The sequence below is a fragment of the Humulus lupulus genome, chromosome 4, assembly GCF_963169125.1.
Source record: "Humulus lupulus chromosome 4, drHumLupu1.1, whole genome shotgun sequence".
In the NCBI taxonomy this organism is placed as follows: domain Eukaryota; kingdom Viridiplantae; phylum Streptophyta; class Magnoliopsida; order Rosales; family Cannabaceae; genus Humulus; species Humulus lupulus.
Genome location: NC_084796.1, coordinates 245852048 through 245918795, shown reverse-complemented (window position 1 = coordinate 245918795; position 66748 = coordinate 245852048). Strand labels below are relative to the sequence as shown.

The following is a 66748-nucleotide window of genomic DNA, read 5'->3' as shown; positions in this document are numbered from 1 at the left end:
AGGGGAGATATATATATATATATATCTTTTATATAAAAAGTGTTAATATATAAGAGAAATTCTTAGTTTTAAGGATTTTTTAATTTTTTTCCGTTAATTTTAACATAATATTATTATATTTAAAAAAAATATTCTTATATCTAACAGTAGATGTAAACTTATCTTAAACTTAAATAAAATTAAAAAAATAAATAATTAAACAAATTAAAATAAGATATTTTTGAGATATTTTACAATGATAATTATTTAAAAATAATAAAACCATATATTTTATAACTTAAATAAAATTTCATTCCACTTAAACTTAATATTATATTAAACATATAATATATAATATTTTGTTATCACTGTCAAATTCAAAAACTAGAACAAACATAAACTTAAACAAAAATAAATAAATAAATATATTAATTAAAATATGATATTTTATGATAATTTAAATAATTAATCATATTCATTTAAAAATAATAAAGACATGTACATATCATTTTTTTATCTAATAAATTTGTATGATAGTTTGTGTTTTTATCAAGTGATTGAAGCTCTTTTTCTTCATCAAATTCAGCAATAAAGAACATTGTGAGAAACATTAGAAACTAAAAATAATTGATGCATGTATATTACTGTCTACATTATAACTTTAATCAATTCTATTATATATATATATATAACTATAAACAATGTTTACAACTTTAAAATTAAACAAACGAGCACATTGCTTTTACTTAGTATATATATATTTATATGTATATGTAGTATATAGCTAGGGTTAGCCTGTTTTGTATATGTAGTATATCTAGGGTTAGGGTTGAGAAATAAAGAGACATGCATGCCTGTTTTGTCAATGGTTGCCACAAGAAGCAGCCCAATGAGCAGCAATGTGGAGAGCATGGAAGAAGGGCCTTTGGCATTGGCAGCAGTGTGTTGAGCCATATATATGCTGATATATATATATATATAGATATATATTTATATGATCAATTTCTATGCCTGAACTACTGCCTCTCAGCTACCCTTTTATAGGGAAAAAAAAGGTAGACTAAAAAAACGTATCGACTACGCTCGGGAAAATATATTTGACAGGTCAAACACTCCAGTTAGAAATTTACCTAACTTTAAAAACATTAATAATAATAGACCCCAATAATTAATGATAAAAAGAAAAGACTGAAAATGAACAATTAAAATCATGCAATAATATTGTATAAACATATATATGGGAGGATTATATGGCAGGGGGTTCCAAAAGAGCGAACCGGTGAATTTTTTTTTGTATTTTTGACCCGTGAATAATTTTTGGTGTGATTTTCTTTTATGATCGTGTATATATTGTAGTTATTTAGAGCATCCTACAAATTTTCAAAAAATTCTGAATAATTTATAGTGCCGAAAACTAAATTCAAACATGTTATTTTCCGCACTCATAAAAACATTAGTCACGCATGCAACCACCTGCTTTTAAACTAGTTTTCGACACTGTAAATTATATAAAATTTTCTAAAAATTTGCAGGATGCTCTAAATAACTACAATATACACAGTCATAAACAAAAATCGCAGCGAAAATTGTTCACAGATTGAGAATACAAAAAAGCCCAACCAATTAAACTATTTTTGAAGCCCCTACCATAAAAATTTCCTAAATATATAATTCCAATTTACTATCACTCCATACTTCTTTATTACCTTAAAATAATATTACAATGATCATCCGTGAAGCAAGTTAATATAATTTGCATCTCATAAACTTGCATGTTAATTCCTATATAGACGATATACTATGAATACATATTTTCTTTTTTTGGCATAACATAATATGCCCAAAAACTTGTGTTAGAGAGTTAAATAAGGGTAGTTATTAATATATGTTAGTATTTAAAAAAAAAACATTACTGTCAAAATTTAGTACATAAATAACGTTTTTATATAAAAAAATGTGTAAATAATGGAAATTGTTGGTTTTAACCATTTGTTTTGTTAAAATATTTTAAATATTTAACGAAATATATTTTTAAAACTAATTAAAAATAAATATTTATTAATTATATTAATATAAATTTAAATATTATAAAATATGATAAGTATAATATTTTTATAATAATATATAATACAAAATTAGACATTTAATAATTATATCAATATAAATTTAAATGTTATAAAATTAATTTATCATTAATAATATATAGTACCACTCTATCAATAGTATCTTAAAATATTACTATATATGCATTAGATCACAATGTCATATTTATGCAAAATATAACATATGTCAATAATTTTTATACTAAAATTTAGCATTACTATATATATATATATGACATTGTGAAGCCCTACCGATAGAGCTTAAAGTGAAGCCCCTATAGGAGAATTCTCCCATATAGGGAATTCTCCTATAGGAGCTTCACCGGTAGGGCTCTTAGTATTCTCAACCCGTGAACAGTTTTCAGCGCGATTCTTTTTATGACCGTGTATATTGTAGTTATTTAGAGCATCCTGCAAATTTTCAGAAAATTCTGAATAGTTTACAGTACTGAAAACTAGGTTCAAACATGTTGTTGCACGCATGACTAATTTTTTTTATGCGTGTAGAAAACATGTTTGAATCCAATTTTCGGTACTGTAAACTATTCGGAATTTTATGAAAATTTGCAGGATGCTCTAAATAGCTACAATATACATGGTCATAAAAAAATCGCGCTGAAAACTGTTCACGGATCGAGAAACACTAAGAGCCTTATCGATAGGGCTTAAAGTGAAACCCCTGTAGGAGAATTCTCCCATATATATATAAATATATATATATATATATTGATCGTGAATTGAAGATATGTTAATTAAGATGTCTCTAAATTTCCTTGATATATTTCTCTTTATATTTCATTTAAAAAAATTCCATATATACAGAGAGAAAGAGAGCCAGCCCCATCTAATTTGTTGACATTTTATATAGTTACTCTATATCATTTTTCACATTCCCAATTTTTCTTCTTTATTTTTTAATAAGAAGAATAATACACGACCTAGCTAGCTATTTATAACCAGTATCCAAATAGTAGTTTAATTATGTGAAAATTACATATTATATGAAAATTTTAATAGATTGTGCAAAAATATAGTTTTTTTTTTTCAAGAAAAGTTAATCTATGGCTTTTTTGTTTTAATTTCACTTTTATGGGTTTAGTTTCCCATATTTTTGTATAAAAGTTTGTTTATGCCATATTTTCAATCTTAATCAAGTTTTATGGATTTGGAATGGTGTGTTTGTAATTTGATTATTTTTTTTAGCTTATTTAATTATTATTTTTTATATTAATTTTATATAACTATTTTTATATTAAATTTTTCCATGGTTGTTTTGCAAATTTTTTTTTTTGTAATATGAATATTTTTTTTTATTTATTGTAAAAAAAAATTTTCATGGTTGTACGTTTTTTTTAAAACTTGGGTAAGGTAACCAGTTACTTAATTAATTTTTCAAAGTTATATATAAAAAAATCCTATAGCTAGCTTAAATAACATTTATCTAGAGGGGTAACTAGTTACTTGTTTGTGTTTTTTCACATTTATGTACAAAATAATCTTAGAGGTTAAATAACATGTATCAGGGGAGGTAACCAGTTACAGTGCGATTAGTAACTTACTGCCATAAGAGGGGTAACCAGTTATCATAAGAGGTTGACGAGTCACTCATATTAGAAATGAAAAAAAAAGCATTACATTTGAAGGAAAAAAAAGAAGAAGAGTAAGTATGATTTAGTAACCTAGGTAACCAGTTACCATATAGAACCCAGAAATATACACACACATCAGAATGTGAAGGTAACCAGTTACCTCCTAAAATATACAAACAAACAACGTGAAGGTAACCAGTTACCACAGATCTCAAGACAGAAAAAAAATCCAGATCTGACCACGAACCAACCTCCTCCCTCGCCTCCGACCACCACCAGAAACCCCCATCCCCTATGCGCAAAACCCCGTCGCAAACCCAGCCATCCCCGTTGTTTTGCACAGCTTCGAGCACCACAAATCGCACACAGCCCAAGCGCCACCTTCTTCCTCACCTCCGACCACCACTAGAACATCCCTCACCTCAGCCTATCCCCGTCATTTTGGATTTGGGGGCTCGTGAATGGAATTGCGCAAAGATGCGCAGATTGAGTTTGTGTTTGTTGACGATGCGCAGATTCATGGAGGTGCGCGCCTAAGGTGGCTGGGTTTCACGGAGGTGCGGCTGCGGTGTTCTTGGCAGGTGGTAAGGGGGTGGGCGGAGATGATGGTGTAGATGGAGAGGCAGCTGAGTGGAGGAGTTCATGGGTTTCACGGAGGCGCGGCTGGGGTGTTCTTGGTAGGTAGTGAGGGTGGGTGGCTGGAGATGATGGTGGAGATGGCGAGGCAGCCGAGTAGAGGAGTTTTGGCTATGGTGGAGATGGTGAGGCGGCTAGGACAAAATGAAAGAGAAGATGGACTTGGCTGAAGGAGTTTTGGCTATGTTAATTACCATAGCACCCCTCATTTTGCTCATTTGTTTTGATTAATTTTGATTTCCAATAAGGGATTAGTTTTCCCATAAACTAAGTTTTTCTTAATTAAATTTTCCTATACAAATTAAAGAAAGTTTATCTCCCATATTTTTGCACATTGATGGCTAAAAAGCCATATTTTTTTAAAAATCCCCTTTAATTATTAACATTTCAGTGGTAGTCTACTCCCCAGTCCATGGATAAAAATATATATAATTTGTTTCGTTTTACCATCCAATATAGGAGCTTATATTATTACTAGTAGATGGTAACACCCATTATAAAATTATTTATTTTAAAAAAAATAATTGACTATATATATTCATTTTAAAAAATATATATCTCAATCATAGATATTTGTTCTACTTAAATTCAAATATTTTAATTTAATTAAAAAAAGAAGATTTTTAATTAAAATTGTACAATATTTGTTATAATTATAAATGTATGACTTTTTTTTTAAATTGAATTATTTTTTTTGTAATTAATTGGGCCATAAATCGATTTTTTTGCACATTATGTAAACAATTTTCCAACTTAAAAAGAATTTATATGATACACATTTAGCAAGTTTGGGATCTAAGTGATATAAAATAAAATTTAGAGACTTAAGTGATACTTTTTAGAAAAGTTGGGGACCCTCTAGTGATATAAACCCCCGAAAAATTAAATATTTAACAAATGGAAGAATAAGAATATAAAAAAATAATAAAAAAACGAAAAAAAGAGAAGATAAATATGAATTCTTTTAAATAAAACAGGAAAATAAATATCAATATTTCTTTTAAATAAAATAGTTAAAAGCAAAAATATTTAAATAGATCAAATAAAAACAAATAATTTCAATTATAGTTTTGTTATCAAGTAAATATGGTGTAGACAACATAGATTAAAGTAGAATAAGGATGTTTGTTTATGTTAATTAAATCAAATAAAAAGATTTAAAAAAAAAGATAGATTAGATAAAAATCACTATGTTGAGACTTTAGAAAAATCCAAAACAAGAAAAGAGTTGTGTTAAAAATTAAACAGATTGTTATAAAATTTAGAGGATCGAATATATGTACCTCTAGCCATTGCTATTAATAATCTCGATCTACAGCTCTAGATTTACAAAAAAAAAAAAAAAAAAAAGAAATTAGAACGAGTATTCGGGCTTCCAAACTCTCACTAGCTCTTTTAGATGGAGTTACTGAAAGATATAATGAGTAGCGAGCTTGGAGAAAATTACTTTATATTTATAGAGTAAGACATTCCATCAGAGTCTCTACCACAGATTGAGATATTCTCTCAAATAGTTGGGATATGCAAAATCGGGTAACAAACAAAATTGGATAACAAATAATGTTGACCATTAATTAGAATATTTGACAATAAATAAAACATTGACTTTGATATATTAAATCAATTAGTTGTAACAAATTGATTTTATATACCATATAAATAAATATTATAGCATTCTCCCACTTGGTCAACATTGAAATTAATGTATAACTTAAGTCCAACGATTATCCCTGTTAGATAATAAACACATGAATCATGGCGATAGGTCCTCTTTTTATGGCGAGTATTATCTTCTATGTATTACAATATATTTATTACATAACAATGTAATTTATGTGGCTGTGTACTTAAACGACTAAACCCTATGTTTATTCAGGTCATATGAAAATAAAATTTTCTCAAATAAAATTAAAATGTGCACAAATATGAGAAAACATCAAAATAAGAGTTTCATTGATAATAACTTCAGTTTGTACAATAAATTTACATAAGGGAACCAAGTCCCATGTTCACTACATGATCCTTGAATTTATGAGGTGGCAAGCCTTTCGTCATAGAATCAGCAATCATCAATTCAATGCTAATGTGTTGAATGACCACTTTATTTTCTTTAACATGTTCTCTCACGGCTAAGTACTTTGTGTCGATGTGCTTGCTTTGACTACCACTTTTGTTGTTCTCAGCCATGAATACAATAGCTGAATTGTCATAGAAAATTCTCAATGGCCTAGATATGGAATCTACAACTCTAAGGACTGAAATGAAACTCTTTAGCCATACACCATGCTGTAATGCCCCGAATTCTTCGATGAGGTTTAGTGGCGGTTTAGTAGGCCGGGAGGGCCGTAATTGTTTAATTACTTCATTAAATGAATATTTACATGTTTATGTGAATTATATTATGGTATAATGATATATGCATGCATGTGGGTCCACAATTAATACGTTATGCTGTTTTGACAATTTGGCCCATTGAGGGTAATTTGTGTATTTGGGTGCATGATGTGATTTGTGAATGAGATTCCATTATTATGGAGATATATTCGAGCTATTCGGCATGCGACGGTTATTCTTAGTGGATTAGCGGTTTTGTCATAACGAGGTCAATTTTGGGGTAATAGGAATGTTTATTTGATGATAAATTGGGAATATTTGAGATCAGGGTGAAATTCTGGAGGTTTTGAATATAATGTCCCCGGGGGTGTTTTCGGGACCCCGAGCACTAGGTTTTATTTGAGGTTACTTAAGGTTGAAGTAGCTTATCAGATAGAACATACGATGGAAAACCTCTCGTTCCCCTTCATTAGTTCATTTTCGCCACCCGGAGCATATTTGACGAAATCTTGAGTTCTAGGAGTCGGAATCAAGTGAGGATCGAGGCATAGCGATCCTAGGAAAGATTAGAAGCTTCTTGACCGAAGGATTCGACGGAAAACAACCTAATCGAAGGTAATCCAAGTTTAAAGTTTTGAGTTTTTAGAGTTTCTAAGCTTTGAATTGGACTTTGTGAATTGTTGAGTTTTCGATCTGTTTGAACCTTGGGTTTTGAGGTTTTGATGCATGGGGAAGCTTGGGAATCTTGTTTTGATGATTGGGGAATGTTTAGGTATGATTTTGGAGGCTTTGGAGTGTTAAAAACGCGGTTGGGAATGGCCCAGGGTGAAGGGCCGCGACCCTGTTCTTGGGGTGCCGCGGCCCTGCCTTGAAGAAGCAGGTGAAGCTTTTGTACCTGCTGGGCACCGCCGCCCTTGATGGAGGGCGCCGCGGCCCTTGCCTCAGAGAACCCTGGGGGCCGCAGCCCAAGGTGCTAGGGCCGCCACCCTTGCCCAGTTTTCGCCCCGTTTGCTCGTTCTAACCCCGGGAACCTAGTTTTAGGCCTTGGGAGTGTCCTTACTACTTGGATTAGTTTGGATTGATCTCTTGGAGGCTAATTATTGGTTTGAGAACCTTTGATTATCATGTTATTGATGGTATCCTATGATCTGTTATGATTAGGTAACCGCTAAAGGACTAAAAGCTAAACCGTTCTCAAGGGTCGTTCTTTTGTTCATTCTAGCTCGAATCAGAGGTAAGAAAACTGCACCCCAAATGTGACATGCATGGTTATTCATGAAGCATGTTGGGTGTATAAATGTGGACATGAATTGGATGTGGAATACTTAGCAAATGTTGCTCACTTGTGCATGGTACTGATTCATTAGTCAGATTTGGCAAAGGTGCTAGTATCAACTGTGAAGCTGTGACTTATCAGTCAGGTTCGGCAGTGGTACTGGGCACTGGTCACAATGGGCTGACTCATTAGTCAGGACGGCCTTAGCGTGTTCAACGCAAGCCAATAAAGATTAGATCTAATCGACTTTCTGCATTGAATGACTCAAAGAGCATTAATGCCGGACTGACCTCAAGTTCGATGAATATTATAAGCGCTCCTGCTTGCGGACCAGGCGGTCCGTGACCTTTTTTAAGGCAGCCAGCTATTCCATGAACTGTCTGGCCGTACCATCATCTAGGGGAACTTTCTTATTCCTTCTGTCGTTGAGATTATTTCTCAAATCGCCTCCTCGGGGGCAGATCGAATCTCGTGCTACTCTCTTTTTCTTTTCATTCAGGCATCATGTTAGTGTAACAGAGTTTGGAAGCTTTATAGTGGTGGCCTAAGATGGAGAGGGATGTTGTAACGACCCAAATTCACTAATAAGGCTTAAAGGCCTTGATTAGTGTGCCAGGAGGGCATTACTGGAATAATTGTGATTTAATGAGTTATTATATGTTTAATGATGCTTATATGATAATTGATTATATTATGTGGTAATATGATATGTGATATATGCGAGAACCACATTATGATGTGGATAAATCTGCAGCCGGCGACTCGAGGCGATCCTAGGGCTAGATAGTAGGAAAAGTCACAATGGGGCATTATAATTGACTTTGGACAAGTCAGGGGTATTTTAGGTATCGGATAGTGGTTTAGACTATCGGGTGATGAAAATAAATAATTTGAGATATATTTGAGGTTAGGATGTTTAGGCGGGATTATTGGGGGATTTTACCGTTTTGGCCTCGGGGACGCTTCCGGCACCCCGAGCTTTGGAATTAGTTTAATAAACTAAGGGTATACTTGGAAGACTTAGGAAGATACTAGATAGAAAATTATAAATCGACCCTAACTCTCTTTCTCTCTCTCTTTTCTCTTGGCTAAGGAAGAACTTCTGAATTTGAGAGGAAATAGTTGGAATTGAGCTGTGTTCTTGGGAATTGAAGGGAATAAATAGGAGGATTAGCTCAGGAACTGATCAAGGTTTGAGCTAGTGCTAAGGTAAGCTTTGAATTTTCATTTTTGGGGTTAGGAACTTAAAGGAATGGCTGAGTTTTAAATGGTTATGGTTTTGACATTTAAGGTGGAAATTGAGGCTTGAAACTTTGAAGATAGGTCAGGGGACTCTTGGAGAATTGATTCTACAGCTGAGGTAAGGTTTAATTTAAAGTTTGATGGTTGAATTTGAGAGTTTTCATGGCTGGTTTTGAGTTCTGTGGGTTTGAAATTTCAGAAATTAGAATTGGGATTTTAGTGAGTCTTAGGCTGGATTTCTGGTTGGATTACGTTGTTTTAATCATTCTAATGTTGTTAATATTAATTGGTTTTGAGTTAGGGGCTTTGGGGTGGCTTAAGGTGAGGTTTAAGGATTGAAAAAGGTGGTTTTTTTCTGGGTTCAAAGGGTCGAGCCGCGGCATGGTTCTTGGAGAGTCGCGACCCTTCAAAGTAGTTGCATGCTGAAGAAGGGCGGGCGGGCCGCGGCATGGCCCAAGCAATGCCGCAGCCCTTACCTGTTTTTGAGCCTTTGGAGGTTCTGTTTGGGGGCCATGCCGCGGCATGGGTGGCCTATGCCGCGGCGCTTAAGGGGTTTTGGGATTTTAAGATTTTAGGCTTGGAAATTTAACCTAAGGTGCTCGGGGTTGAGTCTTTTACTATATTTGGTGAAGTTCAATGTTCCGAGTACTAGAACTTGGCTTAGAAACTCATTTAAGGTTGTAATTGTGTCTTTCCTTATGGTTGTGACTAGGTGTCTAGCTAGGACTCGAGGATCGGATTGCACTCAAGGAGTGTCGCCCGTAGCTAATTCATCTGAAAGTTAAAGGTAAGAAAACTGCACCCGATTGTATGTTTGTGATGGGACTAAGTGCTCTCGAGAATTGTATCGTGTCAATGATGGTATTACGCCATGGGACATGTAAAAGCGGCCTAAGAGTGCCGTACATGATATTAGCGCACAGGGCGCAGATTGGCCACTGGTAGCCAAAGACAACGGGATAACAGAGGGGGCAGCCTGAGGGCGCCAGCCCTAGTTATCATTTGTAAACTGTAAATGACGTGAATTGATATGCTTATTATTTGAAATACCTGATTATACCGATTGATGACATGGTTGAGATTATGTAATGCGATGTGAGATATTGACTTGTTGCTAATTGCTTATGCTTTGTTGTTGTTGTGCTTTCTTGCTGGGCCTTGACTCACGGGTGCTACGTGGTGCAGGTAAAGGCAAGGGCAAGCTTGACCAAGCCTGAGGTGGAGAGCTCCGAGGTGAAATGTACATAGCCAGCTGTTCGATCGCCATGATCGAGGAGTGAGTCAGGACAGGGATTACCTAACTGCTCGTTTTGCCTTAGTATGGCTAGTTTATGTATTTGGACCTTGTAACTTTTGTAAACGGCCTTTAAACTAATATTTTTGGGATCCCGTGTTAGTGAACAATGTTTCTTAATGAAAATGTAGCTTTTGAGACCAAAATATCTTAAACCCTAGTTCCTTTACAGTTTCGTAGACACGCTTTCAACTAATAGACTTGACTAGCAAGTCTGACACTTTACAAACACACAGTGTAACGGTCTTGGCTATCCAGGGCGTTACAGATGTAATGTAATGCGTGGTAAAGTTCTTAACCTATTAGCAGGTCAAGACAGAGTATCGAAAGTCAGTAGGGTCATTGCAGCCTTTGAGTATTTCATAGAGGAGATAGGAAAACATCGCAATGGGTTTCGAGGTGGGATTGCCCAGGTTAGTGGGTCAGCGTGAATTGGTTTAGGTCATTGTGGACCAATGTTTTAAGTGAGTTTATTTTTGTCAGCAAGGACGAATAATACAACTAATCAGTACTCGGATCTCTATGTGAGAGAGTTAGTGCGCCTTCATGGAATTCAAGGCCTATCTTATCATATGAAGACTCTACTATTACTTCTAGGTTTTTGAATGATTAAGGAAGGCTATAAGTATATAGATGGAATTCAGTACAGTTTATTATTCTCATACTGATGGTAAATTAGAGAGGGAAAGAGAGAGTTATCTAGTATTGGAAAGGTACCTTATGAGATGAGGTATGTTTGAAAATGCTTAGCACCAATTCATTGGAATGAAATGGGTGAGATGTTATATCTGGATTTTGAGGTGGTTTGGGGGACCATTGAGACTAGTAGAGGTTAGAGCTTGGATGCTCACTTCAAAGAGTAAATGGAAAAGTTTTACTGAATTGAAATGCATGAACATAGAGTTCCAAGTAGAAGATTGTATCTTCCTTAAAGTATCACCATGGAAAGGGGTGAGGAGTTAAGGGCAAGTTAAGCCCTAGGTTATCTTGATAGTTTGAGTCCTGGATAGGACTGGTCAGGTTGACTTTGGATCGGCTTTGTCTTTGGCCCGACTAGTTGTATACAGTGTATTTTGTATTTCCATGCTGAGGACATGGGTTGAAAGAAACTCATGAGTTGAGTTATGAGAATCTGAAGATTGAGGCTAAGTTATCCTATAAGGGATAGCCAATCCAGATACGAGACAGGAAGAATAAGGTTCTGAGGAACAAAGTGTACCTTGAGTTAAGGTAATGTTATAGAAACAGTGAGGTTGAGGGAACAACCTGGGAAACTGGAAGCAGTTGTGCGGAATTTATATTCCGGGCAGTTCAGATAAATTTCGATGACGAAATTTCTGTAAGGAGGGGATAGTTGTAATGCCCCAAATTTCCTAATAAGGTTTAGGACATTGATTAGGAGGCAGGGAGAGCCATAATTGCTTTATTATGTTATTAAATGATAATAAGCATGTTTAGGTGTATTAAATATGCATGTGAACCCATTTTTGATTAATTGGGTGATTTTCATATTTTGGTCATTTCACGCATATTTGGCATATATGTGATATGTGTGTGGTGCTTTATTATTATTTGGTTATGCTATGGTTACTTAGCACGAGACGATCTTAGGAGGTAAGCTAGTGGGAAAGTCACAACATAATTTATGCTTGACTCAGGGTGAGTCAAGGGGTATTTAGAGCATTACCAGGTTATTGGGTAATGGGAATTAATATTTGGTGAAAAATTGGGAGTTAGTAAGATTAGAGGGAAATTCTGGAGGTTTTGACTATTTTGCCCCCGATGACGTTTTCGGGACCCCGAGCGTTAGGATTTGTTTGAGGCTACTTAAGCTTGAAGTAACCTTTAAAGGAATAAAAATAACGTTTTCTCTCCCTCTAAGTTCCATTTTCGTCTCTCGATCGTATTTTTGAAGGTAACTTGAGTTTTAGGACTCGGATTCAAGTGAGGATCGAGGCATTGCGATCCTAGGGAAGATTAAAAGCTTATTAGCCGAAGGATTTAGTTGGAAACAACTCAATCAAAGGTAATTCAAGTTTTAAGTTCTAAGTTTTTAAAGTTTTTAAGCTTGAATTGGATTTTGTATTATGATGAGTTTTTGATTGATTTGAGACTTGGGTTTTGTTGGTTTTGGATCATGGGGATGTTTGGGAACTTTGATTTTTGAGTTTGGAGATGTTTTGATAGGTTTTTGGGAGGTTTTAAAAGGTTAAAATCGGGGAAAAATGGCTGGTCCGAGGTTGGGCCGCAGCCCTGTTCTTGGGCGCTGCGACCCAGGCTCGAAGAAGCAAGTGGCAGGTTTTGTGAGCTCTGGGGGCTGCGGCGCTTGCCCCTGTGTCTCTGTTTTGGCTGGGGGCTGTGGCTCAGTGAGTTGGGGCCGCGACGCTTGAGGGTATTTATGGACGAAATGATGTTTTAAGCTTGGGAACTCAAACCTTACGTCTCAGGATCATTCCAACTACCCACTTTAGTAGGATTGGATGTCTCGGAGGCTAGGTCTTGGTTCTGGGATTAGTTTTAGAACTTGAACTCATTGGATCACCGTTCATGGTTGTGACTATGTTATCACTAGAGGCTTGGAGTTAGGATCATGCTTGTGGCTCGTTTATTGGTAACCTGTGCTTGGACCAAAGGTAAGAAAACTGCACCCTATGTATATGACATGCATGGTTATTCTTGATGCATATTGGATGTTTAAATGTGACATGCATGGTTATTTTTGAGGCATGTCAAGTGATTAAATGTGATGCATGTGTTGCACGAGAAACATGTGATTATGGCATGCTATGAATATTGATTATGAGATTGTTCAGAGTTTGAATCTCTGTGTTTATGCATAGTCCTAATTATGCTAGAAATTGTTAAGTAAGCATGCTGAATGCCCTATATTCAGATATTTGACATATGATATATGTTTGGTAGCATTGCTTACTTGTGTATGGCACTGACTAGTCAGGGTCGGCACTGGTCACGTATTACTGACCTAAGAGCCAGAAACGGCATAAGCGTCATGAACGCAGAGCCGATAAAAGATTAGATCTAATTGATATCAGCGTTGAATGACTCCAGGAGCATTAATGCTGGACTGACCCGAAGGTCGATGAAAATTCTAAGCGCTTGACTAGTCTAGGACTAGTTACTCAGAGCCAGGGCCAAATGCCTAGGTGACTATTTGTCACGTGGCTAGGGAGCGGAATCCCATGGCTGTGACTCTATGGTCATGCGATAGGTTATATTAGTGACTAGTTAATCAAACACCTATCTTGTTTAAGCTAGTGAAATGATCACTTATCTACAACCCTGGTGACCCTATCATTACATGGCTAATGGGAACGTAACCCACCTTAGTGACTATTACAATTGTCACTCTTCTATTTGGGGCTAAAAGTCCTGGATGATTATTATGATCATCGGTTGATGTTTTATATTCATCATTACGTGAACTCAATTGCCTGCTTGAATAGGGCTATATTTCCTAGGTGTGTGCCTTATGATTTGATGACATGTTATTACTGTTCATAAGCATATTAAGTTTTCTTGCTGGGCTTCGACTCACGGGAGCTATGTGGTGCAGGTAAAGGCAAAAGAAAGCTGGACTATCCTTGAGTTGGAGAGCTTAAGTGACGATGTGTACATATGCAGCTGCTCGACCACCACGACTGAGGGTTGAAAGAGGAACTAGGGATAAACCCTGTTTTTCCGCTTAGATCAGCTGGTTATAAATATTTTGTTGTAATAAACCTTTAAATTATATTTTTTGGATCCCAATGTATACAATAAACGTTCTAATGAAACGTTATATCTTAATAAAAAAATTTAATCCCTAAACTGCTAATCATACTTATTTACACGATTTTGGCCAAAAATGACTTGATTAGCGAGTTTATCACTATTTATAAGGCACACCGTAACGGTCCCTGGAGTTTAGGACATTACACTGGGTGTCATGGGCTACGAGGTAGATTCAGGGGACAAGATCTGTCAGTGTAGTGGCGGCGCAATTCTGAACCAACGGTGTACATTCCCGAGGCAGCCTCCTCTACAGGTTACTTATGGGGACATAACTCCACGCTTCTTGGGATGATGTCAGTATCGGGGATACTTTATCACGCCAAACTTTGCCAACCAACCCAGGTCCGTTTACCAACATCCCCCTTTATTTACCAGGGTCCTGGTCCGTTTACCAGGACCCGGGTTCATCCACAGCGATCCCGGCCTAATCTCGGACATGGGAGCCGCGACCTCTTATCGCATCTCAGGATACATCCCGATACGCGGTCCCGGGTTTATACAACCTGCCCCGGCGATGGTCTCGGCTTACACTCCCGGATGTCCTTTGGGCCTTGCCGAGACTTGGGCTTCCAATATTCGTTTTCTCTTCGTCTAATGGGCTCGATCTGGGCTTTAACTCCCTGGAAGGCAGCCCATAGACTTAGAGTGTGGATCCGTACATTCCAAAAGAAACGTGGATAACAGTTGTTTGATTAGTGGCTTAGGTTGTGTCTTTAGATTAGCTTTGTCGAATAATGGTGATCATGTCCTTCAAGGGCTTTTTTTGTCATTCTTTTCGTCTAAATAAATTCTCTTCATTCATGACATTTAAGGTTATATTGTACCTTCTAGTTTGGGCTACTAATTCGGTATTATTCTTTTATTCACAATATTGATATATCAAAGAAAGGCAGCTGATTGCTTATTATTGTCTATGTTAAGGAGTTTATTAGCTAATCTATCTAGGTTAATTTTGTACGTGTGTCTCGTTAGTTAGTTTTATTATTGTAGTTATTTTGGTTAATCTTATGGGAAATTTGTATTTGCTATCTTTGATCGTTTCTGGCATGCTTTAAATATTTCGTTTTCCAGTTCAACATTTTAATAAAATCCTTATTTCTCCTATAAAAATATATCAAATTTGGTATTTAATATGAATAATGTCAAATTTATTTTTCATTTTAGAATACACAAAGTGCTTACTTGACAAATCGTTTAATGATTATTAGGATTTTTTTTTCTAGACTAAATGCAGACTTTTATCAACAACAAAAAAATGTAGACTCAAAAATTGGGCAACGAAAGAGGAAGATTTTTGACCGAAACTACCGTAGGTCTATGGATAAAGTCTTGCCACTTCCTTTCCCATTCTTTAGTGGTGTTTATGATTTGTTTTTCCAATAACTCTAACTAGTTGTTTTATATATATACTAGATACAAATAATGCACATTTACTTAGTTTTATTTATAGAATTTATTAATTATTTTTATTAAATTTATATTAATATTATATAAATTTTGAAATAAATAATATCTTATTTTAATTAAATAATTTATTTATTTTTGTTCAAGTTTATATTTGTTCTAGGTTTTGATAATTTGGGAGTGACAACAAGATTTTATATAGTTGGTGTCTTGTGGGTGTCTAAGGGTTATCACTCAGGCCCAACACCACAAAGGAACTCATGCTCGAGTGCAGATGACATAATACTGGAACTTCGTGTTTATTTGTGCAAGTATAATGCCAATATTTGTCAACTCCGAGGTTACACTTTACGATCCTACATTTTGAAGCTGTTTATTTATTCTCAAAATTTTGTGTAACAACCATAAATAAGCAAAAAAATTACTCATAAAAAAATCTCACATAACTTTCATAAAATAAAGCAACATGCATGTAATTCTCTAATTATAATTATAACAATCTTTTAAATTCGATAACAGTATAATAATAATAATTTAACAAGAAGCAAATAATAATATTTCATTAGTTTAAGAAGCAAGTAGTTAATAACAAATGCTTCAATTTACACTCAATTGTACAAATGCAAAGAAACCAATAACATCGATTCACCTTTATTGCCATAAACTGAAATTATAAATTAATATTTTTTTTGTATATTGAAAGGATATTTATCCTCACACTTAGGTATATATATTAATAAGTCCTTAACTAATTGAAATTCATTTCATACTTTCGCTCCTTGTTTGGAGAGAAAAGACCCCAAAACCTCTCAACCTCTGCTCCGTCCTTGTTGCCCTCATCAAACATAGCAAATATATAAGTCTCAATAGGCCTTCCTTGCTTCTTCGGAGTCCCATTCTTCACATGCTGAACCAAGTTGTTGTTATAAGTCTTAGCATTCTCCACCGTCGTCTCCGTCCCCCCACTCGTCGGCCAACCGCTCTCCGACACCACAACCTCCAGAGACCCTCCGCCGACCTTCTCCAATGCCGAGTAAACAGTGTCCAACATCGCATCGAAAAGATTCTGATACCCAAGTCCAGAGCCATCATCATGGACCACCTCCGACGGAGCCGAGAAAAGAGCATAGTCCAGAGGAATATCTTTCGTGTTATCTTTGTAACTGAGGTAAGGGTACACGTTCACGAGCAATGGAGCTCTGTTGTTGTTCAAAAACCCGATAATGGGGTCGAAAAGCGGCCTGTAGTCAGGCTTGACCGACCCTTCCGACGGCGGAAAGCCTTCTACAAAACCGAACACGACGGAGGTGGAGACTTTGATCCGGTTGGCGAGACCGGCCTGGTTGATCGCATTCTGGATGTTCTGCATCGCAGGGACGAGGAACTGAGCGTTTTGGTGTTCGGGTTTGACTTCATTGCCGACGGCAATGTATTTGATGTTGACGTCGTCGTAGCTCTGGACGTATTTTTGGACCCACGCGTCAGCTTCGGATTGGCTGGCCATTTGGTCGTAGTTGGGGAGGTCGAGAATGAGCTCAATGTTGGAGCCTCTCAGGGCTTCGAGGGCTTCTTGGTTTGGGTCGTAAATTCTCATTCTTTGGATGTTGTTTTGCTTGAAGAGATCTATCACCTCTGCCTTAGATGGCAAGTCATTGCCTAACATTCCGTAGCAAACACCAATTTGGGCTCCTGCAATATATAACACAATATTATCTAATTTATTTAAATTTTAAGATTAGATATACTAAACTATGTAAATATAAATTATTCTTTTTAATACATATATTAGATGTTACAAAAAAAAAAAGTAATAATTATATCAATCTATGCATGTATAGCAGATAAGTGAAGAGAATATACATGTGTTTATATACAAAAATATAAAACTATATATATTTATATGCATATGCATATGCATATACACGTAGTATATATATATATGTATGTATTAGAATGTAGAGAAGGGTAGTTGAGAAATAAGACATGCCTGTTTTATCAATGGTTGCCACAACAAGTAGCCCAATGAACAGCAATGTGGAGAGAATGGAAGAAGGGCCCTTGGCAATGGCAGCAGTGTGTTGAGCCATATATGCTGATATATATGATCAAATTTCTATATATGACACAAATGTCTAAAGAAATATATGCTTAAAACACAGCCTCTCAGCTACCCTTTTATAGGAAAAAAATGTATCAGAAATCGTGTTAAATAATCGATTACAGTGATCAGGAAATTTTCAACCCAGTGAAAATATATTTGACAGGTCAAACACTCCATAAAGAAATGTAGCTACAAATACAAAAATCAATAAATGAAGTATGCCCACCCTGCCAATTGGAATATACCTAACTTTTTAAACATTAATGTAAGAGGTTCGAATAATTAATAATAATGATAAAAGTAAAAACTTATAAAAGTTCAATTCAATCTCTGCAAATTACAGTATTATATCATTCCAATTTACTATGACCAAGTACTTACTTGTTTACCTTTGAAACAATCTTACAGAGCTTGTCATGATCATCCGTGAATAGTACATATCAAAGCATTTTTTTTTTCATTGTAATACTATTATTATTTGGGTAAAAAAGGAAAAAGAGGAATAGAAAAAGAACAAAAAAAATTAATATTTTTTATCAATATTAATTAGTCATTAATAATAGTTTATATTTTCTATCAATTGCATTGGAACATATAATGTTGTGTAAAATATAACTTTCGCAAATAATTTGTCAAATTTAGTGGGAAATGATGATCTTAGTTAAGATATTTTTAATTTTTCTTGTTATACGTCTCTTCTACTTCTTTCATTCCCTTCTAGTTTTGTTGACATTATGATCATTTTTCTTCTTTATTTTTATTTTTGTATATAAGAAAAATAATATATCTAGCTATTTATAACCAGTATCCAATTAGTAATAAGTTTCATTGTTAACTTTTGAGTGGTAGTCTACTCCACATTCCACGGAAAAATATATAATTTATCTTCCGGTTTTTACAATATCAAACAGTAGTGCTTAGAATAAATAATATTTTTGTCGTCGAACTTTTAACACTACTAGATTGCGGTTTCTAAGATATACGTTTGTTAAAATTTCTCCATGAATTATTGAAACTATCAAATCGTGCCATCTGTTACGATTTGCATAAAATAATTATCATTTTTATCCCGAATAACTACAAAATTGTGCATCCTTTAATTATAAAAATTTAAAATTTATTTTTCTAATTAATTCTTAAAAAATTCAATAAAAGAGTAAAATTCATTTTAAATACATTTAAGTTTAAAAATATTTTTTAAAAGAAAAACTAAATTGTTACAAATAAAAAAACTATATTCCATTATTTTTTATTCTTTTTAATATATTTTTTAAATTACTTTCTATTTTTTCATTTTCTTCCGATGTTTTTAATTAATTGAGTTTTATATATTTTTTTTTAAATTAGTACATTTTAAATTTGTAATATTTTATGTATATTAAAATTTTAAAATGATATTAGGGGGTAAAAATGAAATAATAGAAAGTAATTAGAAAAATTAATAAAAAAGAATAAAGAAGAAGAATAGAATATGTTTTTTTTTAATTGAAACAATACAGTTTTTCTTTTAAAAAGTATATTTAAACTTAAATATATTTAAAAGGAATTTTGAATAATTTTAGTCTTTTATTGAATTTTTTTAATAATGTTTCTTAAATTTTTTAAGAGGTAATAGGAAAATAGATTTTTAAATTTTTTAAATTAATGGGGATATAATTTGGTAATTGTCAAAGTTCAGGAGCAAAAATGCTAATTATTTTTATGCAAATCATAATAAGAGGCACGGTCTGATAATATCAATAGTTCAGAAATTTTTTTTAACCGATTTTATATTTTAGAAGGCACGATCTGATAATATCAATAATTTAGAAAAATTTTAAAACTGATATTTATTCTTGTGCTTTTATATATAAATATATATATATATATAAATATATATTTGTGGGTGTACGTGGGTGTGCGGCTATGAAGACTATATATATATAATCACTCGTATAGTCTTATTCAACAGCTCACACATGATTGCAAAGAGAAAATGAGAAATTTCTATGAATTGTTATTCCTACAACTACACACAATTATGACCACACAAATTGGACGCCAGGACCAAGACTTTTAAAATCATGGGAGCATCTTATACGCCTATCGATCACAATATGATGAATCTAACCTTGCGGAGGTTAGGGTTTTGTTTGCATCTAAGTTTTGCTCTGACTTTCTGGTACTGGTTTCAATCTCTGCCTATTGAGGTAGGTAATGCATGTTTATGTCCATGGAGCGAGTGTTTTTTCGTGGTGTTTGTATGGTCGACCTTGCGCATAGGTGAGTCTAGAGCTGCCAAGCTCCCAATTAAAGTGATCTCAAATTGTGGCTGCTGCTTTAAACAACTTAAGATAGAGGACGATGATGTGGGTCATCAGGGATCTTAGACGTCTCTTTGGATGGGTGCCTATTACCTTTGTTGCTAGCTATGGTAGTTGCAGTCCTTCACTCACGAGGTGGCTTGGTGGTGCATAGGGATGTAAACGAGGTGAGAAAAGGTCAAGGATGGTGCCCCCACTTCTGCCCCATCTCGGGGTCAGGGCCCATCAGGTACATGTTTAACAAAAAAATTAATTCTAAAATTGATAAAATAAATTTTAAAAAATTAATACTTATTAATGTAAAAAAAATTATATCATTGGGAAATATATTTTTTATAAATAAATTATTACATAATGTAATTTTAGTAATATTTATATTAAAAAATAATTTAAAATTAAAATTAAATTACAATATAAACAGAACGAATTTGAAATAGAAATCATTTCTCCCACCCGGAAGTTAAATTGGCATTCCTAGTGGTCCTACAAAGCGAACCTTAAAAACTTAGGACACACAAAGCGAGCTCTAAAAACTTACATGTTTCCTAAAAGTTTGAATTTTCTTTTAACAAAACTTACTGGACATTTTAGAATACTCATTGAGAGTTCTTAAAGAATTTCTTTTAGGACACGTAAAGCGAGCTCTAAAAACTTATGTGTGTCCTAAAACTTTGAATAATTTTATTTAACTAAAGTTTTATTATATATTAAATCACAAAGAAAAAAAAAACACAGCTCATTCTCCCCCTCTCTCTCTCACGAAACCCCACTGCCCAGCCATGAACGGCAGTGCACTGGCCACCCCCCGCCTACACGCGCCGGCCCACGGCGTTCCCAGCCCCCGAAACCCCCAGCCCCGCGAGCTCATGGCCTCACGCACCCCCTAGCCTAGTTGATGGAGCCTCCAAAGTTCGGAAACTTCTATGGATTTCTCTCATGAAACCCCACTGCCCAGCTACCCACCGCCTACACGCACCGGCCGACGATGTTCCTCGACCCGCAAAACCCCAAGCCCCGCAAGCCCCTAGCCTCACGCGCCCCCTAGCCTAGTTGACGGAGCCTCCAAAGTTCGGCAACCATGTGGTTTTCTGAAACGTTTTGGGCATTTTCCGACCACCTCGAGTCACCCCGAGCCAAATGACCACCACCATTGCATTCTTTGTGCTTTGGGCTTCAAAACCCACTAAAGGATCGGACCAAACCACCATCGTGGGGTGGTGGCGTCGCCATCATTGTCGGAGCTCCGACGAAAGCTTTGGCTACCATTTAATTTTTTAAAAATTAAAAACATTCTTTTAAGGCTCATAAATAAAGAACTCGCGCAAAAACTTTTTGCGATCCCTAAAAAGTTTTGTTTGTATTAGTGTTAAATTGGCATTCCTAGTGGTGAATGGTGCATTCCAACCTGTACTAAACTACTTGGTGATCCAGTGATCAAACTTTTTTAATAAAATACCCACTTCCCCTATATATATAAAAAAAAATTATCAATTAGGCAATTGACATAAGAAGTGGCTATTGACTATTCGCTATTGACTATTGACTCATATAGGAAGTGGCTATCAATTACATATATATAACGACCTGTCTAAGACTACTGACTCAGCTGTCATCAATATTTATCAAAAATGTAATTTTGTCCCTCTATCAAAAGTTTGACTCATACTAAATACACCCAAAAAGATGTATTTATAAATAATAAGATGCAATTCCGTTTTAAAAAATAAACACCAATAGTTCGATAATCATATACAAATGATCGAGTATAATTTTCTTTTGTCATATAATTAATATAATAAAATAAGAAGTGATATTTACTTTACATATATATATATTTATTCATGAATTTCTATATCTTTATTTAAGTTATTGAATAAGTCAATGTATTGAATATTACATTTAACATTTGTTAGTACTCATACAAGCATAGGGTTTGGTCTCATTGTAGATAGGCTTAAACTAGGAAACAAGCGCAAATTATGCTCTCAAGACTTACGAAAACGTCCAAATTAAATACGCAGAAACTTGGTAAAGATTATTGAAGTTGTCAAAGCCAACTCACTTGTTCAGAACCCACTTACATGACGACCACTTGCGCAACATGGGTGAACTAGTTCATCAGGAAAAGCATGGCATATATAATTATATATTTTATTTACACTGCTGCTATAATATTTATTACTTTTATTAATATCTATCTATAAGTACTTCTAGTATTTTCAGTAGATAAATAAGCTACAACTTTACTTGTTTTACATGACAGTATATAATGTAGTGATAAGGGAACTTGAACAAATTTTAAATTTTTTTTAAATAATTTAGGATTTTGAAATTTCAAAAATTTCAAACAATTTATTACACACCTACTTGTTTCGATATTTTCACGCGAGTGCAATAAATTGTTTGACATCATAAATTGTCTTGAATCTCCTGAAAATTTGATGGAAATCTCCTATAACTACATTATACATCGTCATGTAAAAAAAATAGAGTTAACAACTTATCGATGTTCCGAAAATATTAAAAGTACCTATAAGCGTATAGTGATTAAAAACTATCACTACCCAATCATTTTTCTTCTTTATACATATACTCTTGTATAATACCATTAATTAGCAATATAATATCTCTTCTATATAAAATACGTGTAAATAACATAAATTCACTATTACAAAAAAGACTTTTTAGGACTAGCATTGCGAGTCCTAAAAATTTTTTTAGGGCTCGCGTAAGAGCCTTAAAAACTGAGGTTTTTAGGACTCGCATTGAGAGTCCTAGCGAGTCCTAAAATCTCTTGTTGACTGCCTTTAATTAAGTTTTTAGGACTTGCGTTGCGAGTCCTAAAAAATATGGTTGAGTGCCTTTAAGTAATTTTTTAGGACTCACAATGCGAGTCCTAAAAGATCCCGTTGAGTGTCTTTAAATTAAGATTTTAGGACTCACTTTGCATGCCTTTAAAAATAAATTTTTTTAAAAATATATATATATATCCCTTTGAAAGTCCTAGATGTATTATATATGTTAGATTTCTAAAATTTTCAAAAGAAAATACAACAAAATAATTTTTTATTAATTACTCAACATCATATTACATGATAGTTTATTCTACAATCAAATTCTATCATCACCAAATATTAATACAAGAAATGTATACAAAGTTAGTGAAATATATTTTTGATTCTAAAAACTTCAACTACCAATGTTGTCTACTATTGTGCTAAAGAAATGCATCTCAATATAGACATGCACATTATAAAAAAGTTTTTTAATTATTAGGTTCATCAAACTTTTCAAAAGTTTGCTTAAAAACAATCAATCAATTACAAGCTGATAGTGCGCACCTCCCATCAAGTGCTTGCCTAACAAACTTCTTCCTGTCACGACATAGCTGCAGGGCTTTATCTTCTTCTACTCTTGAGCTAGAAACGCCCATTTTATAATACCTGGCTGCTATATATTCCTCCTATGATGGGATGAGGACATAATCTCCTTCTTGAAGTTTAGTAGTCTGCAAATAAATTAAAAGAGGGAAAGAGGGAAGGAATTATAACTTATGTGGCAGAGCAGAAGCCTTCTTCTTAGTGCTTGTTTAATTGATAATATTTTTCTTTCTTATTATCTCCAAATAGTTTCAGCATTTGCATATGAACTTTAATAGTACACTCAAACGAAGGCCATGGGGAAGGATGATAAAAATAACTGCTAAAGTTCTCATGTGCACTGTCATATCATATACTCTAGAAGGCATCTACGTAACTTAACTTCTTTGTAAAGGACTTTAAATAATAAATTTATACCCAAAAAATAAAATCGAAGAAAGTAGTTTATGCTGACAAAAGTTCAATATTCTAAAAAAAATGACATGAAGCATGTACCACAATGCAAATGAAAGAAACAGCGAGGTTTAAAAACACCAACCTCCACATAATGGAACAATGAAGCAATGAAGCATAGATAAACGAATATTCGCTGAATAATAATAAAAAATTACAACTTTCAATGTTTTTAAAATCCAATCCAATCTAACAACCTGGATGAACAGCACTTGAAAGACATGATGAAAATAATATATACCTATAAATTTACTTTATTTATATGTGTACAAAAATACCACCAACAACAAAAGAAAAATTAAGGAAACATATGAATGAAAGCCAGTAAAGGAAATGGACAAGAGTTAACAAAAGTTATAAGCCAGTTTGGGTACTCTATGTAGAACACCACATTCTCCATAGACATTGACAAATGCATTTTGAAGCACTTGATCATATAATCCTCTTCTCATAATGTAACCATGAGTTTCTTTTACCAAGTAAATACTTTTCAACCCTTTACATGCCAGCAAAATACTTTCAATCATCATTCAATCAATGACCACTCCTTCCATTTGTCCTTTCTACTCAATTCTAAGGCCCTCACATGAAAATTGTTCAAAGCATAACCAACAATGATTTTGCTATTACAAAAAAAAAAAAAAAAATGAACCTAACATCTTATACCATGTTTTCCTAAATCTCATTAGAGCATTATTACAAACATATGGTGGGTAGAGGCCACAACTCTCTCAACTATAACGTGAATCATTTAATTTTACAACAAGCCAAGAAAAATCAATCAAAGATTAATGTACATAAGCTGCCAAATCATTAGAACAAGAGCAAAACTTATACTAGTATAATCCATTTCAATCAATTACTTTAACTTAAATCAATCAAATCCAATAATGAGTAAAAAAGATATATATTTCAATTCCCCTAAATTCAAAAACTGAAACTTGAAACACAAACAATGAACAAAACAAGACAAACAACACAAACCCAATTGCATAATAGAAATCAACTACTATTGGTTGCCGAAAAGGAAAAAACAAATAATAGAACACCAAAAAAAAAGTAGCAAGTTTCAGTGATACCACAAACCTAGAATCTCTCTCGATCGCCCAAGGTTCGGCATCGACAGTTGTGTTCACAGATAGTTTTGTTGTTAAAGGGTGGCCTGAACGAGCCTGGTTCGCGCAAGGAGAAGGGTGGCCTGAAGCTTTTGGGGCCTGGTTCGCGTAGGGAAAAGGGTAGCCTAAAGCTTTTGGGGTCTGGTTCACGTCAAGGAGAAGGCTCACCCGAAGTTTTGGGGTCTGGTTCGCGTAGAGCCCCGTCGCAGTCTCCATCGAGCCTCCCGCGCCAGCCACCTGCAAGAGAAAAGGGTGAGACAGAGAGAGGGAGAAAGAAGGAGCTGAGAGATTAGATGTGAGGGAGATTGAGAGGTGCGGCTGAGAGGAAGAATGAAAAACAAATGAACCCAAATCCCTAAAGCTCCAATCTGATTTTTAGGTCTGTTTTTTTTAATTAAAATTTTCTTATTTAATTAATAAATAAAAACATATTTTTAATTATTAATTATTAATTTTCTTAAGAATATGTTTATTTATTATTTTTTTAGGCCCCACTTTAAGTGTCTTTAATACTCTTTTAGGACACTCAAAAGAGTGTCCTTAAAAGTCAAAATTGACTCAAATTTCTTTATATTTTTTAGGACTCACATCAGTAATTAGGACTCGCACTGTGTGTCCTAAAAAATATTTTTTAAGCACTCTCACTGAGTGTCCTAAAAAAGTATAAGAGTTGTTTTTAGGACTCGCATTTAGGTGAGTGTCCTAAAAAAGTGTCATAAAAGCCAGATTTTGTAGTAGTGATTATTGATTTTAACGGTTTGTTTTGTTAACTTTAACGGAATATTCTAAATATTTAACATAATATACCTTTAAAACTAACTTAAAAATATAAATTCATTAATTATATTAATATAAATTCAAATATTATAAAATATCATTATTATAATAATATATAATACAAGACAAGATAAATTATATTAATATAAATATAAATTTTATAAAATATTATTATGATAATAATATTGTTGTCCACGTTTTCACCCGAGGACATGCAGTATTCGTTACATGAGTAATTAAGCTCCTCGAGCGCTAATGAGGTTTCGTACTATAGTTTGGCCGGACACGGATGTCTCAAGGTGAGATGAATTATTTAAAGCCATATATGTGAAATGGTTGTTAGATGTATGGTTTTAACCACAATAATATGTTTTGGGGGTTACAAGATCAATTAGGAGTGGATTGGAACTGTTTGGAAAAACAATACGTTTTTGTGTGCTGAGATTAGTCAGTGGCCGCCGCCAGGGATGTTGGTGGCTACGGCCTAGGGAACAGAGATCAGTGGCCGCGGCCAAAGAGCCTAACTAACCAATTTTTAAGTTTTTTCCAACCTTTTTGAACGGCTCCAAAAATACAAATAACTTCTAAATCTCATTTTTAATTACATAAACATCAAATTAATCACTGGTAACAGCCAACCATGGTGGAATTTAAAATACTAAAAAATAGATCTACTATGCCAAATAAAAAATGAGAGCACGCAGCTCCAACAACAAAACATGAAAGAAACACTAAAAAAAAACAAATGAAAAGGACTAAGAAACGATTGATTGCCATATATGTATATTCATGGACGTTATATGCATTGACCTAATAAAAACTTTACACATCTATATATAAACTTTTCTGAAATGACAAAGCTTTGGGTGTTCACATGAGATCTACCGCACCACCGACAATGACCGTACCTCAATCTGCATCTTTTAACAAATGGTGTCCAATAATGGGTCTGAGAGCAATGGCTTATCTCCAAATAATAACTAATCTTTATTCTGACAATGTGTCAACTTTGTCATCACCATCCTGATCTTCGTGATACTTAAACCAGATTTTGTCTCAACATCGTTGTCCTCGTAGCTACCGATTTAATCTCTTTAATGGTTTAGAACTCACTGATGAGTTCGACTAGTCGTCGACGAAGCCTAGTAAGTTACCGACGGTGACAGAAGAATCATCTGCAATGTAAACTTTTGACTAAATATAGGATTTTGGGTAAATATCTCTTTTTTTATTTTACTACATTGATATATCAAAGAAAGGCAGCTGATTGCTTATTATTGTCTATGTTAAGGAGTTTATATTAGCAAATCTATGTAGGTTAATTTTGTACGTGTGTCTCGTTAGTTAGTATAATTATTGTAATTGTTTTTGGTTAATCTTATGGGAAATTTGTATTTGCTATCTTTGAGCGTTTCTGGCATGCTTTAAATATTTGGTTTTCCAGTTCAATATTTTAATAAAATCCTTATTTCTCCTATAAAAGTATATCAAATTTGGTATTTAATCAGACGATTGAAATCTATATATACCTGGTTAAGACTATATTGACTCAGTTGTCATCGATAATTACTAAAAAATTAATTTTGTCATTTTAAAAGAAATACATGATGACTCGTTCTAAAAACACCTAATAAATTAATAATGTCTATTATTTTTTATTATTATAGTATTTTGTCACAATAATAAAATCACTTCTATTGTATAATAAGTAAGCGATATTTACTATATAGACTCATCATGACTTTCTATATCTTAAGTGTTGTTCGGTAAAACCTTCCTTAGTCACATGTCATTGAATAAGTCAATGTATATATATCACATACAAACAGATATATAGGGTTTGGTCTGCTTTAAACTCTCATTGCATGTAGACTTAAACTAGGAAATAACAAGCGCAAATTATGCTCTCACAGACATATCCGAAAACGTCCAAATTACACAGAAAAAATATTGAGGCTACTGGCAAAATATATATTAATTGCTTAATTTTAAACTCTTCATTATTACTTGGGTTAAATGTGGTGCATGTAATTTTCCCGGCCGTGTATGCATGCAAAGAGCCAGCTCCATTGTTCATGTTGAAAATGAGAGAATCACCACAACAGAATTGGATGAAGAAATAGACTCAACAGAATTTGATGAAGGCCACCATTGTGACAGCTAGCATCGTGAAGAATATTCGTACAACTGTGACAGCACAATTCTGTTATACCTTTTCCTCATATTGTGGGATATTTTCCCTTTATGTACGATTGTATATTCTGTTATTACTTTTCCTTTTTATTCCTTATTTACCCTGCTATTACTCTGTATAAATAGCAGTATTCTTTCCTCTTGTTGTAACCGTTGAGAGTAATATCAATTCAGTCACTTAAGGAGCATTCATTTTATCTTTTCAACTTGGTATCAGAGCAGAGTAACCTCTGTCAATGGCTACCCCTGGCGACTCTTCATCTACAATCGACACCCCTGCTACTGAAGCTCCGGTTCAAACTCCATCCCCTGTTACAGCTCCAACCTCTATATTTCAAAATCTTGCTCCTCTATCCATAAAGCTTGACCGCAGTAACTACTCCTTTTGGAAGTCTCAACTTCTTCCTGCATTTCGTGCACATGATCTCGAAGGATATGCGCTTGGGACGAAGACCTGTCCACCACAGTTCGTTGACAACACCACTGGAGGGCCTATTCCTGGAGAGCCCCGTCAACTCAACCTTGGCTATGCTATTTGGAGGCGTGTAGACCAAGTGATTATGAGCTGGATGCTCAACTCTATCTCTAAAAACATGTTTGGTCATGTTGTTCGATGTACCACCTCCTTTGAAGTCTGGAAAACCCTTGAAAACCTTTTTACCACTCAGTCGAAGGCCAGGATTCTTCAACTACGTTTTCAGCTACAGTCCCTCAAGAAAGGAAATCTTTCCATTCATGACTACATTTTAAAAATGACCAATTTGGCTGAAAATCTCTCTTCTGCAGGTCAGCTTATAACAGATGATGATTTGATACTCTATATACTGGGAGGAGTTGGTCATGACTATGACCCCGTCGTTATTAATCTCACATCCAGACCAGATTATCCCTCTCTACAAGAAGTTCAGTTCCTTCTGCAAAGTCAAGAGATGCGTCTGGAGGAGCTCAATGCTCCTGCCTTGAATGACATCAATCCTCCCAGTGCTAACTTTGCTGCTCAAACTCGCAGACCTCCAAGTTTCAGTGGTTCAAGCTTTGGTGGTCCTTCAAGTTCTGGTGTAAACCAAAGTCGTGGCTACCCTCATCGCGGTCGAGGTCGTGGTCGAGGAGGTAGAGGCAATAATCGTCCTGTTTGTCAACTCTGCAACCGCATTGGCCATGTTGTGTCTAAATGCTACCACCGATTCGACATCAACTTCCAAACTCCACCACCAGGTTCCAATCAGTCCAACCCCAACTTTTCCAGCAACCAACCTTCACCAGGACAAAACCAACATGCTTTCTATTCCTCCACTGGTGATGCTCATCAAGAGAACTCCTGATACATAGACAGTGGGGCAACCAATCATATTACTTCGGATGGTAAGACTCTGCAGCACAAGTCAGAACACAAAGGTACCACTCGGTTGATTATTGGTAATGGGCAGCCTCTTACAATAACTGAAATTGGTCATCACATTTTAAAAGTTGATAATGCCTCTAATCTTCTGCTAAATAATATATTTTGTGTGCCTCAGATAACTAAAAACTTGCTGTCAATCTCTCAACTAACTCATGATAATGCTGTGTTTGTTGAATTTTACTCTGATTATTGTGTCATTAAGGATCTGGACACGAGGAGGGAGCTAGCTCGGGGAGTGCTTGATCATGGTATTTATCAACTTCAGTTGCCACAGTTTTCATCTCAACGTTTTTCAGTTTTCAAGAAGAGTCCTAACTCAATGTTTCATTGTAAGAGTCAAGTTAATGAGCAAACTCATCCTGCTCAATCTCTGTTTGTTCAATCTACTAACATTACAGATTTAAATGTTTGGCACATGAGGCTTGGTCACCCAAGTTTAAATGTAATGAAAATATGTTAATCAATGAAAAGGTTTCTTTTAAAATTCCTCCAAAATTTTGTGATGCTTGTCATATTGGTAAATCTAAGCACAAACACTATCATTCTTCTGTAAAATCAGCCAGTAAACCACTTGAAATCATTCACTCTGATGTGTGGGGTCCCTCACCAATTCTCTCTAGAGATGGCTTTAGGTACTATGTCCATTTTATAGATGAATACAGTAACTTTACATGGATTTACCCTCTTAAGCTTAAGTCAGATGTCAAAGCTATTTTTACACAGTTTCAAAACTTTGTTGAACGAAAATTTGAGTCTAAAATCAAGACTCTCCACTCTGATTGGGGAGGAGAGTATCGAAGTCTTGTGCCATTTTTACACTCTCTAGGAATTCATTTCAGCCACCCATGTCCTCACACACACCCTCAAAATGGCAAGTCCGAACGTAAGCATCGTCACATAGTCGAAATGGGTCTTACACTTCTAAATCAAGCATCCATGCCACTACAATACTGGTGGGAAGCCTTTAGCACTGCCACTTTCCTTATCAATCATCTCTCAACACCCACATTGGATCACAAATCTCCTTCTGAAGTCCTCTTCAAAGTCAAGCCTAAACTAGATTTTCTTAAAGTCTTTGGCTGTGCAACCTTTCCCCATCTTCGTGCCTACAACCAACATAAATTGGATTTTCGATCCACCAAATGTGTCTTTCTCGGATATAGTCCCAATCACAAAGGGTATAAATGTTTACACCCTTCTGGTCGCATATATATTGTCCAAAGTGTCACCTTCAATGAGCTTGACTTCCCTTTTGCAAATGGTTTCAGAACTTCTAATTTTAAACACTCTGAAATTAACACATGCTCCAATTCAATTCCATACAACCACTGGTTTCCTTGTTTTTCTCCATCTCTGCAGGACCATACTGAAGTCAATCTTCCTGATGTTGCTACTGGCCATGATTCAGCAGTCCCCATGCTATCTTCTCCATCATCATCCTCTGGTTCAGCATCCACCAATGATCAAGGTAAAACTCTGAACTCAGCACACTCCTACTCCACTTTATTACCACTTGAAATTGTCCTTCCTATTTCTACCTCACCAATTTCTCATCAAACCTCACGTTATCTACCTTCTCCACCCGTTCCCACACCCTCAAAACCTCCTCGGCACTCCATGATCACCCGCTCCAAAGCTGGTATCTTCAAACCAAAACTCTTCCTCACCACTACTACCCGTGACTCCTCTAGCCCACCAAATGACACCATACCTGACTGCCTTGATGAAGCACTTCGTTCCCCACAATGGTTTGCTGCCATGGATGATGAAAATAATGCTCTCAAAAAGAACCATACCTGGACTCTCGTTCAAGCACCGAAGCAGAGTATAGAGTTTTAGCTCAAGCCTGTACTGATGTGGTCTGGTTACAATCACTGCTCACTGAAATTGGAATAAAATGCCCCGAACCAGCTGTTCTTTGGTGTGACAATGCTGGTGCACGACAACTTGCATCTAATCCTGTATTTCACTCTAGAACCAAACACATTGAGATAGATGTGCATTTCATTAGAGAGAAAGTACTGAATAAAGAAGTTGAAGTAAGATATGTGCCTACACAAGAACAGATCGCAGACATACTCACAAAACCTCTCAGCATCTCACAATTTCACTATCTCAAAAACAAGCTTGAGGGGGCCTGTTGAAAATGAGAGAATCACCACAACAGAATTGGATGAAGAAATAGACTCAACATAATTTGATGAAGGCCACCATTGTGACAGCTAGCATCGTGAAGAATATTCGTACAACTGTGACAGCACAATTCTGTTATACCTTTTCCTCATAATGTGGGATATTTTCCCTTTATGTACGATTGTATATTCTGTTATTACTTTTCCTTTTTATTCCTTATTTACCATGCTATTACTCTGTATAAATAGTAGTATTCTTTCCTCTTGTTGTAACCGTTGAGAGTAATATCAATTCAGTCACTTAAGGAGCATTCATTTTATCTTTTCAACTGTTCAGAACCCACTTACTGACTTACATGATCCCACTTGAGCAACATATATTGGTGAAGTCGGTGTCTTGTGGGTCATCGGCACGAGAACATAGCACAATTAGCAATATATATGTTTAAGGTTATTACCGGTGCCCAACACTACAAATTCAATATCGGATTCACATATTTGAATTTAATAAGTATTGTGAGATATCGTAACTTAAAATGTTACCCCATATAGTTGGACAGCTTAAGATACTAAATAATAATAATGGACTTGATATGATATGAATGGTAACTACAGGTATTATAAAAACAATTAATAATGCACAGGAACAAATTAATTATTATAGGAATGACAAAATTCTCGTTAATAATAGACAATTTTTGAAGCTTTTAATTATAAATTTGATGTGTACTCCTTTTATAAAGACCTACTTTTCTTGTTTTGATTTCATTCCTTTATTATTCCCATTATTGATCTTATTATCTTATTAATTCTATATGTTTTCATTATTCGCAAATCAACCTACCCTAATCATTCAAAATTATATCTTAACAAAAAGTAAAAGATCTATATAACACACATTAAAGTTTAATTTCATATTTAAAATATCATTCAATTGGAGAAACAAATAATTCACCATTGTTGATGTCGTTTTTCGTCAACTTAAGAGTAATAAACAATTAATTAAGAAGAAAATGAAAGAAAATATTTTTTACGTGTTTCAGTAATTAAAATTTGCCTACGTTTACAAGTCACTTTTATTAACTTGTTCGCATTAAAGCTTTAGGAATGAACAATTTCATTGACCATTTTTCAGTGTTAAATTGTGCATCTTTCCAAATGACTAAATACAAGCTATTTATAGACCTGATTACAAAAATATATTCCCCCAAGTTTCAGGAAGTTATAAATATATTCATATTTCAACTCAAAGCAGGAATATTTGAATAATAATGCAATTAAAAATGCCTTATTTAAATAAAGATCTCATAAAAATAAGGATTCAATACACGGTTTAACCTAATCCCAAAAAAATAGAGATTTCCTAATAGTATTTCAATGTATGTTTAATACGTCTTCGAGCTTGGACAAGCTTTCGAAATCATGTAATTTCGAGCTTACCGTTCCAGTTGTCGCCACCTCTTCACTCGACTAGTTCTTCGAACTCATCCTTTTAGAGGAGACTTTTACAACCTTCAAGCCTCTCATGCTCGAGTGCAGATGACGTAACACTGGAACTTTGTGTTTATTTGTGCAAGTATAATGTCAATATTTGTCAACTCTGAGCTTATAGTTTACGATCTTACATTTCGACACTGTTTATTTATTCTCTAAATGTTGTACTAATTTTAATAACATTGTAATAATTTAACAAGAGGAGCAAATAATAATATTTTATTAGTTTAAGAAGCAAGTAGTTAATAACAAGTGCTTCAATTTACACTCAATTGTAACAAATACAAAGAAACCAATAACTTAGATTCACCTTTATTGCCATAAACTGAAATTGTAAAGTAATATATTTATCCTCACACTTGGGCATATATATTAATAAATCCTTCACTAATTGAAATTCATTTCATACTTTGGGGCCTTGTTTGGAGAGAAAAGACCCCAAAACCTCTCAACCGCTGCTCCGTCCTTGTTGCCCTCATCAAACATAGCAAATATATAAGTCTCAATAGGCCTTCCTTGCTTCTTCGGAGTCCCATTCTTCACATGCTGAACCAAGTTGTTGTTATAAGTCTTCGCATTCTCCACCGTCGTCTCCGTCCCCCCACTCGTCGGCCAACCGCTCTCCGACACCACAACCTCCAAAGACCCTCCGCCTATCTTCTCCAGTGCCGAGTAAACCGTGTCCAAGATCGCATCGAAAAGATTCTGATACCCAAGTCCAGAGCCATCATCACGGACCACCTCCGATGGAGCCGAGAAAAGAGCATAGTCCAAACGAATATCTCCCGTGTTGCTGCTGTAACTAAAATAAGGGTACACGTTCACGAGCAATGGAGCTCTGTTGTTGTTCAAAAACTCGATAATGGGGTCGAAAAGCGGCCTGAAGTTCGACTTGAACGACCCTTTCGAAGGCGGAAACGAGCCGTCGGCGAGGAAACCGGTGTCGACGGAGGTGGAGACTTTGATCCGGTTGGCGAGGCCGGCCTGGTTGATCGCGTTCTGGATGTTCTGCATGGCAGGGACGAGGAACTGAGCGTTTTGGTGATCGGGTTTGACTTCATTCCCCACGGCGATGTATTTGATTTTGACGTTGTCGTAGCTCTGGACGTATTTTTGGACCCACGCGTCAGCTTCTGATTGGCTGGTCATTTGGTCGTAGTTGGGGAGGCCGAGAATGAGCTCAATGTTGGAGCCTCTCAGGGCTTCGAGGGCTTCTTGGTTTGGGTCGTAAATTCTCATTCTTTGGATGTTGTTTTGCTTGAAGAGATCTATCACTTCTGCCTTAGATGGCAAGTCACTGCCTAACATTCCGTAGCAAACACCAATTTGGGCTCCTGCAATATATAACACAATATAATCAAATTCAATTCATTTTTAAGATTAGATATACTAAACTATGTAAATATAAAACTATATACTTTTACATCCATACATGCATGTATAGCAGATTCAATTTTTAGGACAAATAATTAAAATAATGTAATAAGGGAAAATAAAGATTACGTATACTAATGCATATTTAGTTAAGTGAAGAGGATTACATGAGTTTATATATATAAATATAAAACTATATATTTATATGCATTTGCACACGTAGTATATATATATATATATATTGGAATGTAGAGAAGGGTTGATCAGAAATAAGACATGCCTGTTTTATCAATGGTTGCCACAACAAGTAGCCCAATGAACAGCAATGTGGAGAGCATGGAAGAAATGGCAGCAGTGTGTTGAGCCATATATGCTGATATATATATATATATACGATCAAATTTCTATATATGACACAAATGTCTCTTAAGAAATATATATTACTTCACAAGTATATATGCTTAAAACACAGCCTCTCAGCTACCCTTTTATAGGAAAAAAATGCATCAGAAATCGTCTTAATAATTAATCGATTACAATGATCAGGAAATTTTCAACCCAGTGAAAATATATTTGACTGGTCAAACACTCTATAAAGAAATTTAGCTACGAATACAAAAATTAATAAATGAAGTATGCCCACCCTGCTAATTGGAATATACCTAACTTTTTAAACATCAATAATGCACGAGGTCCGAATAATTAATAATAATGATAAAGGGTAAAAAACTTATAAAAGTTCAATTCAAACTCTGCAAATTACAGTATTATATTATTCCAATTTACTATGACCAAGTACTTACTTGTTTACCTTTGAAACAATCTTAAAGAGCTTGTCAATCATCCGTGAATAGTACATGTCAATAATATATATAAAGCGCGCGAGTCATGTTAGAAAGCATTTTTTTTTCATTGTAATACTATTATTATTTGGGTAAAAAAGAAAAAAGAGGAATAGAAAAAGAACAAAAAAAATTTAATATTTTTTATCAATATTAATTAGTCATTAATAATAAAAATATTTACATAAAGTGACTAAAAAACTACATTTTAAACATTTATACTAAAACACGATTACTGTTCATCATTTTTTTTTCTTTTAATTTTACGGAGTTTCCTCTCCAGCTCTGGTGGTGCTCTCGTAGGTGGGAAGTCGGCAAGGTTGTGTGGGTGCTGGTGGCGGGGCTCACGCAAAGGGACTCTCGGCTGGTGGTTGCGACGAAGCGTGAGAGAGGCTTGGCGTCAACATCAGCGTTTTGGGTGTGGGTATGTGGCTTCACGCCTGTAATGTGCATGGACGACAGAGCTCAGATCTTGGACGGGGTCGCGAATCACAGGGGTGATCGAATCTTGGGACGAGGTGCACCTGGGCTCGATTTTGGGGCTTGGGTGAGGATATGAGGCTAGGGGTTCTGGGTTCAAGGTTGGTTGGGCAGTGACAGTCGGGTGCAAGTTCTGGGGTTTTTTCAATGTGTTTGATGTGAGGTTGTTTTTAAGTGTAATGGGTTACATTGTGTTATTGTGGGGTTGCTATTTTTGTGTTGTTTAGATTGCATGTATAATTGTTTTCAAATTGGTTTTTAGTTGTTTAAGTTTACATATAGGTGTTATGTTTTTGTGTTGAAGTTAATTTACTATTTAGTTGTTTTCATATATATTTTGAATTTAAACAAAAAAAAACATGTTAGCATGCAGTGAGTTAATGTTTAGTTTTGTTTTATTGTTGTTTTTTAGTTATTTCATTAACACTGTATTTTTGTAAATATAAAACTATAAAAAACGTATTTTCCGAAAAACTTAAGGTAGTATTTTTTTTTAAAAAAATTCAGGCACCCTAAAAAAGTTAAAAAATACCAAAAGAAATTTATTTTTTAAAATATCCCTTAATAATAGTTTATATTTTCTATCAATTGCATTGGAACATAATGTTGTGTAAAATATAACTTTCGCAAATAATTTATCAAATTTAGTTGGAAATGATGATCTTAGTTAAGATATTTTTAAATTTTCTTGTTATACGTCTCTTCTTTCATTCCCTTCTAGTTTTGTTGACATTATGGTTACTCTATCATTTTTCATATTGGTTATTTTTCTTCTTTATTTTTGTGTATAAGAAAAATAATATATCTAGCTATTTATAACCAGTATCCAATTAGTAATAAGTTTCATTGTTAACTTTTCAGTGGTAGCCTACTCCACATTCCACGGAAAAACATATAATTTATCTCGGGTTTATACAATATCCAATAGTAGTGCTTAGAATAAATAGTATTTTTGTCCCTAAACTTTTAACACTATTAGATGGTGCCTCTTAAAATATACGGTCCGTTAAATTTTCTTCATGAACTATTGAAACTATCAGATCATACCCCTATTACGATTTGCATAAAATAATTATCATTTTTACCTCCGAATAACTACAAAATTGTGCCACTTTAATTATAAAAATTTTAATTTTTTTTTTCTAATTAATTCTTAAAAAAATTTAAAAAAATTCAATAAAAGTGTAAAATTATTTAAAAATCATTTTTAATACATTTAAGTTTAAAAAAAAATTAAAAGAAAAACTAAATTATTACAAATAAAAAAAATCATATTCCATTATTTTTTATTCTTTTTAGTATATTTTTTAAATTACTTTCTATTCTTTCATTTATTTTCTTGATGTTTTCTATTAATTGAGTTTTATATATTTCTTTTAAAATTAGTACATTTTAAATTTGTAATATTCTATATATATTAAATTTTTAAAATGATTTTAGGGGTAAAACTGAAAGAATAACAAGTAATTAGAAAAATTAATAAAAAAGAATAAAGAAGAAGAATGAAATATGTTTTTTTAATTGTAACAATATAGTTTTTCTTTTAAAAAATATTTTTAAATTTAAATATATTTAAAAGGAATTTTGAATCATTTTAGTCTTTTATTGATTTTTTTTAATAATGTTTCTTAAATTTTTTAAGAGCTAATAGAAACTGATATTTATTCTTGTGCTAATATAGTCTAACATATAACTTTATATATGTATATATATTTGTGTGTGTACGTGGGTGTGCGGCTATGAAGACTATATGTATATATATATAATCACTCTTATAGTCTTATTCAACAGTTCACACATGATTGCAAAGAGAAAATGAGAAATTTCTATGAATTGTTATTCTTACAACTACACACAATTATGACCACACAAATTGGACGCCAAGACCAAGACTTTTAATCATTGGAGCATCTTATACGCCTATCGATCACAATATGATGAATCTAACCTTGCGGAGGTTAGGGTTTTGTTTGCATCTAAGTTTTGCTCTGACTTTCTGGTACTGGTTTCAATCTCTGCCTATTGAGGTAGGTAATGCATGTTTATGTCCATGGAGAGTGTTTTTTCGTGGTGTTTGTATGGTCGACCTTGCGCATAGGTAAGTCAAGCCTATGTCTATAGCTTCCAAGCTCCCAATTAAAGTGATCTCAAATTGTGGCTGCTGCTTTAAACAGCTTAAGATAGAGGACGATGATGTGGGTCATCGGGGATCTTAGTCGTCTCTTTGGATGGGTGCCTATTACCTTTGTTGCTAGCTATGGTAGTTGCAGTCCTTCACTCACGAGGTGGCTTGGTGGTGCATAGGGATGTAAACGGGGTGAGAAAAGGTCGAGGATGGTGCTCCCACTTTTGCCCCCATCTCGGGGTCGGGGCCCATCAGGTATTTGTTTAATAAAAAAATTAATTCTAAAATTGATAAAATAAATTTTAAAAAATTAATGCTTATTAATGTAAAAAAAAATTAATAATTATTAATGTAAAAAAAATTATATCATTAGGAAATATAATTTTTATATATAAATTATTACATAATGTAATTTTAGTAATATTTATATTAAAAAATAATTTAAAATTAAAATTAAATTACAATATAAACAAAATGAATTTGAAATAGAAATCATTTCTCCCACTCGCAAGTTAAATTGGCATTCCTAGTGGTCCTACGAAGTGAACTTTAAAAACTTAGGACACACAAAGTGAGTCCTAAAAACTTACATGTATCCTAAAAGTTTGAATTTTCTTTTAACAAAACTTATTGGACTTTTTAGGATACTCATTGAAAGTCCTTAAATAATTTTTTTTAGAATACGTAAAGCGAGCCCTAAAAACTTATATGTGTCCTAAAACTTTGAATAATCTTTTTTAACTAAAGTTTTATTATATATTAAATCACAAAGAAAAAAAACACAACCCATTCTCCCTCACTCTCTCTCACGAAACCCCATTGCCCAGCCACGAACGGCGGTGCACTGGCCACCCCCCGCCTACACACGCCGGCCCACGGCGTTCCTAGCCCGCGAAACCCCCAGCCCCGCGAGCTCATGGCCTCACGCACCCCCTAGCCTAGTTAATGGAGCCTCCAAAGTTCAAAAACTTCTATGGATTTCTCTCACGAAACCCCACTGCCCAACCACGTACGACGGCTCTCCGGCCACCCACCGCCTACACGCGCCGGCCGACGATGTTCCCCGACCTGCAACACCCCCAGCCTCACAAGCCCCTAGCCTCACGCGCCCCCTAGCCTAGTCGACGGAGCCTCCAAAGTTCAGCAACCATATGTGGCTTTCTGAAATGTTTTGGGCATTTTCCGACCACCTCGAGCCACCCCGAGCCAAATGACCACCACCACTACATTCTTTGTGCTTTGGGCTTCAAAACCCACTAAAGGATCGAACCAAACCACCACTGTGGAGTGGCGGCATCGCCATCATTGTCGGAGCTCCGACGAGAGGTTTGGCTACCATTTAATTTTTTAAAAATTAAAAACATTCTTTTAAGGCTCATAAATAGAGAACTCGCGTAAAAACTTTTTGTGAGCCCTAAAAAATATTTTTTGTAGTAGTGTTAAATTGGCATTCCTTGTGGTGAATGGTGCATTCCAGCCTGTATTAAACTACTTGGTGATCTAGTGATCAAAGCTTTATTAATAAAATACTCACTTCCCCTTCATATATATATAAAAAAATTATCTATTAGGCAATTGACAGAAGAAGTGGCTATTGACTATTGGCTATTGATTATTGACTCATATAAGAAGTGGCTATCAATTACATATATATAACGACCTGTCGAAGTGTAATGCCCCGGATTCCCTATTGTGGTTTAGCGGCTGGATTTGTAGGCCGGGAGGGCCATAATTGCTTAATTACGCTATTAAATGTGTTTATGCATATTTATGAGAATTATATTATAGTATAATGTTAATTGTATAAATGTCGGTGATATATGTTGAGACCACATTATGATGTGGGTTTGTTCGAGCTGTTCGACATGAGACGATCGTAGATTATTGATTAGCGGTTTAGTCATAACGAGATTAAGTGTTGGGACTTAGGTTGAGTCTCGGGGTGATTTTGATGATTAGAGCGTTACCGAGAAATAAAAGATAACGGGATGTGAATTATTGGTGTTTATGATTTTCGAAAATAACGGGAATTAGAGAGCGTTAATTATGATTAACGAGTTTGGAGGAAAGTACCAAAAATGCCCTTGGGAGTCTTTAGAAACCATTAATTGACCTAGGGGTAAAATGGACATTTCACCCCTAGGATAGATATAACCTTATTTAGCTGGAAAAGGTGATGGAAAAACAGAGTATGTTTTAGAGTTCTCCCGTACCTTCTTTTCTTCATTTTTCTTTGTGGTTTTTGAGCCAACTTTGAGGATTCTAGCTTGGGAAGCAAGCCTTGGGAGTTTGGGAGTGTGTTCCACTATTGAAGGCCATCATAAGCCAAGCTTTGGGTAAGTTTCTAACCATAGTTTCTCTGGTTTGCTCTGTTTTGGTTTTGTTTTGCAGCTGAAATGTGTTAGGGTGAATTCATGGGTTTTGTTGGGAGTTTTGGCTAGGGTTCCCATGCTTGTGATGTTTGGGGTATGTTGGGATGGTTTTTGGGTCCATTTGGCATCAAGAATAGGCTTTGGAAGCTTGGGAATCGAGTTAGAAACGAAGGAGATGAAGAAGGTCGGTTCAGGGAGGTTTTGGGCTGGAGGTAGCGCTGCAGCGCCCACCCTAGGGCGCTATAGCGCTCCTCAGGAGGCTTTCTGGTGCTTGGGAGTTTCTAAGTATAGCGCTGTGGCGCTAGGGGTTGAGCGCTGTAGCGCTACCCTGTTCCTTCCAAACCCCGTTTTGAGTGTTTTTAAGGGTTTTTGACTTGGGGTTTCAATCCTTAAGGCCCGGGATCGATTCTACTCACCGTGTGGGCATGTTTCGAGGTCCCGAGGGTGGTGCTTGGATTAAGACCCTATTATTGTGGATTCTCATTAATGGAGGTTATAATTGGTTGTGATTAGGTAACCGCTAAGGAACTAAAAGATCGATCGTTCTCAGGGGTCGTCTTTATCATATTTCTCGCTCGAACTTGAGGTAAGAAAACAGTGTATGGGTACAGTTGCACCCTGTACAGGTATATGACATGCATGGTTTGATATTGAGGCGTGTTGGTTGAGATATATGTACGTGGATTTCATATTAAATGTTAATGAATGCTGATTACCTGTTTAAGACACTGACTAGTCAGGGACCGACTCTAAAGTCGATGATCACGCATTGAATGGCTCTATGGCATTAATGCGGGACCGACCCTAAGGTCGAAGAACTTATAAGCGCTTGCCTGGTCTACGACCAGATGACTATAGCCAAGGTATATGACCCCGGTGACCGTTTGTCACGTGGCTAGGGGACGTTGTCCATAGTTTCGACCCTAGAATCGTGAGGAAGGTTATGTTGGTGACCAATCACCATGCACCTGTCCTGAACATGCTTATGAAAGAAATCACCTGTCAGTTAAGCCCTGGTGACCCTATCGTCACATGGCTAGAAGGAGCGATGCTCATTATTGTGGCTTTTGGCTATTGTCACCTATTTGTCGGACTGATAGTCCCGAACGGTTATTATGATCGTTGTTGATATTATATCATGTTTTATTATGTTTTCTTGCTGGGCCTTGGCTCATGGGTGCTATGTGGTGCAGGTAAAGGAAAGGAAAAGCTTGGCCAGCCTTGAGTGGAGAGCTTGGGCCGATGTGATGTACATACAGGGCCGCTTGACCGCCACGGTCAAGAAGTTCTCAGAGGGACTAGGGGTTTACCCTATTTTTGCCGCTTAGGCCGGCGGGGATTGTAAATTTTGGAACTGTAGCGACTCTTTTGTAGTACAAACCACTTGTAAACATTTTGAAAGGCTCATGAGCAGTTTATTTACTTAATAAAATGTACCCTTTCCTTTTTACTGGTTTTCTACCTTAACCTGATAATAACACTTAGATCATGTTTTTAACCAAATGACTCGGGTAGCGGGTCAAATTTCCGGTTCACCGTTCTCCGTAACTGTTCTGGGGTAGCCAGGGCGTTACACGAAGACTACTGACTCAGCTGTCATCAATATTTATCAAAATATTAATTTGTCCCTCTATCAAAAGTTTGACTCATACTAAATACACCCAAAAAGATGTATTTATAAATAATAAGATGCAATTCCGTTTCAAAAAATAAACACCAATAGTTCGATAATCATATACAAATGATCGAGTATAATTTTCTTTTGTCATATAATTAAAATAAGAAAATAAGAAGTGATATTTACTTTATATATATATTCATGAATTTCTATATCTTTATTTAAGTTATTGAATAAGTCAATGTATTGAATATTACATTTAACATTTGTTAGTACTCATACAAACATAGGGTTTGGGCCTCATTGTAGATACGCTTAAACTAGGAAACAAGCGCAAATTATGCTCTCAGACTTACGAAAACGTCCAAATTAATTACGCATAAACTTGGTAAAGATTATTGAAGTTGTCAAAGCCAACTCGTTCAGAACCCACTTACATGACCACTTGCGCAACATAGGTGAACTAGTTCATCAGGAAAAGCATAGCATATATAACTATATATTTTATTTACACTGCTGCTATAATATTTATTGCTAAGTACTTTTAGTATTTTTAGTACATAAATAAGTTACAACTTTACTTATTATTTTTTTTTATGAATAAGGTCATTGTATTGCTCAAACTTCCATGTACAAACAAACCAAGCATTCCCAACAAATAAGGGAACCAACTTGGCTCTAAAAAAACCAACAGGATCAGCTAAGAAAAACACTTAGCTCCTATACAATCAATCCCCTGTACAACATTCAAGCTACACAGAAACTCTCTATCTTTACTTGAAGCTTTACATGGTAATACACTAATTAATCGCAATTTACACTCATTTTGAATCATACTCACTGTGTGATTGATGTGCCAAAGTTTCTGGTTCCATAGAACATCATTCCTTACCCTCCAAATATTATAAACAGTAGTGGCAAGGATGGAAAGCAGCATGCTCTTGTATATTCTCGAGAACTTAGCATGGAAAATCCATTTCAGCAAACTAACCAGGTTAATTGGCTGTGCATTCCAGTTGAGCCAGTTTTTAATGGCAATGAGACATTTTCTACTATATAAACACTTGAAGAAAAGATGCTCTATGCTTTCATTTTCTTCCCCACAAAGTAGACAGGTCGGATCAAGAGATGGATTGTATTTAATAATATGATTCTTTGTATGCAATCTCTCCCACATGACTAACCACATGATAAATCTATGTTTAGGAGTAATAAGTCTATCCCAAACAAACTTGTTCCAAGATACTTTACTTTCAGGAACACACAGCAGCTCTAAACCATTTTTGATGCTATAATTCTGAGATAAAAAGGATCCAAGCGAAACTTTGTCTTTGAATCTTTCTTTCACAGCAACTATACATTTCCAATACCAGCTGCAATCCAGAGGACTAGCATAATCCCACCAGTTTCTGTTCACTAAATAAACACTATTTATCCATTTGACAAATAGGTTATCTTTTTTCTTGGCAATATCCCAAATATATTTCCCTATGGCAGCCTCATTCCAATCAAGAATTCGTCTAAAGCCTAAGCCACCTGCAGCTTTTGATAAATAGAGATGTTCCCATGCAATTAAAAAAAAAAAAAAATTAAGCCATGACCATGAGTATCCGAGGTTCCTTTCCAAAGGAAAGCTCTACAGAGTGCTTCAACATCTCTAAGAAATTTTTTTGGTAAAATCATGATCTGTGCCCAGTAAGAATGTATTGAAATTAATACTGAGTTAATCAATGTAACTCTCCCCATGTAAGAGAGGTTCCTGGTACTCCATAACCGAATTCTGCCAGTCATTTTCTCAAGAATACTTGTACATTCAGTAGCAGAAATTTTCTTAGAACAAATTGGGATACCGAGATACCTGAAGGGAAGATAGCTGCGAGTAAATCTAGATATGTCAAGAACCCGATCCACTTCTGGTTCAGGTATGCCATGGCAGTAGACCGCAGACTTAGATGCATTGGGAAATAAACTTGAATTATTAGAGAATAATTTCAAACCTCTCAACATCAAAATGATTGAAATATAGTCTCCATTACAAAAAAGCAAGAGGTCATCCGCAAAGCACAAATTATTCAACTTTAGCGTGGTACATCTATCATGATATTTGAAGCCTGGCCATGTCCCTACCTTAGTCAAGATCCTAGACAAGTACTCCATACCAAGAACAAACAACAAGGGGGAGATAGGATCCCCTTGTCGAAGACCTCTCCTTGCTGCAAAGAATCCATGAAGAGATCCATTAAGAAGTAATGAAAATTTGGGAGTTCGTATGCAAGTCAAAACCAGTTCAGTGAACCTTTGAGGAAAACCAAAGGCTTTGAGCATCTCTTCAATGAAACTCCAATCAACAGTATCATATGCTTTCCTCAAGTCAATTTTGATCATGCAACTAGGTTTACAATTTTTCCGCCCATACAATCTCACCAAATCTTAACAAACCATGATGTTGTGGGCAATATATCTACCATGAACAAACCCCCCCCCCCCCTGATTTTCAGCAATTAAATCAATAGTAACTTTACTTATTTTACATGACAGTATATAATGTAGTTATAAGGAAACTCGAACAAATTTTTAAAAAATTTCAAATAATTTAAGATTTTGAAATTTCAAAAATTTCAAACAGTTTATTATACACCTACTTGTTTTGATATTTTCATGCGAGTGCAATAGACTGTTTGACATCATAAATTATTTTGAATCTCCTGAAAATTTGCTGGAAATCCCCTATAACTACATTATACATCGTCATGTAAAAAAAATAGAGTTAACAATTTATCGATGTTCCGAAAATATTAAAAGTACCTATAAGTGTATAGTGATTAAAAACTATCACTACCCAATAATTTTTCTTCTTTATATATATACCCTTGTATAATACCATTAATTAGCAATATAATATCTCTTCTATATAAAATACGTGTAAATAACATAAATAATTGATTTTAACGGTTTGTTTTGTTAACTTTAACGGAATATTCTAAATATTTAACATAATATACTTTTAAAACTAACTTAAAAATATATATTTATCAATTATATTAATATAAATTTAAATATTATAAAATATCATTATTATAATAATATATAATACAAGACAAGATAAATTATATTAATATAAATATAAATTTTATAAAATATTATTATGATAATAATATTGTTGTCCACGTTTTCACCAGAGGCGCGGATGTCTCAAGGTGAGATGAATTATTTAAAGCTATGTGAAATGACTGTTAGATGTATGGTTTTAACCACAATAATGTGTTTTCGGGGTTACAAGATCAATTAGGAGTGGATTGGAACTGTTTGGAAAAATAACACATTTTTGTATGCTGAGATTAGTCAGTGGCTGCGGCCAGGGATGTTGGTGGCTGCGGCCTAGGGAACAGAGACTAGTGGCCGTGGCCACAGAGCCTAACTGACAAATTTTTAAGTTTTTTCCAACATTTTTTAACAGCTTCAAAAATACAAATAAATTCTAAATCTCATTTTTAATTACATAAACATCAAATTAATCATTGGTAACAGCTAGGATGGGTGGAATTTAAAATTATAAAAAATAGATCTACTATGCCAAATGTTGAAAATGAGAAAATCACCATAACAGAATTGGATGAAGAAATAGACACAACAGAATTTGATGAAGGCCACCATTGTGACATCTAGCATCGTGAGAGAATATTCGTACAACTGTGACAACACATTTCTGTTATACCTTTTCCTCATATTGTGGGATATTTTCCCTTTGTGTACGATTGTATATTCTGTTACCAAATTTCCTTTTTATTCCTTATATACCCTGCTATTACTCTGTATAAATAGCAGTATTCTTTCCTCATTTTGAAACTGTGTAAAGATAGCTTTGACATCTGACTTAAGCTTAAGAGGGTAAATCCATGTAAAGCTACTATATTCATCTATAAGATGGACATAGTACCTAAAGCCATCTCTAGAGAGAATTGGTGAGGGACCCCACACATCGGAGTGAATAATTTCAAGTGGTTTACTGGCTGATTTTACAGAAGAATGATAGTGTTTGTGCTTAGATTTACCAATATGACAAGCATAAAAAATTTTGGAGGAATTTTAAAAGAAACATTTTCATTGATTAACATATTTTTCATTACATTTAAACTTGGGTGACCAAGCCTCATGTGCCAAACATTTAAATCTGTAGTGTTAGTAGATTGAACAAACAAGGATTGAGCAAGATGAATATGCTCATTTACTTGACTCTTACAATGAAACACTGAGTTAGGACTCTTCTTGGAGATAACTGAGTTGAGACTCTTCTTGAAAACTGAAAAACATTGAGATGAAAACTGTGGCAACTGAAGTTGATAAAGACCATGATTAAGCACTCCCCGAGCTAGCTCCCTCCTCGTGTCCAGATCCTTAATGACACAATAATCAGAGTAAAATTCAACAAACACAGCATTATCATGAGTTAGTTGAGAGATAGACAGCAAGTTTTTGGTTATTTGAGGCACACAAAATATATTGTTTAACAGGAGATTGGAAGCATTATCAACTTTTAAAATATGATGACCAATTTCAGTTATTGTAAGAGGCTGCCCATTACCAATAATCAACCGAGTGGTACCTTTGTGTTCTGACTTGTGCTGCAGAGTTTTACCATCCGAAGTAATATGATTGGTTGCCCCACTGTCTATATACCAGGAGTTTTCTTGATGAGCATCACCAGTGAAGGAATAGAAGGCATGTTGGTTTTGTCCTAGTGAAGATTGGTTGCTGGAAAAGTTGGGGTTGGACTGATTGGAACCTAGTGCTGGAGTTTGGAAGTTGATGTCGAATCGATGGTATCATTTAGACACAACATGACAAATGCGGTTGCAGAGTTGACAAACAGGACGATTATTGCCTCTGCCTCCTCGACCGCAAGGAGGGTAGCCACGACTTTGGTTTACACCAGGACTTGAAGAGCCGCCAAAGCTTGAACCACTGAAATTTGGAGGTCTGCGAGTTTGAGCAGCAAAGTGAGCACTGGGAGGATTGATGTCATTCATAGCAGGAGCATTGAGCTGCTCCAGACGCATCTCTTGACTTTGCAGAGGGAACTGAACTTCTTGTAGAGAGGGATAATCTGGTCTGGATGTGAGATTGATAACGACGGGGTCATAGTCATGGCCAACTCCTTCTAGTATATAGAGTATCAAATCATCATCTGTTATAAGCTAACTTGCAGAAGAGAGATTTTCAGCCAAACTGGTCATTTTTAAAATGTAGTCATGAATGGAAAGATTTCCTTTCTTGAGGGACTGCAGCTGAAAACGTAGTTGAAGAATCTTGGCCTTCGACTGAGTGGTAAAAAGGTTTTCAAGGGTTTTCCAGACTTCAAAGGAGGTGGTACATCGAACAACATGACCAAACATGTTTTCAGAGATGGAGTTGAGCATCCAGCTCATAATCGCTTGGTCTACACGCCTCCAAATAGCATAGCCAAGGTTGAGTTGACGGGGCTCTCCTGGAATAGGCCCTCCAGTGGTGTTGTCAACAAAATGTGGTGGACAGGTCTTCGTCCCAAGCACATATCCTTCGAGATCATGTGCACGAAGTGCAGGAAGAAGTTGAGACTTCCAAAAAGAGTAGTTACTGCGGTCAAGCTTTATGGATAGAGGAGCAAGATTTTGAAATATAGAGGTTGGAGCTGTAACAGGGGATGGAGTTTGAACCGGAGCTTCAGCAGCACGGTTGTCGATTGTAGATGAAGAATCGCCAGGGGTAGCCATTGACAGAGGTTACTTGCTCTGATACCAAGTTAAGAAAGATGAATTGAATGCTCCTTTACTGACTGAATTGTTATTACTCTCAACGGTTACAAAATGAGGAATGAATACTGCTATTTATACAGAATAATAGCAGGGTATATAAGGAATAAAAAGGAAAATTGGTAACAGAATATACAATCGTACACAAAGGGAAAATATCCCACAATATGAGGAAAAGGTATAACAGAAATGTGATGTCACAGTTGTACGAATATTCTCTCACGATGCTAACTGTCACAATGGTGGCCTTCATCAAATTCTGTTGTGTCTATTTCTTCATCCAATTCTGTTATGGTGATTTTCTCTAGTTAAGAAAGATGAATTGAATGCTCCTTTACTGACTGAATTGATATTACTCTCAACGGTTACAAAATGAGGAAAGAATACTCCTATTTATATAGAGTAATAGCAGGGTATATAAGGAATAAAAAGGAAAATTGGTAACAGAATATACAATCGTACACAAAGGGAAAATATCCCACAATATGAGGAAAAGGTATAACAGAAATGTGCTGTCATAGTTGTATGAATATTCTCTCACGGTGCTAGTTGTCACAATGGTGGCCTTCATCAAATTCTGTTGTGTCTATTTCTTCATCCAATTCTGTTATGGTAATTTTCTCATTTTCAACAGGCCCCCTCAAGCTTGGCTGTGGAGGGTGAGAAACAGCAAGATTGTTTTTGAGATAGTGAAATTGTGAGATGCTGAGGGGTTTTGTGAGTATGTCTGCGATCTATTCTTGTGTAGGCACATATCTTACTTCAACTTCTTTATTCAATACTTTCTCTCTAATGAAATGCACATCTATCTCAATGTGTTTGGTTCTGGAATGAAATACAGGATTGGATGCAAGTTGTCGCGCACTAGCATTATCACACCAAAGAACAGCTGGTTCGGGGCATTTTATTCCAATTTCAGTGAGCAGCGATTGTAACCAGACCACATCAGTACAGGCTTGAGCTAAAGCTCTATACTCTGCTTCGGTGCTTGAACGAGCCACAGCCTTTTGTTTACGAGAGCTCCAGCTAACCAAGTTATTGCCAAAATAAATGCAGAACCCTGTAGTAGATTTTCTATCATCCAATGAGCTTGCCTAATCTGAATCGCAATAGCCTTCGATAGTCAGTTTGGGTGCTCTGCTGAATGTGATTCCTTCTCCAATTGAACCAGCAAGATACCTTAAGATTTTCTTACAAGCACTCCAATGATTTTGAGTAGGAGCTTGTAGAAATTGACTTAGTTTATTGACTGAATAGGCGATGTCAGGCCGACTGAGAGTAAGATATTGGAGCGCTCCTATGACACTTCGAAAGATGGTTGGATGCTCAAATTCAGCACTATCTTGCAGGCTGAGTTTGTTACTTTGATTCATGGGAGTATGACAGGGTTTGGCATTTATCATGTTGGTTTTCTTAAGGAGATCAAGGGTGTATTTGGTTTGAGATAAGTGCAGCGTACCATGCCCCCTACTGATCTCAAACCCCAGAAAGTAATGGACAAAACCAAGAGATTTAGGGGCAAAAAGGCTCTGAAGTTTAGCAATAATTGTGGTGACTTGAGAGGCATTGTTGCCTGTGAGAAGAATATCATCAACGTATATCAAAACGAAAAGAAAAGCATCACCATCATGGTAAAAGAAGAGAGAGGTATCAGCAGTGGAATTGCAAAAACCAAAGGCAAGAAGATAACTTTTTAGCTTGTCAAACCAGGCACGAGGGGCCTGTTTGAGGCCATAGAGAGCTTTGTTGAGCTTGCAAATAGCCAAGGGATTAGTGGAGTCAATGAAACCAGCAAGTTATTCCATGTATACTGTAACGCCCTACTTCCTTAGAGCCGTTACTAAGTGAGTTTTTAAGACAAAACAGTGCAATGAACTCGCTAACCGAGGTTTTGAAGCAAAAGTGTGACTAATAAAAGTTAAGGCTGTAATCTTTGAAAATGCGTTGACTCAATAAAAACTTCTAGTATTAGACAATTGGGATCCCAAAATAAGGTTTGAAAACTATTTACATCTTGAAATAAGTTTACAGTTGATCAGTTACAAAATCATAGATTATTACAGCCATTTTCAAATAAACCCCCAACCAAAGCAGTCGGGCAGGCCAAACATGTACACGTCGCTTCACGCTCTCCGTACTCATGGTTGGTTGACTCAGTCATTGCCCTTACCTGCAACACAGAGCACCCGTGAGCCGAAGCCCAGCAAGAAAACTCATGCAGAACATAACATATGCAATGTATACAGTTTATCATAACAGATAATCCACAAATAAACAAGTCAACCATTAGACTAAGCAAACACGGCCATGCCGCCCCAGAGCCTTACCGAAGCCTGGGGTATCGGTTCTCACCGCGAGGATAACTCATGTATCCCTTGGGTCCCACCCTGAATATAAGCATCCCATGTGCTGTGTGTTACTTTCGGCCCACGGCCGCCCCGGCCTCTGCCGTTCATTTCATCATAATCACACATATAGTACATTCGAAATAATCATTCACACACATCACGATTCATTTAAGGTTAAACATTTGCACACAACACAATCTGGGGCCATGCCCTGCAATCATCTCATCAAGCAACATGCAATATAGGGCCATGCCCGGCAATCACACTATGGGCCCACGCCCTATCCTACGGGTGTTATAGTTTTCTTACCTTTCCAATCAATAGCTTAGATCACCTGACTCCTTGAGCACGATCCCACTCGAGCCTTAGTGCACACCTAGGCACAAACATAGGTCAAAGTCAACACCGAACCCCAAGTCCGAATACCTAGCCTCGGGACCAATCCCGAGCCCCCGGGAAGTCCCAAATCCCCAAAACAAAGTGGCGGAAACAAGCCCCGAACCCTAGGTCAAAATCCCTCATCAAAACTCAAAAATTCCCCTCTGTGAACAGTGCAGCGCTACAGCGCTCTAAAGAGGGCGCTGTAGCGCTACAAGCAGAATGCACCCCCCCCAGAAACAGGGACTAGCGCTACAGCGCCCACTGACTAGCGCTGTAGCGCTAGTTGCAGCCCAGAAAACCCAAAATCGCATTTCTGCGATTTCCTTCAACCAATTCAATCCCAAACTTGTCCAAACCTTTTCCAAGCCCAAAATCAAGCTTATACACACCTCACACTCATCCCAAGCATCCCAAGAACTCAATCCCAAGCTCAAGCAACCCAACAACTCAAAATCTACCATGAACAACCCTAAACCAGAAATTCATGTAAACCACAAAGATAGAGTCTTAGAAATCATACCATTAATGCAATTTCGACCTTGATTCAACCCTAGGCCTCCTTAGCTTGCTCATCATCAAAGCTTGACCTGCTTTTCCCCAAAAGTCCCATCCATTTAGCTCAAAAACACAGCTCAAAACCAGTAAGGCCCTAAAACTGAAATCCTCAAGAACTTACCTCAAGTTTCAGATGTTCTTGCTAATCCTTGCCAAGTCTTCAAGTGTGACCTTAAGATTCTTGATGCACAGCCTTTCCTAGCTCCCCACTGAGCTTGACCTCAAGAAAAATGAAGAGAAGAGGTGCTAGAACCCCCAAACCGATCCCTTAGAAAACCCATCAGTTTTCTCTCTTTTCTTTCTTTCCTTTTTCCTTTCTTTTTCAGCCCCTTTACTCTATTCTACAAAATCCACTAAGTGTATAAAGCCTTATTTATTCTATCTTCAAAAGCCAATTGACCAAAATGCCCTCCTGATTAATTCTAAACCCTTTTACCCAAGTAGGGCCATTTTAGTCATTTACCCAATTCCCATTAATCCTCAAGTGTCTCTAATATTTTCCCGTTGCTTCCCAATACCTGATAAATCACCAAATGATTATCCCCCATCATCAAAATAAATCTCAATCTATTTCTCTGAATTCCTGTTCATACCTCCAGGCTCGCCCCGAGCCGGGTATAAATTCCCGTCATGAATTTCCGCTAGCCTGCTCACTGGGATCGCCTCGAGTCACAAGTCACAGATACATTCACATCACAATGTGGTCTCAACAATCATCACATAACAATGCAGTTATGCCCAACATGGCCAAAATTACAATTATGCCCTTCTAACACGATCCGGGCCTACATGCATACTAACATACATAGTCATGCATCTCAGATAAACAAATGGTCATATAACATGCTTTAAATCATAACCATGCATTTAAATCATTAAAATCACACATAAATCTCATCATGCCCTCCTGGCACGCTAATCAAGGCCCTTAAGCCTTAATAGCGGATTTGGGTCGTTACATATACTTCCTCATGAAGAGTTCCATTGAGGAAGGCATTGTTTATGTCGATTTGTTGAATGTCCCAATTGTGAGTGACAGCAAGTGAAAGGACAATACGAATGGTAAAGGGCTTAACAACAGGACTAAAGGTTTCAAAGAAATCGATTCCAGGTTGCTGTTGGAATCCTTTGGCAACAAGACGAGCTTTGAAACGACTCACAGAGCCATCGGCATTATATTTGATACGGTACACCCATTTATTGGAAATGATATGCATGTGAGGTTGGCGTCGAACAAGAGTCCAGGTATGGTTCCTTTTGAGGGCAGTATTTTCATCATCCATGGCAGCAAACCATTGTGGGGAACGAAGTGCTTCATCAAGGCAGTCAGGTATGGTGTCATTTGGTGGGCTAGAGGAGTCACGGGTAGCAGTGGTGAGGAAGAGTTTTGGTTTGAAAATACCAGCTTTGAAGCGGGTGATCATGGGGTGGCGAGGAGGTTTTGAGGGTGTGGGAATGGGTGGAGAAGGCAAAGAACATGAGGTGTGATGAGAAATTGGTGAGGTAGAAATAGGAAGGACAATTTCAAGTGGTAGAGTGGAGTAGGATTGTGCTGAGTTCGGAATTTTACCTTGATCATTGGAGGATGATGAACCGGAGGATGATGATGGAGAAGATAGCATGGGGACTGCTGAATCATGGCCAGTAGCAACATCAGGAGGATTGACTTCAGTATGATCCTGCGAAGATGGAGAAAAACAAGGGAACCAGTGGTTGTATGGAATTGAATTGGAGCATGTGTTAATTTCAGAGTTTTTAAAATTAGAAGTTCTGAAACCATTCGCAAAAGGGAAGTCAAGTTCATTGAAGGTGACACTTTGGACAATATATATGCGACCAAAAGGGTGTAAACATTTATACCCTTTGTGATTGGGACTATTTCCGAGAAAAACACATTTGGTGGATCGAAAATCCAATTTATGTTGGTTGTAGGCACGAAGATGGGGAAAAGTTGCACAGCCAAAGACTTTAAGAAAATCTAGTTTAGGCTTGACTTTGAAGAGGACTTCAGTAGGAGATTTTTAATTACATATACATCAAATTAATCATTGGTAACAGCTAGGATGGGTGGAATTTAAAATTATAAAAAATAGATCTACTATGCCAAAAAAACGAGAGCACGCAGCTCCAACAACAAAACATGAAACGATTGAGTGCCATATATGTATATTCATGGACGTTATATGCATTGACCTAATAAAAACTTTACACATCTATATATAAACTTTTCTGAAATGACAAAGCTTTGGGTGTTCACATGAGATCTACCGCACCACCGACTGTGACCGTACCTCAATCTGCATCTTTTAACAAATGGTGTCCAATAAAGGGTCTGAGAGCAATGGCTATCTCCAAATAATAACTAATCTTTATTCTGACAATGTGTCAACTTTGTCATCACCACCCTGATCTTCGTCATACTTAAACCAAATTTTGTCTCAACATCATTGTCCTCGTAGCTACCGATTTAATCTATTTAATGGTTTAGAACTCACTGATGAGTTCGACTAGTCATCGACGAAGCCTAGTAAGTTACCGATGGTGACAGAAGAATCATCTGCAATGTAAACTTTTGACTAAATATAGGATTTTGGGTAAATATCTCTTTTTTTATTTTACTATATTGATATATCAAAGAAAGGCAGCTGATTGCTTATTATTGTCTATGTTAAGGAGTTTATATTAGCTAATCTATGTAGGTTAATTTTGTACGTGTGTCTCGTTAGTTTGTTTTATTATTGTAATTGTTTTGGTTAATCTTATGGGAAATTTGTATTTGCTATCTTTGAACGTTTCTGGCATGCTTTAAATATTTGGTTTTCCAGTTCAATATTTTAATAAAATCCTTATTTCTCCTATAAAAGTATATCAAATTTGGTATTTAATCAGACGATTGAAATCTATATATACCTGGCGAAGACTATATTGACTCAGTTGTCATCGATAATTACTAAAAATTTAATTTTGTCATTTTAAAAGAAATAGATGATGACTCGTTCTAAAAACACCTAATAAATTAATAATGTGTATTATTTTTTATTATTATAGTATTTTGTCACAATAATAAAATTACTTCTATAGTATAATAAGTAAGCGATATTTACTATATAGACTCATCATGACTTTCTATATCTGAAGTGTTTGTTCGGTATAACCTTCCTTATTAGTCACATGTCATTGAATAAGTCAATGTATTATGTACGTATATCACATACAAACATATAGGGTTTGGTCTGCTTTAACCTCTCATTGCATGTAGACTTAAACTAGGAAATAACAAGCGCAAATTATGCACTCACAGACATATCCGAAAACGTCCAAATTACACAGAAATAATATTGAGGTTATTGGCAAAATATATATTAATTGCTTGATTATAAACTCTTCATTATTACTTGGGTTAAATGTGGTGCATGTATGCAAAGAGCCAGCTCCATTGTTCAGAACCCACTTACTGACTTACATGATCCCACTTGAGCAACATATATTGGTGAAGTCGGTGTCTTGTGGGTCAGCAGCACCAACATAGCATAATTAGAAATATATATATATATTTAAGAGTATTACGGGCGCTTAAGTAACGTATTGTTATTAATATAATTTAATATTAAATTTCACATATTTAAATTTAATAAGTATTATAAGATATAATAATCTAAAATGTTACCTCGTGTGGTATTAAATGAATATGATATGAATGTAACTACAGGAATTATACCAACAATTAATAATGCATGGAACAAATTATTAATTATTATAGCAATGACAAAATTCTCGTTAATATAATAGACAATTTTTGAAGCTTTTAATTACAAATTTGATGTGTCCTTTTATAAAGACCTACTACTTTCTTGTTTGATTTCATTCCTTTATTACTCCCATTATTGATCTTATTTCTCTCAATTCTATATGTTTTTATTATTCCCAACAGAACCAACCCTAATCATTCAAAATTATATCTAAACAAAAAGTAAAAGATCTATAACATATATTAAAGTTCAATTTCATATTTAAAATATCATTCAATTAGAACTAATAATTCACTATTGTTGAAGCCTGCACTTATGTAGAGCAATAAATAATTAATTATAAAGAAAATAAAATAAAATATTTTTTACGTGATTCAGTAGTTAAAATCTCTTTACGTTCACGAGTCACTTTTATTAACTTATCTGCATTAAAGCTTTAGGAAGGACCAATTTCAAAGAGCTTTTTTTTAGTACTAAATTGTGCCTCTTTCCAAATGACTAAATGCAGGAAAGTTATAGACCTAATTACAAGAATATATTCCCTCAAGTTTTGGGAAGTTACAACATATATTTCTATTTAAACTCAAAGTACGAATATTTGAATAATAATGCAATTAAAATGCTTTATTTAAATAAAGATCCCATCAAAATAGGGATTCAATACACGGTTTAACCTAATCCCAAAAAAATAGGGATTTCCTAATAGTTTTTTCGTGTATGTTTAACACGTCTTCGAGCTTGGACAAGCTTTCAAGATCATGTAATTTCGAGCTCACCGTTCCAGTTATCGCCACCTCTTCACTCGACTAGTTCTTCGAACTCATCCTTTTAGAGGAGACTTTTGAGGCCTTCGAGGCAGCAACTCATGCTCGAGTGCAGATGACGTAACAATGGAACTTCGTGTTTATTTGTACAAGTATAATGCCAATATTTGTCAACTTCGAGATTATAGTTTATGATCTTACATTTCGAGATTGTTTATTTATTCTCGAAATGTTGTAATAATTTTAATAACATTGTAATAATTTAACAAGAAGCAAATAATAATATTTCATTAGTTTAAGAAGCAAGTAGTTAATAACAAGTGCTTCAATTTACACTCAATTGTAACAAATACAAAGAAACCAATAACTTAGATTCATCTTTATTGCCATAAACTGAAATTGTAAATTAATATATTTTTTTTGTATATTGAAAGGACATCATTTATCCTCACACTTGGGCATATATATTAATAAATCCTTAACTAATTGAAATTCATTTCATACTTTGGGACCTTGTTTGGAGAGAAAAGACCCCAAAACCTCTCAACCGCTGCTCCGTCCTTGTTGCCCTCATCAAACATAGCAAATATGTAAGTCTCAATAGGCCTTCCTTGCTTCTTCGGAGTCCCATTCTTCACATGCTGAACCAAGTTGTTGTTATAAGTCTTCGCATTCTCCACCGTCGTCTCCGTCCCCCCACTCGTCGGCCAACCGCTCTCCGACACCACAACCTCCAAAGACCCTCCGCCTATCTTCTCCAGTGCCGAGTAAACCGTGTCCAAGATCGCATCGAAAAGATTCTGATACCCAAGTCCAGAGCCATCATCACGGACCACCTCCGACGGAGCCGAGAAAAGAGCATAGTCCAAACGAATATCTCCCGTGTTGCTGCTGTAACTAAAATAAGGGTACACGTTCACGAGCAATGGAGCTCTGTTGTTGTTCAAAAACTCGATAATGGGGTCGAAAAGCGCCCTGTAGTTCGACCTGAACGACCCTTTCGAAGGCGGAAACGAGCCGTCGGCGAGGAAACCGGTGTCGACGGAGGTGGAGACTTTGATCCGGTTGGCGAGACCGGCCTGGTTGATTGCGTTCTGGATGTTCTGCATGGCAGGGACGAGGAACTGAGCGTTTTGGTGATCGGGTTTGACTTCATTCCCCACGGCGATGTATTTGATTTTGACGTTGTCGTAGCTCTGGACGTATTTTTGGACCCACGCGTCAGCTTCTGATTGGCTGGTCATTTGGTCGTAGTTGGGGAGGCCGAGAATGAGCTCAATGTTGGTGCCTCTCAGGGCTTCGAGGGCTTCTTGGTTTGGGTCGTAAATTCTCATTCTTTGAATGTTGTTTTGCTTGAAGAGATCTATCACTTCTGGCTTAGATGGCAAGTCACTGCCTAACATTCCGTAGCAAACACCAATTTGGGCTCCTGCAATATATAACACAATATAATCAAATTCAATTAATTTTTAAGATTAGATATACTAAACTATGTAAATATAAAACTATATACTTTTACATCCATATATGCATGTATAGCAGATTCAATTTTTAGGACAAATAATTAATAATAATGTAATAAGGGAAAATAAAGATTACGTATACTAATGCATATTTAGTTAAGTGAAGAGGATTACATGAGTTTATATATATAAATATAAAACTATATATTTATATGCATTTGCACACGTAGTATATATATATATATATATTGGAATGTAGAGAAGGGTTGATCAGAAATAAGACATGCCTGTTTTATCAATGGTTGCCACAACAAGTAGCCCAATGAACAGCAATGTGGGGAGCATGGAAGAAGGGCCTTTGGCAATGGCAGCAGTGTGTTGAGCCATATATGCTGATATATATATATATATATATATGATCAAATTTCTATATATGACACAAAGGTCTTAAGAAATATATATTACTTCACAAGTATATATGCTTAAAACACAGCCTCTCAGCTACCCTTTTATAGGAAAAAAATGTATCAGAAATCGTCTTAATAATTAATATTACAATGATCAGGAAATTTTCAACACAGTGAAAATATATTTGACTGGTCAAACACTATAAAGAAATTTAGCTACGAATACAAAAATTAATAAATGAAGTATGCCCACCCTGCCAATTGGAATATACCTAACTTTTTAAACATCAATAATGTACGAGGTCCGAATAATTAATAATAATCATAGAAGTAAAAACTTATAAAAGTTCAATTCAAACTCTGCAAATTACAGTATTATATTATTCCAATTTACTATGACCAAGTACTTACTTATTTACCTTTGAAACAATCTTAAAGAGCTTGTCATGATCTTCCGTCAATAGTACATGTGAATAATATATATAAAGGCGAGCGAGTCATGTTACAAAGCATTTTTTTTCATTGTAATACTATTACTATTTGGGTAAAAAAGAAAAAAGAGGAATAGAAAAAGAACAAAAAAAACTTAATATTTTTTATCAATATTAATTAGTCATTAGGAATATTTACATAAAGTGACTAAAAAACTACATTTTAAACATTTATACTGAAACACGTTTTTTTAACATTTTTACTGTTCATCATTTTTTTCTTCTTTTATTTTTACGGAGTTTCCTCTCCAGCTCTAGTGGTGCTCTCGTAGGTGGGAAGTCAGCAAGGTTGTGTGGGTGCTGGTGTGGCGGGGCTCGCGCAAAGGGACTCTCGGCTGGTGGTTGCGACAAGCGTGAGAGAGGCTTGGCGTCAGCATCAACGTTTTGGGTGTTGGGTATGTGGCTTCACGATTGGGAACTCGGAGGCCCTGGTTTTGCGCGCAGTAAGGCTGGGTGCTTGGGGATCTAACGACTTGGAGCTGAGATGGGGAGAGGCGAGGGGTCCTGGGCTTGCATAGAGGTCTGGGTCGGGTCGACTTCACGCCTGTGACGTGCATGGACGACAGAGCTCAGAGCTTGGACGGGGTCGCGAATCGCAGGGGTGATCGAAGCTTGGGACGAGGTGCACCTGGGCTCGATTTTGGGGCTTGGATGAGGATATGAGGCTAGGGGTTCTGGGTTCAAGGTTGGTTGGGCAGTGACGATTGGGTGCAAGTTCTGGGGTTTTTTCAATGTGTTTGTTGTGAGGTTGTTTTTAAGTGTAATGGGTTGCATTGCGTTATTGTGGGGTTGTTGTTTTTGTGTTGTTTAGATTGTATGTATAGTTGTTTTCATGTTGGTTTTTAGTTGTTTAAGTTTATATATAGGTGTTATGTTTTTGTGTTGATGTTAATTTGATGTTTAGTTGTTTTCATATATATTTTGAATTTAAAAAAAAAAAAAACATGTTAGCATACAATGAGTTAATGTTTAGTTGAGTTAATGTTTAGTTTTGTTTTATTGTTGTTTTTTAGTTATTTTATTGACACACTTAAGGTAGTATTTTTTTTAAAAAAAATCAGGCACAGTAAAAAAGTTAAAAAATACCAAAAGAAATTTATTTTTTTTAAATATCCCTTAATAATAGTTTATATTTTCTATCAATTGCATTGGAACATAATGTTGTGTAAAATATAACTTTCGCAAATAATTTATCAAATTTAGTTGGAAATGATAATCTTAGTTAAGATATCTTTAAATTTTCTTGTTATACGTCTCTTCTTTCATTCCCTTCTAGTTTTGTTGACATTACGGTTACTCTATCATTTTTCATATTGGTCATTTTTCTTCTTTATTTTTGTATATAAGAAAAATAATATATCTAGCTATTTATAACTAGTATCCAATTAGTAATAAGTTTCATTGTTAACTTTTCAGTGGTAGTCTACTCCACATTCCACGGAAAAACATATAATTTATCTTCTGGTTTATACAATATCCAATAGTAGTGCTTAGAATAAATAGTATTTTTGCCCCTAAATTTTTAACACTACTAGATTGTGCTCCCTAAAATATAGGGTCCGTTAAAATTTCCCCATAAAGTAACTATCAGATCGTGACCCTTGTTACGATTCGCAAAAAATAATTATCATTTTTACCCCCGAATATATATAAAATTGTGCCCTATTTAATTATGAAAATTTTAAAATCTATTTTTCTAATTAATTCTTAAAAAATTCAATAAAAGAGTAAAATTCATTTAAGTTTAAAAATATTTTTTAAAAGAAAAACTAAATTGTTACAAATAAAAAAATCATATTCCATTATTTTTATTCTTTTTAATATATTTTTTAAATTACTTTCTATTCTTTCATTTTTTTTTTTGCCAATGTTTTTAATTAATTGAGTTTTATATATTTCTTTTAAAATTAGTATATTTTAAATTTGTAATATTTTATATATATATTTAATTTTTAAAATGATTTTAAGGGGTAAGAATAAAAGAATAGAAAGTAATTAGAAAAATTAATAAAAAAGAAGAAGGGAATATGTTATTTTTAATTGTAACAATATAGCTTTTTTTTTTAAAAAATATTTTAAAACTTAAATATATTTAAAAGAAATTTTAAATAATTTTATTCTTTAATTGAATTTTTTAATATTTTTTCTTTAATCTTTTAAGAGCTAATAGAAAAATAGATTTTTAAATTTTTATAATTAAAGGGACACAATTTGATAGATGTTAAAATTCAGGGACAAAAATATTAATTATTTTTTGTAAATTATAATAAAAGGCACAATCTAACAGTATCAATAGTTGAGGAAAAAAATTTAACCAGATTGCATATTTTAGGAGACACATTTTAGTAATGTTTAAAAAAAATTAAGGGAGAACTGATATTTATTCTAGTTCTTCTATAGTCTAACATATAACTTTATTTATATATATGTATGTATTTGTGTGTGTACGTGGGTGTGTGGTTATGAAGACTATATATATATATAAATATATATATATAATCACTCTTATAGTCTTATTCAACAGTTCACACATGATTGCAAAGAGAAAATGAGAAATTTCTATGAATTGTTATTCTTACAACTACACACAATTATGACCACACAAATTGGACGCCAAGACCAAGACTTTTAATCATTGGAGCATCTTATACGCCTATCGATCACAATATGATGAATCTAACAGTAGGCGGCCCTATTTTTTCTCTCGCCACCTTAATTAGGTCTCTCTCTTAAGATCATTACTTTAGGTGGTTTGGAACCTTAATTAAAAAATTATTTTTTATTTTTAAAAATTAAACTGTTTTTTGAAAACAAGTGTAGGTGTTTGGCATTGTTTTCAGAAAACAATTTTTAAAAATAAAGTTACAAAAAACAGAAAATTTTGAGAACAACAAAAAGTTATTTTATGTTGTTCTCAAATTTTCTTTCCTTACTTTCTCACTTCTTATTTTTCATTATTTTTTATTTCAAATTATTTTATCTCATTATTTATTACAAAATTTTAAAATATTTTTTTCTTTGTAAATATATTTGTTAAATTTTTATTTAAGATTTAAAAAAAAAACTAAAAAATTGTTTTTAGAAAACATTAATCAAACACCTCTTGTTTTTTGAAAACTACCAAAACAGTTTTTTGTTCTCATTTCTGATAACATAATTTTGAAAACAAAAAACAATGCCAAACAAGCCCTTTGTTTCTTGGTCTCCTTTCGTTTGGAGCACCACTGGCAAGTCTTATGTGTCAATGGAGCTCTAACCGATCGAGAGACTATGGTCCCCTTGTAGGTGGCGTCCATGGCTTGCGGAGGTTAGGGGTTTTATTTGCAACTAGGTTTTGCTCTGACTTTCTGGTACTGGTTTCAATCTTTGCCTATTGTGAGGTAATGCATGTTTATGTCCATGGAGAGTGTTTTTTTAATGGTGTTTGTATGCTCGACTTTGCGCATAGGTGAGTTTTATGTGTATATGAACATCTAAAACGTGTAGATTTTAAAAAAATACCCAAAATAAAAAAAATTACCCTAAATGGGCATCTGAGTGAAAAATTATGTCTCTTACAATAATTGCATCGAACCACCATCGAGTAACATCGATTTTTTCATGAAAATCTTGATTTTGAACGCCTCATCGAACTGGCATCGAGTACCACCGAACCACATCGATTTTTTGCATATTTTAAAGTTTTAGATCTGCAAAAATAAACACAAAAAAACCCAAAAATTATGTCTAGATTTGTTCAAATGCAATATTTTAGTGTCTTAAGCGAGGAATATTTTTCTCTTATATTTTATCTTACTTATAGATTTTTTTCTAGAGAGAGAGTTGAGAGGAATGGGTTGAGGAAAAAAGAGCCAAAAGAGAAACAAAAGTGGATAGGAAAAATTATTGAAGTATTATTTTAGGTATGATTAAAAAAATTTGTAATTTTTTGAAATGATTTAAATGCCTAGTATTTTTTTACTTAGAAACTTTCGGATAAAAACTCAAATTTTCCTTCAATATTATTTCACTTTTTATCATATGAAGGTATATGCATGAATGAATATTGAAACTAGTGGTATTTAGTTAGGCGATTGGCATAGGAAGTAGCCACATAACTACCTACCGAAGACTATTGACTTAGTTGTCATCGATATTTACTAAAAAATTAATTTTGTCCCAAGAAATATGACTCGTACTATATTACACCTAAAAATAGGTATATTTTTTATATATATATTGATAAGATGCAATTCCGTTTAAAAATTAAAATCAACACCAATAATTCGATAAATGATCGAGTATACTTTTCTTTTCTTTTCTTTTTTGCCATTATGTATATAATAAAATAAGAAGTGAAGATATTTACTACATATATAGATTCATGACTTTCTATATTATTAAGTTATTGAATAAGTCAATGTATTAAATATATCACATTTAATACATGTTAGTATACTCAAACAAACATAGGGTTTGGTCTATTTAACTTCATTGTAGACTTAAACTAGGAAACAAGCGCAAATTGCTCTCAGACTTACGAAAACGTCCAAATTAATTACGCAGAAACTTGGTAAAGATTATTGAATAAGTTGTCAAAGATTTTGTAAATTATTTCAAACTCTTCTTGGTTGGGTTATATGAATTAATGTAATTTTGCCTTGTATGCAAATAGCCTACTCACTTATTCAAAACCCATTTGCATGTTCACTTGCGCAATATATGCTATACATATCTACAAGTGCTTCATTTTAAGTCTTACCCGTATGACTCTTAATGTTCTGGATATTTGAACAATTTTCGACGCTATTTTTTTATGGTCGTGTATATTATAGCTATTTAGAGCATCCTGCAAATTTTCAGAAAAATCTGAATAGCTTACAGTACCGAAAATTAGGTTCAAACATGTTACACGCGTGACTAATTTTTTTTTATGCGTGTGGAAAACAACACGTTTGACCTTATTATTCGGTACTGTAAACTATTCGGAATTTTCTGAAAATTTGTCTGATACTCTAAATAACTACAATATATACGGTTATAAAAAAAATCACAGTGAAAACTGTTTACAGGTCAAGAACACTAAGAGTCCCACCAGTAACATGCAATATGATATATGCATGATAATAAGTAGAGGCATAATGAACACAACTATTAATAATAAAAATATTTATTTATGAAATATATTTAAATTAAAATTGTACAAAAACAAGATAATTTATATGTATAATATAAAATTATAAAAAAAATCTAATTTAAGTCTTAAGGACAACAAAAAAATATAAATATTTTATTTCAATTATAATAGGAGAGCTATTAATTAATATATTTTTACTCAATGAAAAACACTTTGTTATATTTTATTAAAATATAATGTTGTCTTGATTAAATAAAATAATAATGTAGATGTTTAAACATATAAGAGATTCAAATCTTGAAACTTAAGAGTTTGATTGGTAGTGAATCCAAATTTAATTTTATGATTTCTAAAACTAAAAAATGGTAGGACTCACATGAATATTTGATTGGTTATTTGTTTTCAAATTCTCAATCCAAATACTGATTCTAACTTTAATTTATAAAATAGAAAACATTATTTTCACGTTTTCTCCTAATCCAAATCATTATATCATAAAATCTTACAAATCTATCACTTTTTTTATATTTTCAGATTATCTACCTATCACATATTCAGTTTTTTAAAATTCAAAAACTATTTACGGATTCTGAACCAATCACATTTTCAAAAACATGTTTTAAGACTATAAATTCAGATTTTCATTTCAGAAATATACTTTTTAAGAATACAGTTTTCCAATCGCGAACCAATCAAATCTTAAATGTGTTTATAAAATTAGTTACACTAGTGCTACGAAATTTGTAATTTAACTCATTATTGTGTAAATAAGAGTTACTAAACTTATAGTTGAATTTGGAAATTGCAACTACATGAGTGTATTTTAGTTTTAATACACTATATATTTATATCATTTTATAATGTATACATAAATTATTAGAGTTACAATTTTGACGTTGATCATTTTGAGAATTTTCTAAGAAATAAAAGAGTTGTTCTAACCCTTGGCAATATGTGGCCCAGTGTATGGTGACATGTTGTCACCAATATCACAGCATGCAAACAAGTTTTGCCTAGGAGATGGTGACACATCACCAACAACACAACAGCTCTTTTTTTTCAAAGTGTTTTGAACAATGCTAGTTTGGTTTTTAACTCCCAAATCTACTTACACTATGTTTGGTTGGAGGGCGAAGAGGGTGGATGGAGAGAAGAGGAGGGAGAGAGATGAGAGGAGATTATAAATGCTCTTGTTTGGTAAGAGGATTGAAGGAAGGAGAGGATAGTAAATCTTCTTTAACCTCCTATTTGGAATCCTTCCATTAATGGAAGGATTCATACTCTCTTTCATAATTTGTTTAAAATTACAATTATGTCCTCTTAAGATATTATTAAAAAATAATTATATGGCTAAAAAAATAATTTCATAAATATATACTTATCTATCATTTCATTGCTCCATCTCTCATACCAAACACCATGAAAGGATTATCGCTCTCTTCCTCATCCTCCTTATTCTCCATCCATCCAACCAAACACCATGAAAGGATTATCGCTCTCTTCCTCATCCTCCTTATTCTCCATCCATCCAACCAAACACAGCCTTAATGTCCAAAACCCGCGAAATGTTCATGTAATTGATTTGGAGTTATTAAACTATTCAACATTTATACATGGGGTAAAACATCTATAAATAGTAATTCTTTTGCACCATAGAGTATACTTTCTCATCTTTTGAGTTCTATGCTAAAAATGTATTAGGCCTAATTAATCCCAAAAAGCATTTCCTTGAGACCTATATATACCTAAAGAGAGTTCTTGTGAGGGTGAAAATAATATATCTATTGGACAAAGTACTTTTATACTTGTTCAAGTAGTCTTCTTCTTCTATCTTTTGCGTTTAGTTTACTTGTAATTTTTGTATTTGTGTTGTAGCTCTTTTCTTCTCTTCTCATCATTATCTTCTTGGTATTGTACTTGCATTCATATCTTTGTGTTCTTGTGTTGTATCTCTTCTTGAAGTTTTAAACTTGTATTGCAAAGCTTAAACGTCGCGTCTTAACATGCTCTTAGCTAATTAAGAGTTGTTCCCCAAACAATAAGCCAAACGTAGTGCTGAGGTGAGCTTTCTTAATTCAAAATTATTTTTTAAACAATAATAATAAGCTTCTTTTCTCCAACAATCTTCCAAAACTCTTTCTTCAACACTAGCCATCTCCATGATCAATTTTCTTTGATGCCATTTAACTCCTCTTGATGACGTTTTCATTAACCAGAAGACTGTATTTATTATGTGCTGATCGATCAGAGTGATTTAAGGAAAGAAAAAATAATAGAATTTAGAGTGTTCAGCCCAAAAAAGATGGCGTTATAATTCCACTAGCAATTCTTATTGATTAATATTTTTTTCTGTTACAAAAAATCTAGCCATATATTTACATTCTCGATCAACCCATTCTTCTATCTACAAGAATAGCATATGTAAGATCATTCTGTTTTGAGTGTTGTTATTTGGCGCATTAAGGTGCTAAACTCACATGAAGTAGCAACCTATGGTTGGTTAGCGATACCTCATAATACTTATTAAATTTAAATGTGTGACATCCGATATTAGATTGCACCAATAACAATATATCATCTCATGTTAGAGACCATTTGTCATGACCCGAGCCCTAGGTCATGACAGATTTGTAATATCCATAACTTGAGTGGTCCAAGGTCAAATTTTGACTCTTGTTGGAAAATAGACTTTATAAATGATCATTTAATTTATTTTAACTAGTACTATAATTATAAGTTAAAATAATGGAATAACTCCTATAATTATATATAAAAATATTAGTGATAAAAGCATGATCATTTATCATTATACATAGAACAATAATATTCTCACAGTTATGTAATCACCAAACAGTTAAATTTAATAAGCCCTAAACACCCAAAATAATACTTAGCATCCACCATTTCTCATCCCTAACTATTTCATAGCTCATTCAGATATATCGATCATTAGATTCGAAGTCAAATACATACAATGTTCAAAAGATAAGACAATGACACGAAATAGAAATAGGCTAAACACATTGGCTCCATCGATAATTCATCTTTTCCACGTTCGCGTCACTAGGCTCCTAGAATGGGAGAGATAGGGGTGAGTTTATAAAGCCCAGTAGGAAAGCAACTACTAACATAGGATCTACCTATGATGACACAGAGACTAGGTCGTGAAACCACAACATGCACAAATCATGATCACTATGGCTCTCATCGGTATACCCACATGCAGGTAAACATAAAAAGAAATAAACATATTCCTTTTATATTTTAGAAAATTTGGCAACATAACAGCTGCATTTGAATGAAACCCAAAAATCATAATCTACATAAATAAGTGAATAAAAATATATTTGGCACCCAGTGCCCTCAAAACTGATCAGAAAACATGTAGATTAAGTTTTCAATTTTTCAAATATTTTATAAATATCAAAATTGGAATATGTTTAATGCAATTCAATACGAATAAAATAAGTCCAATAGTCAAGTTGAGTCCTTACTTCTTTAGATACCTCCTTAGAATTTAATCCGAGCCCAAAGCGACGCTCCTAAGCTTAACGATGATCTTAGAGTGATTTAATCTTATTTTAATATCACGTTTTTCCTACATGCACCAAATGAGCAAATGATTATCATAGCATTCCTTATTCAAAATCGTGTCTAATGACATATAATATGCCCATATTTAAAATTTCAAGTTCCGGAACGTCACCCAAGCGGTGCACAATAACGACGGTTGGTAGCGGCAGGGCCGGCCCTGAAAAAAAGTGGGCCTAAGACGGTTTTAATAAATTTAAAAAAAATGGGTCTTTTTGTATATGTAATTTTAAATAAAATTAAACTAATATTTAGTAATATAAATACATTTCAAACTAATTGGGT

At 34.7% G+C, this 66748-nt stretch overlaps 4 protein-coding genes across 4 annotated transcripts; all 4 read right to left on the bottom strand.

The window, feature by feature from the left end:
• Positions 1 to 16181: 16181 nt before the first annotated feature.
• On the bottom strand, positions 16182 to 17793 carry LOC133831549 (glucan endo-1,3-beta-glucosidase, basic isoform-like). The gene is made up of 2 exons (XM_062261903.1): positions 17636 to 17793; positions 16182 to 17337 (listed from the first exon to the last, which is right to left on the bottom strand). The coding sequence occupies exons 1-2, from the start codon at positions 17733 to 17735 to the stop codon at positions 16397 to 16399; spliced, it is 1041 nt and encodes a 346-aa protein (XP_062117887.1). The 5' UTR covers positions 17736 to 17793; the 3' UTR covers positions 16182 to 16396.
• Positions 17794 to 33189: 15396 nt separating this feature from the next.
• On the bottom strand, positions 33190 to 34807 carry LOC133831548 (glucan endo-1,3-beta-glucosidase, basic isoform-like). The gene is made up of 2 exons (XM_062261902.1): positions 34653 to 34807; positions 33190 to 34332 (listed from the first exon to the last, which is right to left on the bottom strand). Exons 1-2 carry the CDS (start codon positions 34738 to 34740, stop codon positions 33386 to 33388), a joined length of 1035 nt encoding a protein of 344 aa, XP_062117886.1. The 5' UTR covers positions 34741 to 34807; the 3' UTR covers positions 33190 to 33385.
• A 7702-nt stretch (positions 34808 to 42509) lies between these two features.
• On the bottom strand, positions 42510 to 44194 carry LOC133833125 (uncharacterized). The gene is made up of 2 exons (XM_062263382.1): positions 43450 to 44194; positions 42510 to 43345 (listed from the first exon to the last, which is right to left on the bottom strand). Exons 1-2 carry the CDS (start codon positions 44192 to 44194, stop codon positions 42510 to 42512), a joined length of 1581 nt encoding a protein of 526 aa, XP_062119366.1.
• An 11462-nt stretch (positions 44195 to 55656) lies between these two features.
• LOC133831547 (glucan endo-1,3-beta-glucosidase, basic isoform-like) lies at positions 55657 to 57339 on the bottom strand. The gene is made up of 2 exons (XM_062261901.1): positions 57146 to 57339; positions 55657 to 56824 (listed from the first exon to the last, which is right to left on the bottom strand). The coding sequence occupies exons 1-2, from the start codon at positions 57243 to 57245 to the stop codon at positions 55878 to 55880; spliced, it is 1047 nt and encodes a 348-aa protein (XP_062117885.1). The 5' UTR covers positions 57246 to 57339; the 3' UTR covers positions 55657 to 55877.
• Positions 57340 to 66748: the final 9409 nt, after the last annotated feature.

Bases quoted from the DNA above. Each gene is read 5' to 3' on its own strand.
- LOC133831548 (XM_062261902.1), bottom strand. From the start codon at position 34,740: ATGGCTCAACACACTGCTGCCATTTCTTCCATGCTCTCCACATTGCTG. The intron at 34,333-34,652 runs GCATGTCTTATT...TATATATTGCAG, and splicing joins GGCAACCATTGATAAAACAG to GAGCCCAAATTGGTGTTTGC.
- LOC133833125 (XM_062263382.1), bottom strand. From the start codon at position 44,194: ATGATCAAAATTGACTTGAGGAAAGCATATGATACTGTTGATTGGAGT. The intron at 43,346-43,449 runs GTAGAGCTTTCC...CAAAAGCTGCAG, and splicing joins TAGAGATGTTGAAGCACTCT to GTGGCTTAGGCTTTAGACGA.
- LOC133831547 (XM_062261901.1), bottom strand. From the start codon at position 57,245: ATGGCTCAACACACTGCTGCCATTGCCAAAGGCCCTTCTTCCATGCTC. The intron at 56,825-57,145 runs GCATGTCTTATT...TATATATTGCAG, and splicing joins GGCAACCATTGATAAAACAG to GAGCCCAAATTGGTGTTTGC.
- LOC133831549 (XM_062261903.1), bottom strand. From the start codon at position 17,735: ATGGCTCAACACACTGCTGCCATTGCCAAGGGCCCTTCTTCCATTCTC. The intron at 17,338-17,635 runs GCATGTCTTATT...TATATATTGCAG, and splicing joins GGCAACCATTGATAAAACAG to GAGCCCAAATTGGTGTTTGC.